The sequence below is a fragment of the Pseudochaenichthys georgianus genome, chromosome 5 (genome assembly GCF_902827115.2).
Source record: "Pseudochaenichthys georgianus chromosome 5, fPseGeo1.2, whole genome shotgun sequence".
Taxonomy (NCBI): domain Eukaryota; kingdom Metazoa; phylum Chordata; class Actinopteri; order Perciformes; family Channichthyidae; genus Pseudochaenichthys; species Pseudochaenichthys georgianus.
Genome location: NC_047507.1, coordinates 45,834,494 through 45,906,582, shown reverse-complemented (window position 1 = coordinate 45,906,582; position 72,089 = coordinate 45,834,494). Strand labels below are relative to the sequence as shown.

The 72,089-nt window shown below is 43.6% G+C and overlaps 3 protein-coding genes across 3 annotated transcripts in view; 1 reads left to right on the top strand and 2 right to left on the bottom strand.

Moving 5' to 3' along the window:
- Positions 1 to 28,585: 28,585 nt before the first annotated feature.
- On the bottom strand, positions 28,586 to 44,400 carry nampt2 (nicotinamide phosphoribosyltransferase 2). Its single transcript, XM_034082219.2, has 11 exons — positions 44,155 to 44,400; positions 39,080 to 39,215; positions 38,316 to 38,419; positions 37,377 to 37,505; positions 36,814 to 36,972; positions 35,859 to 35,989; positions 35,155 to 35,380; positions 33,891 to 34,010; positions 32,997 to 33,137; positions 32,364 to 32,489; positions 28,586 to 31,742 (listed from the first exon to the last, which is right to left on the bottom strand). The coding sequence occupies exons 1-11, from the start codon at positions 44,200 to 44,202 to the stop codon at positions 31,581 to 31,583; spliced, it is 1,482 nt and encodes a 493-aa protein (XP_033938110.1). The 5' UTR covers positions 44,203 to 44,400; the 3' UTR covers positions 28,586 to 31,580.
- Positions 44,401 to 52,885: 8,485 nt separating this feature from the next.
- LOC139433879 (general transcription factor II-I repeat domain-containing protein 2A-like) lies at positions 52,886 to 54,309 on the bottom strand. Its single transcript, XM_071203321.1, has 2 exons — positions 53,490 to 54,309; positions 52,886 to 53,406 (listed from the first exon to the last, which is right to left on the bottom strand). Exons 1-2 carry the CDS (start codon positions 54,307 to 54,309, stop codon positions 52,886 to 52,888), a joined length of 1,341 nt encoding a protein of 446 aa, XP_071059422.1.
- Positions 54,310 to 58,734: 4,425 nt separating this feature from the next.
- Positions 58,735 to 72,089, top strand: part of cadpsa (Ca2+-dependent activator protein for secretion a) — a 252,895-nt gene continuing 239,540 nt past the window's right edge. Inside the window, exon 1 of the mRNA XM_034084138.2 lies at positions 58,735 to 59,282. Within this exon, the coding sequence (XP_033940029.1) occupies positions 58,950 to 59,282 (333 nt within the window). The 5' untranslated portion in view covers positions 58,735 to 58,949. The remainder of the gene's footprint in view (positions 59,283 to 72,089) is intronic.

The window sequence follows — 72,089 nt, the reverse complement described above, 5'->3', positions numbered from 1 at the left end:
AACAACGTGTTTAATAAACGGTCAACCTAAATGTCGTAGTCCATAGTCTTATATATACAACATTGGCGACGAGGATTATGGATTCTCTACTCTCACCTCTCTCCCCGTTCCTCGCACTGCCGGGCGAACCGCCAATTCCGTGGGTTCGCTGGCTTGAGTCCTTCGAAACGTTCATAGTAGCCGCGGGGCTAGCTGAAGCTAACGATGACAGGAAGAAAGCCCTGCTGATACACTCACTGGGCAGCGAGGGACAGCGGATTTTTCGGACTCTCGGACTCGCTCCGAAATATGCGGACTGTGTTACACTGCTCACTGGACACTTTGCTGCCCCACAAAATGTTATGTTCCGGCGGATTGTTTTTCGGCAAAGCCGGCAACAGGCGGGTGAGTCCGTCCACCATTACGTGGCTGATCTGAGGGGACTAGTCAGCCTCTGTAAATTCGGGGCGCTGGAGGATGAACTAATACGGGATCAGCTGGCTGAGCACACTAACAGCTCGACTCTCAGAGAAAAGCTGCTAATGATGACAGACAAGCTCACTTTAACAAGAGCAGTGGAGGTAGCTTTCCAGCTTGAGTCAGCAGCAGCCTTAGCATCCCAGCTAGCTCCCTCCTCCGGTTCTTTTCCCCACAGACCCATGCTACTAACTCAAATGGTGGCGCTACCCATGGAGCCTCACGGGGAGGTTTTCCCTGAGGACAACTTTGATGTGAACTTTGCAGCACGCCAGGGTACGGCAGCATGCCGGCCCTGTGGTAATTGTGGCTCATCATCGCACCAGAGTCGAGCTCCGAACTGCCCTGCCAAGGGACAGAGGTGTCAACGCTGTGGCAGACAGAACCATTTTGCACGGGTCTGTCGCTCTGTTCCTGCAGCCGACAGCCCACTTCCACGTACGCCTGGGCCACACGCACCGACTACCATCCACTCCGTGGGCGCTATCTCCCGACGGCTAAAGTGCTGCACGGTGGAGCTGGATGGGGTCTGCCTCCCGCTGCTGCTGGATACGGGGGCCTCCAAGTCCCTCCTGAATGTTTCCACGGTCCGGTGTCTCTTTCCGCTCCGAACAATCACCGCCGATGCCGAGGATTTGTACGGGTATGGACACTCTAAAATTGGAATGGCGGGCACAATCACCTTGACTGTGCGTTACGGGACTAAGACTCTCCCCGCATTCACCGTTCAAGTGTCTCACCAGGGGGCCAACCTCATGGGCTTTGATTTGTTTTGTGAGTTGGGTTTCACCCTTGTGGGCAATTCTGGGGCCGCTATCTTGTCTGTTGGCTCGCCGTGGCATCAGCGCTGGCCTGCCCTGTTCAGTGGTTTGGGCTGCCTCACCGCCTTTGACCACCAGCCCCTCCTCAAGCCTGAGGTACACCCCGTGATTCAGCCCATACGCCGCCTGCCTCTCGCCCTGCGCGACGACGTCACCGCCGAGCTGCAAAAACTCTTGGACGCGGGCATAATCGAACGCATTGATGCTTCCCCGTGGATTTCAAACCTGGTGGTGGTGAAGAAGAAGTCAGGGGGCCTGCGCCCGTGCATCGACCTCAGGCCGGTGAACAAGGCCGTGATACCTGACAGGTATCCGCTGCCCACAGTGGAGGAGCTAGCCGCACAATTCTACGGCTCTTCCATGTTCACAAAACTAGACCTTCGTCAAGGCTACCTGCAGGTTCCGCTGCACCCTGACAGCCGCAGCCTTACAGCTTTCGTGACTCATGTCGGAGTGTTTCGCTACACCCGCATGCCTTTTGGCCTCAGCTCGGCCCCCAGCTGTTTTCAAAAAATCATGTCCACCATCTTCGCCGGCATCCCGGGCATGGTCGTCTTCCTGGACGACATAGTGGTTCATGGTGCTACACCAACCGTTCATGACGAACGCCTGGCGAGGGTGCTGTACGTCCTCGCCAGTCACAACCTCACACTCAATGGGGAAAAGTGCACCTTCGCTGTTCCAGCCATCGAGTTTGTGGGGTTCCGCCTGACCGCCGACGGCCTCAGCCCGTTACACTCCAACGTAGAGGCGGTGCTGCGCCTGCCTGAGCCGTCCTGTCCGGCTCAGATCTCTTCGTTTCTGGGGATGACGGCCTACTACCTGCGCTTCCTTCCTCAGTACTCCTCGACCACCTCCCCACTACGTGAACTCCTGAAACAGGACGCGGTCTGGGAGTGGACCCCGGCCTGCTCTGCCGCTATTCGCCAGCTCAAGACGCAGCTCACCTCAACGCCGGTGCTCGCATTCTTTGACCGGAAGAGCCCCACGTTCGTGACCTGTGACGCGTCCAATACGGCAATAGGGGCGGTGCTGTCCCAGATCCAGGGGGGCACAGAACGCCCGTTGGCGTGAGCCTCTCGGTCCCTCAACTCGGCCGAACAGAAATACTCAGTGGGGGAGCGGGAGGCGCTGACCTGCGTCTGGGCGTGCGAGCGGTGGCACATGTACGTGTATGGGCGGCATTTTACGTTACGTACTGACCATCAGGCTCTTATAGCCCTGCTTGCTACATCGGGGTCGGGGCACAAACCGCTGAGAATCTACCGCTGGTCAGAGAGACACCTGCCGTATGACTTCACCACAGTGTTTACTCCCGGCAGGGAGAATGTGGTGGCTGACCTGCTCTCCCGCGCCACCCCCCACCCCAGCGCCCGGCGAGGGCCCGGACGCAACAGAGTCAGAGCTCATACTCATGCTCCACGCCCCGGTTTCCCTGGATGACCTTCGGCTCGCGTCGGAGGAGGACCCCACGCTCTCCCGGCTCCGCTCTTACATCCGGGAGGGATGGCCTGCGAAGTTCCCGGAGGAGCTGGCATCTTTTCATCGGGTCAAGGACGAGCTGACCTGCTGGAACGGTGTCTGCGTGGGGAACGTTCGTTCCCATCGACCTCAGGGCCCGCGTATTGTCTATGGCGCACGAGGGCTACCTGGGTATCGTGAAGGTAAAACAGCGCTGCAGGGATTTGGTGTGGTGGCCGGGCATAGATCGAGATATAGAGACAATGGTGAAGAAGTGCACGGCCTGCCTGGTCAGTGACAAAACTGGCCCGCCACTCCCACCGCCCCTGCAGCCCTTGCAGTGGCCACACGCGCCTTGGGAGCACATGCAGCTGGACATCTGTGGTGAGCTGCATGGCATCCCGCACCACCAACGCTTCGTCCTGGTGGCCTACGACCTCCATTCGAAATGGCCAGAGGTGGTCGCCACAGGGTCCGTAACGGCTCGGGTGGTCACAGACTTCCTCTCCTCTCTGTTTGCTCGGTGGGGCAGTCCTAACGCCATCACTACGGATAACGGCCCACAATTTGTCTCCTCTGATTTCGCCACCTTTGTGGAAGAGAGGGGGATTAAACACCGTACAGCTTTCTACCCACCCGCAAGCAAATGGGGGGGGGTGGAAAGGTTCAACCAAACCCTAAAGAACGGGATCAGAGCACACCTGGCAGATGGTCTTCCGTTCTCACCTTTCTTCACTACCGGGCGACGCCGCATTCAACTACCGGCAGCTCCCCAGCCCTCTTGATGATGGGCCGTGAGCTGCAGCTCCCTTTGGATCGGCTACGGGCCCGGCGGCCGTCACGCCAACAGCCACAACCTGCCAGAGTGCCAGGGTTGCAAAGGCTCAGCGTCGCATGAAGCAGAAGTTCGACAAGAGACGGAGGGTGAGAGCGCCTCTCTTCACAGTGGGGGACTGGGTCAGGATTCACCGTCCTAACCGGGACCACAAGCTGCTATCCTTCTGGACGGCGCCGATGAAGGTCACCGCTCAACTGGGGTCAGCCACCTTTCGTTTGGCCGACGGATCACGGTGGCATGCAAGCCGGCTTCGGAAGGTGGCACCGCCCCCCATCGTGGTCCCAGGGCCCAGGGAGGACGGGGACTTTGTTTTTCCTGATGAGCAGTTGCAGGGTCCAGCCGGGTTCCCACCTGAGCCGGTTGAGCCAGTGGTTCGTTTTGAAGCTCATCCGGCCCGTGTCCGGGTCAGACCAAGATACTTGGAAGACTATATTGTGAGCTTGTGACTCTCAGGGGTAATGTTCAGAGCATAGTCTGTTGCGTGGCAGAATAATCCACATGGCTATGCTGGTGACTGGCAGTCTACCCAGTTCATCTAGAGTAGATAGCTAAAAGTTAATTGGGTTCCTTGTGGGGGGGAGGGGTAAATGTTATGTATGTGTCACATCAGGTGTGACTGTGCCTTTAAGATGGCACCGGGAGTTTTGGGATGTGTGAACCGGATACAGTTGTGTTGTTGTCATGGAAGCGTATGCAACAACGTGTTTAATAAACGGTCAACCTAAATGTCGTAGTCCATAGTCTTATATATACAACAACCCCCGCCACACATTTACTGACACAAACATTTGTATCTGTTGTAGACCCCAATAAATAAAAATAAAACTCATTCTCAAAAAAGATAAACGCCATTCTTAAAATGTATAAACGAACATTATTTGGATTAATATTGATTAGAGTGCACAATATAAATAAAATAATTCAGAGAAGAAAAAGAGATGTTATCTATCAAAACCCAGTTAGATTAACATGCATTGGATTGCACTCTTTGTTTGTTTGTGTGGCACATTAACATTTTAATAGCACTTAATGACTGACTGAATGGAAATGACAATAAATGAAAATGTAAAACGAAAAAAGCAATCATGAAAATGTTTCCAATAAATGAATAAAATGATTTTTGACCACGTTGTTGTTCAGACATATCACATATTTGTAACTAAATGAAACATGAATTGAAACAAAACACGGTATAAACTGAGGAGTGAGTCCCGTGAGGTTCATGTATTTTCTTCACTCCGCTGGGAAACTGCTCTCATGTCAAGAAGCATCAGATCAGTGCATGCGCTGCATTGTCCAATCAGTGAGCGATACACAGTAAGGGGGCGGGGCGAGTATCTGAGGATTTCATCGAAGGATGGTCTGGTGGTTCCTCGGTTATCGCTCCTCCATTATCGCTCCTCCATTATCGCTCCTCGATCCTCGGTCCTCCATTTAGCGGATCCTTCCTAACGGAGTAAAATGACCCGGAAGTCCCTCAGCCATGATAAGAGCCGTTCGAATTCTCTAGATCAGTGGTTCCCAAACGGTGTGCCGCGGCACACTGGTGTGCCGTGAGTCAAGTCCGGGTGTGCCGTGGGATTTTGTGACAACCATACGTTATTATTGCGATATACAACTACACAAAAATTATTATTTTTTAATTTACTATAGGGTATCAGTACTTTGTAGGTTTATATGTACGTAATCTGCGCGACTTGCGCGTCCACATCTCCACATGCAGTGCTGCATAAACATGGCTGAGTCAGCGATAACTTTCGAGGGGCGGGGGTATGCCCATTATTTTTGAGTTCGTCCGAAGAATAGACAGGAATGTGACGGTGAGATGCAAACTGTGTCCAGACCAGAAGCTGTTATCCACTGCTGTAAACACCACGTCAAACCTCAACAAACACCTGCAAAGAACACATGTTTTTTTGTTTATATCACGGAGTCTGTTCTTCTTCTCTGTCTTCCGGTTATTGCCTGGTTTGAATGACAAATACACACTACCGCCGCCTGCTGGTAAGGAAAGTTATTGCCACTCACGCATGCGCAGTTCGCACGTGCTCGGTGAGTTACTTTATGTAGATAGTAACGAAGTAGTGTAATATATTACTTTAAAAAAAAAAAAGTAATATGTAATATATTACATTTTTGTAGTAACGACCCCATCTCTGGAGTTGGCGTTCTCTGTCTGGTTTAAATGAGTGTGTTGCTGCTTTGATGAAGCCTAATTTGATAAAGTTTCAAATTAATTTCTGAAATATTTTGTTAATAAATATTTCATGAGTAATATAGTTTTTATTTTTTTATTTGGTAAATAATTATGCACATTTACAGATATTTTACATGATATGAGTGATAACACGTGTTATAAGGGCTATTTTGCACAATAGGTGTGCCTTGAGATATTTACTTGTCCTTTGGTGTGCCTTGGGCACAAAAAGTTTGGGAACCACTGCTCTAGATGATAGGAAAGGAGGTTTCAAACTTCCTTTATAACCTCCTTTAGCTTAGGAACCACCGGACCTCCCTCACCGAAAGGAGAGGAGAAAATGCTGCCCCACAATGCCTTGCAGCCGCAGCATTTGCGTCACACAACAGTCGGCCGTTCACGGAAACAAACGATTATGATGGAGAAATTATATCATGAAAGTTACGGTGCTTATTAAGCGTTTTAAAACGTATGTGGTAAGTTGCCAAAGTGCTTTGTTTTGAACGTTCATCAGTTTTATAATAAAAGAGAAATATGAACATTAGTTTTTACTGAAATGATCAAATAAAGTCAACATTTCACAGTCTTCACTGAGCTGTGTGGGGTTTGTTCAACTTTTAAAAGATGTTTGAATGGTGATGTACACAGTGATAAGCAGAGGTGTGGACTCGAGTCACATGACTTGGACTCGAGTCACCAATTTGATGACTTGAGACTCGACTTGACAAAATCACAAAACACTTGCGACTCAACTTGGACTTCAATCAATCAATCAATGTTTATTTATATAGCCCAATATCACAAATGTTACATTTGTCTCAGTGGTCTTCACAGTGTGTACAGAATATCAGTATGACAATACGACACCCTCTGTCCGTAGACCCTCACATCGTACAAGGAAAAACTTCCGAAGAAAACCCAGTTTAAAGGGAAACATGGGAGAAACCTCAGGGAGAGCAACAGAGGAGGGATCTCTCTCCCAGGACGGACAGACGTGCAATAGATGCCGTGTGTAAATTGAAAAGATAATACATTTGCAACATAGGTAGTCCAAATGTTTGGAAATGCATGTGTGTATAATAGGAAGATGAATCCACGAGGATATCCATCCAGGACCGATGATCCAGGACCACAGCCACGACTCAAGATCCAGCGCTCGCGATCCAGGACACAGGACCGCAGGATCATCCATGACTCCGGATCCCAGCGTATATAGACACCAAAAAGAAATAAATGTGGGGAAGCTGGGTTAATCGGAACATGAGAGTACACAGGTATAGACAGAGAGAAGGAAGAAGTAAGATGTCCGCCGACAAACTAAGCCTATATCAGCAAAACTAGGGTCTGAATCTAATCAGCCCTAACTATAAGCTTTATCAAAAAGAAAGGTCTTAAGCCAACACACTCTCACTCCCTAAGCGTCCAATAGCGACGTTTGGTCAGTGTCCGTGGCGTCCAATTTTGACGCTCCTAGTCTCCTTCAGCGTCATAAAGGGACGCAAATAGCTTTCAACTGATTGCAATGTATTCCCATCTGCGTCGGGATTTGACGCTCATGGAAGCACGGCATTCGTTTATGCCGGCTGCCCTTAAAGGCAATGTGAGCATCCATTCCCATTGGATAACGGAGAATTTTACACCCGGAAGTAAGTACTCCTCTTACTGTCGATTGATTTTACAGTGATATCTGCACTACTCATCGACTAAAAAACACCAGATTATCCTTGTTAATTACACAACATTGATTGGTTTAAATTGTGTGCAATGCTTTTGTATTTTTCCCCTTCGATTCGGAGAAACAAATATGTTTTCTGAGTAAAGGATGGCAGAACCCAGAATCCCCAGCTATCGTTTGGCCTACACCATGTGCTCTGTTTGACAAACCCCATTTTTTTCACCATTCATTCCGATGGCTGGCGTCTATGTCACGTGATCTTCAAATTTCTCCCTGCAGAAAAAGAAAACATGGCCGAAATTCGTTTTATTCTAGGTGGAAAATGGCTATTTTAAAGTTAGTTTGGCCATTAAAATGCGTTTTGATGTCATTTGATGCGAGAAATATGAGTTGTTACTTCAGATTATGTGTGCAGTGGATGTACATGATCTTTAGTTTGCTAGTTATTACGAAGATTACTTCAGGAAATCGCGACGTTTTCATTGTTACCAAGGTGGTTGCTAGGGACGCTGCTATCGATATTATTTCTGTTATGTTGTGTAACTGTTTAATGGTGTTATCTTTATTGCTACCCCCTTCCCCGTCAATGTATAGTGTTGGTCCACAGCCTAAACATATTAGTTTAACAAAATCCGCATCTAAAGATAGCCTACGTTATTTTCCCCCTGTGCAATTCCAGTCTCACATCTCAGAGCACATCGTCATTAACAAATACCGGAAACAGACCAAAATAATAATAATACCTTATTCGGAGTGTGCTTGCTTTTCTCTTTGAAAGTCATCACATAACGGCATTGTAATACACGGTTCGGCTGCATTACATATTACATATCTGCCGTAGTTCTGTATTTATAGAGCCCTGATGAGAAGACAAACATGAGGAACTGAAAACGTGACGTGGATCATAAATATATCAGCCATTAAACAACATCTTACATTTCTTTTCACACAATACGTCTCCTTGCAGTATCAACACTAATTCGGCTCACTTTTATATTTGATCCAATTGGTAGATAGGCTGTATTTACACCATAAAGGTGCACAGCTGATATCAAGGGACACCTGGTGGTTAAAGCATGTTATTGAATTTCAATATTTTTATTATTAGATATTAATACGATCCCTATAAAGTATATTCATTACTCGTTATTCTCTACTAATTGTTAATTAAAGACTGTATGTAATGACTATTTTGCACATCCCGTTCAAGATTTCAAGATTTTCTAATGTTTATTGACATATCATAAACAACTAAACAACTGTGGTGTAGTTCTGCACTGAATGAAAAACTTGGGTTGCAGGTTCCTCAATAGTGCATTACAAGACATCTATCAATATTTGTGCATACCTCCAGCAATGTTAACTATGTTGAAGCACTTATTTTAACTGATATTATACATAATGTATTACTCTTATAAGATGTATGTAGATATTTCATCTCCGGCCTTGTCAGGTATTGAACAATCAATAAATAAAGAACACAGAATTGTTGAATATAAAACACAGAATGTATGTGATTATACTAAATGATTTTCAAATAAACACAACTGCATATTTAACTGTTACACATGCTGATGTAACGCAAATGTTCCAACTTGGGATCAATAAAGTATATCTTATCTTAAGCTGATCGATGGCTACTGCCATATTTGCAAAATGTGCCTCTGAACCTTGACAAGTGCATGTTTCAGGCTTATCAATTAATGTAATGTAATGTTATCACAGGGGTCACACACATAAGACCAGCTGTTAAATAAAGCTCTTCTGACCTTAGCTGGCATGTGGGTATATATATTAATACTGCCCATATTGGGCACAAGCAATTTTCACCCATTTATTAATTATATGTTTTAAATGTGAGTGTTTCCTGTCCCCTAAACCTCCAGGGATGTACACAGTTTAATACTGGCAACTTCTTATTATGGGAAATACGAAAACGTCTTTTAAAACTACAACTCCCAGTAGAGACGTGCCATAGAGAACATGTTGCGAAACAGAATAGCCAGCATGTGTAGTTCTGGGGACGGGGTGGGGGAGGGGGGACGCGGTGGACCCGTTCAAATCCAGTTTTGGACAGTCTGCCGTGGTTCCATCCCATTTCAAGTGCTGTTCGAGAATCGGCTTAACCCTCGGAGCACACTCTCCAATCACAGAGCTTGAGGACTATCACGGGGTTTGTCAAGAGCACATGGTGTAGTCCAAACGATAGCTGGGGATTCTGGGTAGTGTAGTGTCTTCTGCCATCCTTTACTCCTGGGAATGGACGCTCACATTACCTTTAAGGGCAGCCGACATAAACGAATGCCGTGCTTCCATGAGCGTGACGCAGATGGGAATACATTGCAATCAGTTGAAAGCTATTTGCGTCCCTTTATGACGCTGAAGGAGCCTAGGAGCGTCACAATTGGACGCCACGGACACTGACCAAACGTCGCTATTGGACGCTTAGGGAGTGAGAGTGTGTTGGTTAAGCGCACTCTTAAAAATGGATAGGGTGTCCATTTTTAAAACTTGAACACCAATGACTCGGGACTTGACTTGGACTTGAGCCTTCTGACTTGATACTTTAATTCAGAGGTCTCCAACACGCCGATCGCGAGCTGCCGTTAGAAGAGAAGACTCCCGTCGGGGAGAGCAGAATCTTCAGCCGCTCCTACTCTTGCTGAGAGTCCTTGCAGGCAGGGGCGGGACTTTATTTAGCTGGGCCACCATGCGGCCAATCATATGCGAGGACACACTAGGATCATACCATTATGTGAAAGAAGGGTGGGGGGCACAGCATGTAGTGGTACAGGCCAGCTGCACAGAGCGACGGGGAGATGAGGAGACGGATTTAAATGCAAGCGCGTCAGAAAAAGTCAAGAAATGAGCAAAAACCGAAAAAAGAAGCAGCGTCTGCTGCTTTTCAGTGATATGGGAGAAATCAAAGCTGAGTGCAGGATTTGTACAATGAAAATAACCTTCAGAGCAGGGTTTTCTTTTTGATAACCACTCAGGATTTACTGTCACAGGTGGGAGAAGTTCAGATCTTGTACTTGAGTAAAGTACCAGAGTGTAGGAATACTCGGTTACAATAAAAAGTCCTGCATTCAAAATGTTACAAGTAAAAGTACAAAAGTATTAGCATCAAAATATACTACATATACCACATGCAGAGGGATCTAGATGCAGGTGTTCTCTTCCCCATAGAGACGCCTCGCTGCACATCATCCCTGGCATAAAGATAGATTGTGGGTCCCTCACAACAATGTTGTACACAGTGGAAATGAACATTCTGTCACCTCAACATCAGGGATCTTATACACTAAACTCCTTCTGAATCAAACTGTCACGGTAGCCTTACCTCACTGATCCCTCTTCAAATAGAAGAAAACACGTTACTTTACCAGCAGAGAGAAAATGGATTATTAAATTATTAATGTGACTAATAAAGAGCAGTTTGATTATTAAGTATTATTCTGTTGATCGATGTCATTACATTTGGTTAAAAGCACATAATGACTTGTTTAAGACTCGTTTTGTCAAAGTTTAGGACTTGGACTTGACTTGGACTTGCCCATCCTGACTTCCATCACAAAGCTGATTAATCAAATCACCAGCCAGCATTTATGTTCTTCTGGTTGCTGTGGAATCTGAGAGGGGATTTGCTTGATTTTACCTGTTATTTCCTCTTTTTGTTTGCCTTCAACTTGGTCTCCATCACTTCAGTCATGCATTCTTTATACTTCAGTTATTATCCAGTGGAAAGTCCTTACCTAGTTCGATCAAAGTGGTTACTTTCTGTTGGCTGGGCAGTGTAGTTTTACACACCGTCTTATTTGACTTTCTCAGGACTTAAAACTGTTTTTTGGGGGCAGACCCCCTCAAAGAAAAAAATATATTTACACACGTAAGGTCATCATCTTAATGGTTATGTATGCTCATCCGTGAGCAGAGCATCAAGTTGACATGTCTATTACAGCTGAATGCGGCGATTACCATTTTGTTCAGCAAAACGCCTCACAAACGTATTAAGATCAACAGCTTTAGTGCGTTTTGATTCAATGCTGAGTACAGCCACACTGACAGTCTCTTCTCTGTCAGTGTAGACCGCACGGTGCAGTTGGACCTGGAGGTGCTGACCTGGTGTCAGTGGGACATCATCTGGGCAGGTTTAGGGGAAGAAGGAGAATATTGACTCGTCGTCACTCTACACTCGTCGATCAGAGCGAGCGGAGCGCATTTTTCGCGAGCGGAGCACATTTTCTCATCCGCCTCACGGAGCGTGGAAAGTGAGGGGCAGGGCTGCCTCTCTTCCGTCGGCGTGGATAGGAGGTTTACCTGTGCATCTGTGCTGTTGTGGGGAGGTTTTTCCCGGGAAGTCGCGGAGAGACGGAGCGGCTGCACGTTGTTGTTTGGGCCCCCTTTTTCCACCTGCCCAGTTGTGCTGTGGCAGGGACCTGCTTCCAGTTGTCGTGTGCTGCTGTCCTGGCGAGATTTTACCCCGGGGGGCGTAACGGAGAGACCGGAGCGGCTTCGCGTTCGGGCTGCGGCCTGCGGCCTGCTTTACACCTGCTGTAGCGGAGGCCTGTATCCACCTGCTCCACCTGTCGTGCTCTACGGTGCCGAGGACGTTTTACCACGGGGATATCGCTGAGAAACCGGAGCGCCTCTACGCCTCGAGCTGGTCCTGCTTCGCCTATCCTGCTGTACTGAGGAGGTTCTGCACCGGGGATATCGCGAGGAGAACGGAGCGCCTCCACAGTTCGGGCCTGCTTGCACGCCTATCCGGATGCTCTGCTGGTCTGGGAAAATGGCCCATATCGGGATTCTGCTGTGCCTGTTAACTGTTTTGGACTATGAGAAGATTTCTAGTCATCCTGAGAAGACTACTGGATTCAGGTCTGTTCTGCCACCTGCAGTGAGCATCCCCTGCAAAGGTTCGGATGTGTTGCTCAAACAATTACCGGTTGCCTTGTCACAGTCAATCTGCTTGACAAAATATGTTTGTCTTTTTTATTTTCCTGCGATGATGGTTCATCAGGACTGCTTCTTAAGCTCTAATCACACTCTCGCAGACTTTTCCGGTGTTTCTAAATTAGATGACAATGTATGTGTGTCATTTAAGAGGAAAAGATGCCTGTTTTTGTTGTTGTTATTACTGTCAGGAAATGTACAACCTAACCCTGGTCCGCCCAGTAGTAATAGTCAGATCGCTACTCCTGCTGATTTTAAAGCTAGGTCTGGGTTGGGTTTCATCCACTTGAATGTGCGCAGTCTGTTAGGTAAACTAGATTTTGTCCGTATCTGGGCAAAATCTACTGACGCTGACGTCATTGTCTTATCTGAAACATGGCTAAATAAGTCTATTTTGGCCTCTGACATTGCCTTAAATGGTTTTAATGTGTATCGTACTGACCGGCCTAATAAAGGTGGTGGCGTTGCAATTTATGTTAAGAATAAGTTCAGTGTAACCACATTAGTTTCCAAATCGATCAGTAAGCAATTTGAATTTTTAGCCTTAAATATAGAAGTGGCAAAGGGTCAACAGGTCATGGTGGTGAGTTGTTACAGACCCCCCTCAGCTGTCAAAGACTCCTTGTCTTCACTAGCAAATCTTTTATCACAGCTAGACTACAAGGAAATAGTGCTACTTGGTGATTTTAACTGGGACTGGTTAACTGCAGTGTCAGAGGATTTTAAAAACCTTTGTATCTCATTGAATGTTACTCAGATTGTGGACAGTCCTACTCGCCCAAATATTAAGTCCCCTAATAAATCCTCCCTAATTGATCTCATTTTAACTAATGTTCCCCATAAATATTCATCTGTGGGAGTATTTGCAAATGATCTGAGCGATCACTGTGCTGTAGCCACAATTAGGGACACTAAGGTCCAAAAGGTTAAACCTCGCATTATCATCAAGAGAGACATAAAACCTTTTGTGGAGCAGGGTTTTTTACATGATCTGTTTGATTTTGATTGGGGTAAAATCGATCTGTGTGCTGATGTAGAAACCGCATGGTCTTATTTTTATCTTGGTTTTATGGAGATCATTGATAGACATGCACCCCAGGGTTTCCGTTAGCCGGTAATTACCGGTTTTTAGCTGGTAAAATGTATAAAAAACCGGTAAATTCAAAACCTGAAGGTCAAAATGTCTGGTAATAATTAGGGAGGCTCCGATCGATCGGCCGCCGGTCATTATCGGCCGATATTCACTCTTAATAGTTTGATCGGTGCTCTCTATAAAGGCCGATCAGGAGAGCTGGATGTGATCGATATGGACATAAACGCGAGTGAAGTGTAACCGGACGCGAGAGAGAGATCAGATCAGCTGCTGAGTCTGACCGAGACACGCAGCTCTGCAGGATCACCTGAAGCCCCGCCCTCTGTTTAGCGAGCTGCAGGCGCTGCATGAGAAACTTACGTGCTGTCAGGAGAGAGAGGGAGGGAGAGAGGGAGAGAGAGGATCCGTTTCTCCCGTGTTATTATTCAAAGTTGATGTAAACTTCTGAATAATGTACGTTATCTACTACAAGTAGTTTGTTTGAATGTAATAATTATGTTGTTTGTTGTTTGTGGAATCATTTATTGAAAAATGAATCTGAATTTTTCGATCATGTTACGATTATAAACTGAAGCAATATAAAAATGAGCCCCGTGAACTGAGTTTTAAACTGAAGCATATCTGCTCATAGTCCGGTAATTACCTGCTAACGGAAACTCTGCTACACAACTCTTATTATTATCATTGAAATATGACCGGTAAGTTTCAAATTAGTCCGGTAAAATAAATTCTGCCCGGACATTTGACCGGCGAGAAAAAATCCTAGCGGAAACCCTGATGCACCCCTGCGTAAATTTAGAGTAAAGGGACGAGACAATCCTTGGTTTTCTGCTGAGCTGTCTAGTCTCCTTCATGAGAGAAACAAGGCCTGGGCAAAGGCTAGGAAATCAGGCTCAGAGGTAGAGTGGCTGCGTTTTAGGCAGCTACGTAATAGCTTCACTTCAAATGGCCAAATTGCAAAGTCGAAGTACTATTTGTCAGTTACCACGGAAAACCTAAATAATCCTAGGACATTTTGGAAAGCAATAAAATCGATATCAACCGGTGAGATCCGTAATGAGCTACCTCCGTGCCTTACCACAGCATCTGGCTCTATATCGGACAGGGCCACTATGCTAAATTGCTTTAAGGAGCACTTTGTGTCCTTTCTGTCACTAACTCTGCTTCTGTATACACCACAGTCTGTGACTCTGAACAACGTGGTCTGGAAAACCCTTTCAGTTTTACCCCTTTTACTGTTGATGTTGTTCATGAAGCCTTATCTAAGCTAGATCCTAGGAAACCGGCTGGCCCGGACAACTTAGAACCTTTCTTTTTAAAGATAGCTGCAGACTTTATTGCTCCACCTCTTACTTCTCTTTTTAACCTCTCCCTCGGCCCAAATACAATTCCAAAAGTATGGAAGTCTGCTTATGTCTTGCCTTTACTGAAAGGAGGGGCGGCAACTATTTTAAATAACTATAGGCCAATCTCTAAATTGTCAGTTCTGGCGAAGGTGCTCGAACGCTTAGTGAGTGAACAGGTAAAGGAGTTTTTATGTACAAACGACATCCTGTCTAATCATCAGTCAGGCTTCAGAAAGAAACACAGCACCATCACTGCCACAATGAAAGTGGTAAATGACATTACTAGTATTTTAGATAATAAGCAGAGTTGTGCAGCTCTGTTTATTGACCTTTCCAAAGCGCTTGACACCGTTGATCATTGCATCTTAAAGCAGAGGCTACTCAGTATAGGCATATCCAGCCATGCAGTGGGTGGTTTGTGAACTACCTCTCTGAAAGGTCCCAATGTGTTCATTTTGATGGACTGTCTTCTGAGTGGTTAAACATTTCTAATGGTGTACCACAAGGTTCTGTTTTAGGACCACTTTTATTCTCCATATATATTAACAGCGTAGGTGATAATGTGGATGAAGCTACTTTACATTTTATGCGGATGATACTGTAATGTATTGTGCAGGTCCCTCCATTAAAGAGGCTGTTGTTAAATTACAGGCTGTTTTTAACATTATTCAGACTCAGTTCTCTGAACTAAAGCTTCTTTTAAATGTTGATAAAACCAAGGTAATGCTCTTTTCAAAAGCAAAAAAGACACCAGAGCCTGTTTTAGATATTGTAACTACGCAAGGAACAAAACTTGAAGTTGTTGCCTGTTACAAATACCTTGGTATCTGGCTTGATGATTGTCTCTCTTTTAAACTTCATGTCAATAACCTGCTAAAAAAACTGAGGGTTAGGCTAGGTTTCTTTTTCAGAAACAAGTCCTGTTTCTCGCTTGAGGCCAGGAAAAGGCTAGTCACTGTGACCTTTTTACCTGTGCTGGACTATGGTGATTTGCTGTATATGAATGCACCTGCCCATTGCCTGGTCAAGTTAGATGCTGCGTATCACAGTGCACTGAGATTTGTGACAAACTGTAAAGCACTAACCCATCACTGTACCCTGTATGCAAGGGCTGGTTTGCTTTCACTAACTGTACGGAGGCTCAGTCACTGGTACATTTTTATATACAAAGCCATGCTAGGGAAACTTCCATCTTATATCTGCTCCCTGATCTCACGGAGAATTGTAAGTGGCTACTGCCTGAGATCGAATGCTGTGGTTTTATTAAATGTGCCAACTGCTAGGACTGTCTTAGGGAAGACAGCTTTTAGATGCGCAGCTCCTCTGTCTTGGAATAGTCTGCAAAAGGAATGGAAACTGAGCAATCTGGTGCCACTAAATGTTTTTAAAGCTCGGTTGGATGCTAGTCAATCAGAAGCTATTGGTACCTGTTTATGTGGATAATTTTGTAAATGATGCTGTATGATGTCCTTTTGTTGTTCTGTTTATGCTTTTATGTTTCATGTGGAACTATTTGAACAGGTCTCCCTTGGAAAAGAGATCAATGATCTCAATGGGATTTTATCTGTATAAATAAAGGTTTGAAATGTAATGAAATGAAATAAACTGTTATAATCACAGCTATTAAGATTAGAACACTACTATTGTTAAGAATCAATCTATACAACATGCTTTTGTTCATTTAAAAAAACATTGTTTTATTAGTAGTTTTAATATGAGTTGTTATTTCAGATTATGTGTACAGTGGATGTACATGATCTTTAGTTTGTTAGTTATTACGAAGATTACTTCAGGAAATCGCGACGTTTTCATTGTTACCAAGGTGGTTGCTAGGGACGCTGCTATCGATATTATTTCTGTTATGTTGTGTAACTGTTTAATGGTGTTATCTTTATTGCTACCCCCTTCCCCGTCAATGTATAGTGTTGGTCCACAGCGCAAACATATTAGTTTAACAAAATCCGCATCTAAAGATAGCCTACGTTATTTTCCCCAGTGCAATTCCAGTCTCACATCTCAGAGCACATCGTCATTAACAAATGACAGGAAACAGGAAACACTCACATTTAAAACATATAATTAATAAATGGGTGAAAATTGCTTGTGCCCATTATGGGCAGTATTAATATATATACCCTCATGCCAGCTAAGGTCAGAAGAGCTTTATTTAACAGCTGGTCTTATGTGTGTGACCCCTGTGATAACATTACATTAATTGATAAGCCTGAAACATGCACTTGTCAAGGTTCAGAGGCACATTTTACAAATATGGCAGTAGCGATCAGCTTAAGATAAGATATACTTTATTGATCCCAAGTTGGAACATTTGCGTTACATCAGCATGTGTAACAGTTAAATATGCAGTTGTGTTTATTTGAAAATCATTTAGTATAATCACACAAATTCTGTGTTTTATATTCAACAATTCTGTGTTCTTTATTTATTGATTGTTCAATACCTGACAAGGCCGGAGATGAAATATCTACATACATCTTATAAGAGTATAATACATTATGTATAATATCAGTTAAAATAAGTGCTTCAACATAGTTAACATTGCTGGAGGTATGCACAAATATTGATAGATGTCTTGTAATGCACTATTGAGGAACCTGCAACCCAAGTTTTTCATTCAGTGCAGAACTACACCACAGTTGTGTAGGCCTATATGATATGTCAATAAACCTTAGAAAATCATGAAATCTTGAAAGGGATGTGCAAAATAGTCATTATATACAGTCTTTAATTAACAATTAGTAGAGAATAACGAGTAATGAATATACTTTATAGGGATCGTATTAATATCTAATAATAAAAATAATTAAATTCAATAACATGCTTTAACCACCAGGTGTCCCTTTATATCAGCTGTGCACCTTTATGGTGTAAATACAGCCTATCTACCAATTGGATCAAATATAAAAGTGAGCCGAATTAGTGTTGATATTGCAAGGAGACGTATTGTGTGAAAAGAAATGTAAGATGTTGTTTAATGGCTGATATATTTATGATCCACGTCACGTTTTCAGTTCCTCATGTTTGTCTTCTCATCAGGGCTCTATAAATACAGAACTACGGCAGATATGTAATATGTAATGCAGCCGAACCGTGTATTACAATGCCGTTATGTGATGACTTTCAAAGAGAAAAGCAAGCACACTCGGAATAAAATATTATTATTATTTTTTTTAAATGTGTTCGGTCTGTTAATGACGATGTGCTGTGAGATGTGAGACTGGAATTGCACAGGGGGGAAATAACGTAGGCTATCTTTAGATGCGGATTTTGTTAAACTAATATGTTTAGGCTGTGGACCAACACTATACATTGACGGGAAAGGGGGTAGCAATAAAGATAACACCATTAAACAGTTACACAACATAACAGAAATAATATCGATAGCAGCGTCCCTAGCAACCACCTTGGTAACAATGAAAACGTCGCGATTTCCTGAAGTAATCTTCGTAATAACTTACAAACCAAAGATCATGTACATCCACTGCACACATAATCTGAAATAACAACTCATATTTCTCGCATCAAATGACATCAAAACGCATTTTAATGGCCAAACTAACTTTAAAATAGGCATTTTCCACCTAGAATAAAACGAAGTTCGGCCATGTTTTCTTTTTCTGCAGGGAGAAATTTGAAGATCATGTGACATAGACGCTGGGGATTCTGGGTAGTGTAGTGTCTTCTGCCATCCTTTACTCAGAAAAAATATTTGTTTCTCCGAATCGAAGGGGAAAAATACAAAAGCATTGCACACAATTTATACCAATCAATGTTGTGTAATTAACAAGGATAATCTGGTATTTTTTAGTCGATGAGTAGTGCAGATATCACTGTGAAATCAATCGACAGTAAGAGGAATACTTACTTCCGGGTGTACAATTCTCCGTTATCCAATGGGAATGGACGCTCACATTGCCTTTAAGGGCAGCCGGCATAAACGAATGCCGTGCTTCCATGAGCGTCAAATCCCGACGCAGATGGGAATACATTGCAATCAGTTGAAAGCTATTTGCGTCCCTTTATGACGCTGAAGGAGCCTAGGAGCGTCACAATTGGACGCCACGGACACTGACCAAACGTCGCTATTGGACGCTTAGGGAGTGAGAGTGTGTTGATCACGGAGGTGATGAGTCCGCCCACCGTGCACTTTGGGTCGGCCTTGGTCAAGCCCATTTGACCCCCCCAGCCTGGTTCTTGTAAAAGTTTTTCGCTCAAATGACACCATGGAGGAATGTAACGGGAGGTGACAGGGGACTCTGCCCGCCTCACGAGTGCCTATTTTCGGACACTTTTTTTCCCTTTTCCCCGGTTTTATTTTTTGTCTATTTCACCCGGTTTCTACCGGGGACATTGTTTTGGAATTCTTAGCGTGCACTTCCTGTCCTGAGAGTGGAGGTGTCCTGAGAGTGGAGGTCTGCACCGGAACTGTCCTGAGAGTGGAGGTCTTCAGGCAGACCCCTCTCCTGAATTGAGACACGGCCTCTCTCTCTCTCTCTCTCTCTCTCTCTCTCTCTCTCTCTCTCTCTCTCTGTCTCTATCTCTCTCTCTCTCTCTCTCAAAGTCCGACAGGAAAGAGCTCTCCCTCTCCTTATTGTTGAAACAGCTACTAATCTCCGTTAGCTCCGAGCTAGCACCAAATGCTAACAACAACCCCTGTAACTTTCTGTCTCTCTCTCTCTCTCTCTCTCTCTCTCTCTCTCTCTCTCTCTCTCTCTCTCTCTCTCTCTGTCTGTCTCTCTCTCTTTCTATCTCTCTCTCACAATATGCGCTCGTGCCACACACACAGACGCTGACGATGACCGCTTGCTTAAAAAAAATACAAATAAACACATTTAAAAAGTGGGGGGGACACAAATGGGATTTTGAAAAGTGGGGGGGACATGTCACACCCATGTGTGCACATACCTGATTCCCCCAGCTTAAAGAGAAAACTCTCAGAGTATGCAGCTTCATTTAATGATGTGGAGCTTTTCCGTTTCTGATATTTCTGCCTCCGTTCCAATATAATAGAGGAGAATGGAATTATAGTTGACGTAAATTGGGGCCTAACTATAGGCACTTTCACACCGGAGTACTTTTCCCCGTACTTTTCCTGTTTAGTTCCGATAGTGCCTAGAATTTTGCATTCACACCAAAAAGAGAACTTGAGAAGAGCGGTGGAGATGAGGAGGTGTCGGCGTTCTGGCGATTTACTCGGAAGGCTTCACCCCCAGTTTCCACTGGGTCCGTCTGCGCCGCGTCACGGCTGCGCCGCGGTTTTGGTCCGAACTCCTCTAGCGCCATAACCCACCGGACGCGTCCCAGAAGCGTTTCAGAAGCGTAGCGTCGTGCGTGCAGGCTCGCAGTTTTGTTATTGATTCGGGCATCCTGGACATTTGTACTTCTACAAGAAAGCAAGTAGGCTACGTAGTTAAATGTTTTATTTTTGTGTCAGTTTAAATTGTATTTATTGAATGGCTCTGTACTGTACCTACAAGTATTAATTCACTTTAAAACATTAATATGTAGTTGTTACCTTCCACTCCACAAACTGCAGCAACTAAAACCAGGCCTTGTCCTTTCTGATGGTGTCCTTGAAGTAAGCATTGGTTACATCATATAAAATAGTTTGTTTTTCCACTTCCATGATGAAAACCTCGTCGTCCATTGTGCGTATCGTAGTGGAGGTGTTGTGATGAAGGAGGGGGGTCTGCTAAATTAGTATATGTCCGGGTCAGGCATGCGCCTGACCCGGATGCTCACCTTTCCACTTCCTGCGAGGGGGGGCTGCCTGCCCGACCTTACGACTGCGCCGCGGCAAAAATAGGATTCATCCTAATTTTAGAGAAGCGCTTCTGGGACGCTTCTGAGCCGTAACGCGGCGCGTGTGGTGGAATAGCACCCATTGACTAGATTGGCCGCGATTTTTACGACCGCCGCGGCGCAGCCGTAACGCGGCGCAGCCGTAACACGGCACAGCGCAGACGGACCCGGTGGAAACTGGGGGTCAGTAAAAGCTGCTGGGAGTCCCAGCAGCTTCTACTGAAGCCAGTCCCTAACGGCCCGTCTACACAGCGGCGTGTGTTGATGCTTGGCGGTGGGCGTGTCTGAAGCTTGGGGAGTTCATGCGAGCAACGAGATCAACAACCAATCACATGAATCACGCAAATCAAATCAAGTTTTATTTATATAGTGTTAGGGAAATTATTGACCTAGACTCCAAGATATGACGTACAGGACCAACCCTGACATTTGTTTATCTCCTTTAAGGACATAGGCTGCTTGAGCCATAAATGTTATTGTTCCCATTCTGTGACCGGTCAACACTAGGTCACAGATGGTCTGTTGTTGTGGGTGCACTGGGACACTTCCTTCTTTGTTGTTTTTGGACTCCAAGGTATGACATCTTCGAGGCCATAAGTGACGGACGCAAGTGACTCAGTGTGCCCAACTGGTTAAACTATCTTATCAAGATATGTTGATTACTCTCTTTGAAACCAGTTAAATGGGCTAACGAGAGAGAGGTTCTCCAGAATTGACGTGGCAACCACCCGTGCAGTCAGACCGTGACTGCTGTGACTTGTGATGTGAATTCTCCGGCCGTAACTCCAAATAAACCTCCAGTGTTTGACATCAAAGCTCCTGCTCTACCGTGTCTCCTTCCTGAGTCGGTGACTCCCACTGCATTGCTACACAGAAGTTTCCCTTACAATTTGGCGTTGTCGGCAGGATGCCAACAAATCTTCAGAGCTGGTAAGTGTGATTTTGAAATCTACATTTGGACATTGCCTGACCAGAATCTGTGATTGATGGTATCCTAAAATTACCTGTGAAACTGAGCGGCTGCGTTTCGTTAAATGTCAAATGTATTTAATTAATGTGCAAGTGTTTTGATTTATCTAAAATGTTCCAGTCTAGCTTCCTTCGAGTTTAGTGTAAACAACATATTGGTTCTCATAACATTCTCACTGCTGTGCTGCCCCAAATGTTTTAAACCTTGGGCAGACAAGCACACACACACACACACACACACACACACACACACACACACACACACACACACACACACACACACACACACACACACACACACACACACACACACACACACACACACACACACACACACACACACACACACACACACACACACACACACACACACACACACTTTGGATGAGTTTTCACTTTATCCAAATTGTAAATTGTTGCCTTCTTTAAAGTTATTAGTAATTCAAGATTAATTATTAAATGAAATGTGGTACATAACATACAATAAATTAAATAACTTTGACTTGATCATTTTGTTCACAACATTAGACCTTGTCCTCTAATTTCTACTAGAATAAGATAAGTGTGCATGTTTGGGGTTTTTGAAACACTCCTGTAATGTACCTAATCTTGTTATCCTTTCATTACAGAGCTGGGAAAATGGTGTATTGCTTAGATTCTGATCCGTGCAAGTCCAATTTTGACTGACTTTAGTTCTAATGTTAATGTTAATTTGATTTGAATCCATAAATAATTATTTAGATTAACTCAACATTTCACATGATGGATTAGTGCTCCACATTTTTTTTCCCACTCATTTATTGTGCAATTAGGCCAATGGTAAAGAGAGACATTGATGACCTTGTGTCCCTTTTGTTGGTACGTGGTTCCATTTGGTCTATGGCCTTGAACGGCTTCACTAAGAGTCACCCAGTTCTGCCTGCTACCGTCTGGCTGAGTGCAGTCACAGAGATGCTATGGCTGCTCTACATGACATTAATGGTCTGGTCCGAGAATGGACACCATTCCCTGCTCCCAGAGACAATGCTCCTCAAACTGATACTGTCTCACGTGGACCACTCCCCCCACCAAGCCATGAACTGAAAGCGTGACATCTGCTTTGAACACCTGGAAGCCTGCCGGTCACACCAGCACCAAACCCTTGGGTCAGTCAGATGGGACTAACGGCTTAACTTAGGGCATTTGGTTCAGAAATATGACTCTCGTTACCTCAGAGTGGGTTGTATTTTTAAGGCTATTCATACTGCTATGCAGAGGATGCCTGTAAAGTTGGCAAGCTGTTAAAAGCCCCTACTATTCTTAAAATAGGCCTAATGTCAGGGGCCTCTTAGTTCTACATGTATTCACATTATATGGACCATGTTTGCACCTGGTAAAACTAAAGGCTGCACGGTAATCAAGCTACAATACAACCATTCTGTTCTGCTCTAACGATTCAATTGATAGATTCTACATCAAAACAATTAGCTTTTATTGTTTCCAATGATAACGTCACCTTAAGTGGAGGAATGCAAACCTGTTTTCAAATGTAAGGTTTTGAATTTGTTTGACATTTCTCAGTAATAACACCCTCAGACACCCAATTCTATTCATGCTATGCCATCAGTAATAACTCAGATGTTAGGGGGGATGAAGCTTTTCCTCCCAAATCAGAGATGCTTTGTTTTTCAACAAAGGTATACATTTCCTGCATAATATATGTTTCTCACAATTGTTTTTTTGTTGCAAACTGCATACAGGTGATACTGAGTCTTCTCGAGTAATAGATTACACCATGCTTAAATAGACTCCTGAGTTATTATTTCATATGTGACATATGTAAGAAAAGGGAGGGAAGAGTCAATTATATTGAGTAATTGATTTTATATTGGAACATTTATTTCTCAAACCTATTTTATGGAAGAGGAGAAAATATATATTTCTGATAAACTAATATTTTATCAAATGGTGAATTAATATAACATTTAGAATCATTGATAAGGGTTATATCCACAGGGACTAGCTCACCTTTACATTACAATAACATTTCTCTGCTTTGGACTGATGAGTATATGATTCTTGCATGTTAAATGACTAACACAAACCTTACATTTATGCATGTGCATGTGTCGGGAAGGCTCCCAAATAATTCTGAGGGGCCTATCCTATTTTTGTAATTAAATGATAATGTGCTAATCCATTACTTTGAGTTGTCTGCACTCAGGAAAACATCCCTATCAAGTGTTAACTCAATAACTAGGACAGCTCTGAAGGCCAAGGGTCAGAGAGAGAGGGTCACACTCTCCGGCTGCAGAGGGCACCCCCAGCCACGGGCAAGGAGGCACGAGGTCGTTCAAGATGAGAGGATTCTAATCTTCAACTATCGGAGGAGATGGGATGCTTCTTCATCTTTCTGCTCGGTGGGCTCAGGCAGACAACCCTGCCGTACGAGCGAGGACTTTAGAGGCTTCATACAAGATGTCTTCTTAACCTCTCCCATCACGGGGGGAGACCTGGATGCGCCACTTGGAATACGCCGTTTTGTCTGGCACTGCTCTCCAGCAGATAGCAGAAGGAATGCAGGAAGATGAGCCTCCGTTTCACTGGGGGATCAGCTACAGTGCTCACTGATGAGCCACACAAAAGCAGAGCAATTGGGGGGTTTAAATATGGCGCTCTGATGAAGAAGAGTTTGAGCCAATCAGCACCTCAGTGCTAATCTACAGTATCAGGATGCTTTTACACACACCACACACTCTTTGTCATAAGAGATCAGTGGTAGCATTCACAAATGTAATAATTCAAGTTTTAAGAACGTTTAATCCTTCCTTTCCAGGTTTTTACAAAAGTCAAATATTTGCCTAACTTTTCCTTTTCAGATTTTGAACAATGTACTTGACTGAAATGAATGTATTGATTTGACTAAGTGCCTTACTCTTGACTAAAGCGTATTTAAGTAGACGTAAAAGTAATCCTGAAATTGAGGATACTGCAATTTTGCAGATTACAGATTGATCAAATCACCATTGTGAATTTCATACCCTAACTGTGAATTTTTTGCTGGATCTCTTACGATCCTAAGTTTTTAAATGCTTTTGACTAGTGATTGCCTTGGAGTTAATCTTTAAAGCGTCAAGCTGGTTTTGATTTTATAGTTTGATGAATGAAATTAACTAATGATAAATGATAAAATATATTAGTTTAAAACAAGTATTTTTGCTATTTATGCATCTGTGTTATTATGTGTGTTCATTATTGTGCCTTTGAAGAAAGATGATCAAACACTGATGAGAGATGATTTTCCCTATTATGATTGGCTGTCTCAATCATTGTGATTGAATGTTTCAATCTCATTCTACTTTGTGATGTAATTAATGTAAGGTGAGATCACACTCAAATCCGGAGACACCTATTGATTTAAGTATTGACCAAATTATTATTAGACTAATGTTTTTAGGTTATCATAAAGGATAAAAAGAGAGGACTGTTAGGGAAATAATTGACCTAGACTCCTAGATATGACGTACAGGACCAACCCTGATGTTTGTTTATCTCCTTTAAGGACATAGGCTGCTTCAGCCATAATGTTATTGTTCCCATTCTGTGACCGGTCAACACTAGGTCATAGATGGTCTGTTGTTGTGGGTGCACTGGGACACTTCCTTCTTTGTTGTTTGTGGACTCCAAGGTATGACATCTTCGAGGCCATAAGTGACGGACGCAAGTGACTCAGTGTGCCCAACTGGTTAAACTATCTTATATATCTTATATGTTGATTACTCTGTGAAACCAGTTAAATGGGCTAACGAGAGAGAGGTTCTCCAGAATTGACGTGGCAACCACCCGTGCAGTCAGACCGTGACTGTGACTTGAGATGTGAATCCTCCGGCCGTAACTCCAAATGAACCTCCAGTGTTTGACATCAAAGCTCCTGCTCTACCGTGTCTCCTTCATGAGTCGGTGACTCCCACTGCATTGCTACACAGAAGTTTCCCTTACATATAGCACATTTATAAACGATTTTTGGTCGAGCCAAAGTGCTGCACATATAATAAAAATAGCCTACAGTAGAGACACTTTCCAGCTAATAAACAGCACAGTTTGTTCAGAATATCATATATAATATAATATAAACTCCCCAAACAGGTGAAAACCTACCAGTTCCACCCACTGTCTCTGCCACCTCCCTCCATGCCTGGCTCCTCCGGTTTGTATCCCGGTAGGTGAACAGAGACTGATCATATAACACCGGGTGATTCACTACCGCTATAATTAATTTCTCCTCCATTTTTTGGAATATGAGGAAATGATCTGCGTAGTCTCTCCCAGCATACACGCGGATTGGCAAGCGCTTGTACTGGCAGATTTGCTTAAACGGGATTTGATTGGCTGACGCTTCTGCCGAGATGCCAAAAGTTGAACGTTGCTCATCTTTTGCAACGAGCAACGCCAGCAACGCTTCGCGTCGCTTCACACAATGCAGTTCGGTGAAAAGTGACGTCACCCCATTCAAAGTGAATGGTGAAGCGTCAACGCACGCCGCTGTGTGGACGGGCCGTCTGGGACTTCAGGTGGCATTATATATACGCCGTGAAGTGTTTTTTGTTTACATATAATTGTAACTCAATACATGAAAAGCCTTGTCTCTTCATTACAATACAATATAAAAAATAATTGATTAATTCATTTGAATACAAATTCAAGTTAGTAGCTATTAAAGGCATAAAAAGACAGAAATGTATAATTCTTTCTTTAATAGAAATGATTCTTCTGCCCGTAAAGTGTCCAAACCAGGCTTTTCTGGATAAGTGCATTTTTAAAACATAGCCATTGTCCATGCTGGTTTCAGTTGGATTATTTGTCAGTTGCTCCGATCAGATCGGTCTCCTCCATTTTGTAGATTATTTACGACTTTTGAATCCACATAAACACATCGGCAAAATCCGGCTTACTTTGAGCATGTGTTTTAAACAGTTTAATCCCTTTGTGAATTGTTTCCACTTGTGCCGTCCTTTAATTTCTTCATACAGCGGGAATCCAAATGAATTAATCCTGAGTCCAATAACCATCAAAGTCACTCCAATAGTGCTCCTTGATTACGCTTTCATCCTCCTTTAACACAATACTTCACATTCATCCAGTTTGTGATAGTAGTTGTAGCATTTTTTAGACTTAAAAACTTTAATTACCGCTGTTGCGCCTACCTCCCTCCCCCCTAGTGTGTGTGTGTGTGTGTGGGGGGGGCGGCCCTTCCAACAGGAGTCATTTGGTGGGGCTCTTGGGAAAAAAGGTTGGGAACCACTGATCTAATTCACTGATTCGAACGGCACTTATCATGGCTGCCACAGAGGGACTTCCGGGTCATTTCACTCCGTTAGGAAGGTTCCTAAGCTAAATGGACTATTCCACTTCAGCCTTGATGTGAAAGCGGTTCATGCGTCTTCTATGATTCGATCGGACAGCTCGACAGACATACTGTCTGTTCCCAACTCACAGTGACCACCTGCTGTTAGATCTTAAGCTTTAATTATTCTGACATGTGTTTTATATAGAGAAAAACGTATGTCAGGAACTGAGTTTCAATGCCGCATGGTTTGCAGTGATAAAGGGGAGCAGGGTATATACATAAATACAAATTAGAAGCTGATGGGATCCCCTCTCTCTGTGAGAAACACAAACAAAAATGGCATGTTTACACCAGGCCAGACAGGACCAGAAAGTAAGGTCACGTTTAAACTTACAGTTAACCTGAGAGGAAGCTGCAGAGAACACCATGGGCGCGGGAAGGGGGGTGCTGAGGGCGCTGCAGCACCCCCTAGCGGCAGGCAGGCGGTGCGGAGCTCCCCTGTCTGAATTATTATTTGACGGTTATTGCTGCTCCCGCTGTGCATATATGTAGCCAACAAATTCCACATTGTTGGTCAAATAATATGTTACATCTTTGTAGTGTGTGTGCTCACCAGTGGCGTCGCCTGGCCTGCCCCGAATGATTTTTCTGTAGCCCCGGACAATTCTACCTCAATAATATAATACATTAACCGTGCTTTACGTGAACCTCATGATGACACTAGAGAGGACGGCAGGACTGTAATTTCCCGTGTTCAGTGAATGCAACAGAGGCAAGACACCAGACCAATCAGAGAGTTGCATGGAAATAAACATGTGCTTGTGTCATTCAAGCTCGGCTCTGTGTGTGTGTGTGTGTAAATAGCGCATTTAGTGTGTGTGTTTTAACTTCAATATTTAAAAAAAATCTTCCCGGGGGAATGCATTCCCCCGGACCCCCCTAGAGGAGGTGAGGTCCGCCCCCCACTCTTTACCCCTGCCTATATGCAGTGAGCTGATTATTGAGCCTTCATTGTAACAGTCGCGGGTGTACTGTGTGTTTGCGTGTGGGGAGTGTTGCAGTAGAACATTCCACTGTAGCCCCTGGTGTTCGCGCTTGTGTGCGTGCTCTATAGTGCCCGTAATAGTGTTCACTGGAGTCCAGCACCCCCACTCAAAATACCTTCCCGCGCCTCTGGAGGACATGCACAGTCCAAACAGAAGGTGACACTCTTCTCTTTTTGAGTTTAGCTGTTCTTTGCATCCACAGCTGGACAAAAAGCTCACTACACCCAAATGTTGTTTAGGTGTGAAAACCTGTGAGGCTGCTGTGGAAATCAAAACGTTTTATGAGCTAAAGACAACAGAAGAAACCCTCTCAAATCCCACTGCATCTGCCTTGAAGATTCTTCTCAACCTTCTCCCACTGGCTGCTCCTGTATCACTGATCTTAAATACAACATGGTTTATTCTCATCTCCATGCACACACCCCAGCGAAGACTCTGCTCCCTCTAGTGGCGCAATAGAACAGTGCAGGAATGTGCACGTTTAATAAAGAAAGGGTAATGATAAAAAGGACATTTCAGCTTAAGAGATACATTGAGTCAGGCACTGAATACTTGCAGCAGAGGAGTAAACGCTGTCAGTGTTGCAATATAACTCACCCAGGGTGAAAATGTTATTTATTTTAATCTCATAAAAGGTCTGTTTTGAAAACAAACAAAATCAAAGATACAGAACATTTAAAAGATACAGATAAATTAAAAGCAAACCATTTTCAAAAGTATATTTACAGATATGATTAGTGCTGATACAACAGGTTAACTGTGTGTTGTCCAGTGTTGGTGGACCTCTTCACCACGACTTCATCAACAATCTCCATGGACTGGTCATCAGCACGAACATACATTATTGTGGAATTTGTCACGTAGTATTTAAAGGTCCAAACATGTAAAGCAAAATGAAAAGGGCATGAAAAGAAGAATGAACAAAATGAAGAATCTGCAGCAGCCTGACTTGATGCTGTTGTGACCCACAGAACTGTCGAGTGAAATGATTGGTTTCTTAATATCCTTAGCTAAGAAATCAAAATCACATGATCAGACTGATAGTATGCATTTACAAAAGATGAGAGCATCGATGTCACAAACATGGATGTAGAGGCAATTGATACGGCGTTGTAAATTCATATCAAAGTTACTCAGTAGCTCATGAAGTCCAAACATGTCTGGGTGTATTTGAGTATTTGTAATGGGAAGATAATTTACCCAAAAGGTTGCCCCTCAAAGTCTCTGGAGAAATGCTATAAGGGGACCAAAGGCCAAACAACAGACACGAAAGTTGTAATCGGACTGTTTGGCCACTGCCACGACCGGTTCAGACGCCCACTGCTTCTTTCTCCGATGCACTTGCTACAACCATGGTTGCGGCCTTCGTTCATTCTTCAGCAGTCACATGCCACCAGGCGCGAGCACTGGCTCCTAACTGATGTCCTTTTCGCTCACACTCAGTAATAATCTAAACTCACAAATGGGTCTGGTGTCACTAACACTAAGAACAACAGCTACATGGTTATGTTAGTGTACTGGAGTTAGCCAACTCAGAATAACATTAGCATGGTGTTGCTCTAGCTAAAAGGAGCTAGCTCGACTTATATTGTAGCAGTCGTTGACCTTGGCAGTGCGGTTTGTAGAGAGAGTAACGACAGACATCTGTTTGAAATGGCATAGCCTCAAGTAAACCTGTCGCAGAGCAGCCAATAATAACCTATGAACACAATTCATTGTGTGTTTTACAAGCAGGTGAGAAAAAAGATGTCTCTTCGGACACTTTTAGCTAATATATATTTTAGGGGTTTACCTTTACCGACTACTGTCATTGTTGCATGTTTCATACTTTGCATATCTTAGCCTATTCATTACATATTCTTTTACTGTACATATCTAGTGACGCCTATTCATATCAGTGCCTTAGCTGATTCATATCTTTCGCTTCGGTTTATTCTACATTTAGATGTATTCTATACTATTGCAGTGCCCGTTAGGGTCTGCTCCTGCTTTTCAGCCCTCACATAGACCAGAGCTCTTCAACTGTATCCATATTGTTCTGGGTCAGAAGGCTAAGGGGCCTCGGACGGACATTTCCCCGAGACATTATTCAGAGGAAGACAAATTAACCTACTCAACCTTTCTTTGGCCGTATGACCACCTTCTCGGTTTCTAATGTGTATCCATTAGCTAGCCGTTTGGAAACACACTTCAGATATAGCACATGAGAAAGCTCTATGCCTTTTTTTCTTAAAAAGGAGAGAAATTAGCAAAACACAAAATGGCAGGGATTGTCCCTGTGCTGCCTGAGAATACTGTGACAGCATGCATGGTAATACATGATAGGCTTCTCTCTTTCCCATGATGATGATGATGATGATGATGATGATGATGATGCTGATGCTGCTGCTGCATGGGGATCAGCCCGCTGGCCACCAGTAGAATAGACGTCCTATAGTGGCTGCTCCATTTTGTATTTCAATGAGCTCTAACCAAAGTCCAAATGTGCAGATCAGGTATCGCACTTTTCTAAAGAACCACTGATCCAAATAACTTCTTACAGTAAGTCAATACGTTGTTTGCACTTCTGGTTCATCTTTAGAACCTAAACTGCTTTTTCAGCACATGTACCAGTGCACTGACAACGAGCGCAGTGGTGGAAGGTAAAGCAGCATTTGTTGTGCTTGTTTCTGTGATTCTCCACATACAATTAGGATGAGAGACATTATTTGATATAATGGCAGCCGTTTGTCCTACTTGAATATATGCAATTAAACTGGCCCTTGGACCTAAGGAGCAATACCTGTACCAGGTGGCAGTGAGATGTGTCCCAACTCTCTCTTAAAAAGGCACTGGAGCGTACACACTTCAGAGTGGACATGATTGGCTGGAAGGTTAGAGGGCGCAGAAAACACCACTGTCATAGCAAATACTAGTCATGCGAATATGAACTAAAAACAATGACTTTAAGAAGGAAAAAAAGGCATTTTGAAATAAAAATGACTAATACATACAAAATAACATTAATAAACACCATTTAAAATAATGAGATGAGTTTCAACTATCTCATCAAATATTTCCCAAATGATCAGTTCATTCGTATATTTTACACAATATATTCATATTGTTTTTTTATCTATTCAATATTGGGCTTCAGAGTGTACTGTGTGGGACCGGCACGCGAGACATGATGAACAGGAACAGGTATGGCTTCTGTCTGAACTGTGGCAGTGCAGATTATTGAGCCCCACATGTCAGTGATGTCTGCATTTATAGACCGTACATGACTTGTGCTAAACTAAAGGGCAATAGGGAGATAGTATATGTAAAATATATTCTGAGGCTGCAAAAATATAATGTTGTGCTGATATATGAGGCCTTAACTCAGATATTGTCTATCAAGCACTAGCCAGTGTTCACCATACCTGATGATTACCTTAATCAGAAATACTGTATTCTTTTATTAAGTTATTGTTTTGTGAGAAACAGCTCTTTGCTCCCTTTCTATATGTTCAGCTTAACTTGATGGGTGCCTTTCAGAAACACAGCAGTCTTCACTCCAGTGCACCCTGTTCAAAGTATGCTAAGGTCTATGGTCTAATGAACCCCGTTGAGGATGTGATTGCGCAGCAGTTCCTGATCCTGGTTGTGCAGGGTGGGGTTCACGTCCTCGTCCCTCAGCCGGGCGTTCTTCCTGATCTCCTCCAGGGAGTAGTCCTGCACCAGGCTGCCGTTCTCATAGACGGTCACCAGCAGGTCCTGAAAACAGAGAAATCAGTTTAGTTCATGCATGCAAATTAGTCGACGCTGATGTTAAACAAGCGACTGCCTGTTTTTCCTGGCCAAGGACAGGTTCCTTGAACACAACGTGTCATCACGTGGTGTATTGTTGACAGAGAGCTCTTCAAATATTGCAGTATCCATAAGGAGCCGTACACATGCCGCAGTGTTTGTGTGGCTGTGTCTTTAGTTGTAAGCACAGTGGCGATCTGTTGTTGTTAGCATCTGGTTAGCTAGCTATGCTAACGAATTTAAAGAGCTTTTCTACAACCAGGTGGAAGAGAGCTCTCTCCTGAGAGGCTCACATAACCTCAGCTCAGTGAGGTTAAGGCACACCTTGATATGATCATTGGTTATACAAAAAATAAGAGAATAAAGTAAACGGGTATAAAATACTATAGGACAGTAAAAAAAGTTCTTATTAATAAACAAGAATACAGTTTAAAAGGAGAGTGATTTGTAAAATATCCATAAAGAAAAAGAAATCTGCTATCATTAAAAAACACACACACACACACACACACACACACACACACACACACACACACACACACACACACACACACACACACACACACACACACACGCACACACGCTCACCTCCTCCGGCTTGCCTGCTCCTCTCTCTAGTGTCTCGAGCAGGCCGTCAGAGTTCCTCCTCAGCAGCAGTCGGCCCCTCTTGGAGCCTTTGGATGGGTCGGTCACCGGCTGCTTGTAAACGTCCATCTGGTAAACACATGCAGACTAGTTACATAAACTCCACATGCTTGTAAGAATATAGAAAATCAGTCGGTGTGAGGATTTCTGTGTCTGTGGTCTTTGTGTGGATGTTCTTTGAAACTCCTCTTTAAATCAGCATATCTAATATAGATAATGTAATATTAAAGGTCATGGTTTTCAGCAACAAAGTGCTTTATTACAGAGCCCCACAGGCAAGTAGGAAGGACAGCAGCTTTACGGTAGACAGTTACTTTGATTTTGTAGTTTTGCCATTAAAAGCGCTTCTTTGATGAAATGGATGACCATAACAGAAATGATCAAAAACACTAAGTTCTTTAGTGATTGCATTAACTTGCCATTTTTGAGAAACGTGTCCGATGAGACTGTTGTTTTCATTGTGTGCCTCACATGCCTTCATTTAGTCTATCATTTTACCAGGCATATTAATGTGTTGGAGGTCATCTGTTAAACTCAGTTAATGCAGGTTGAAAATCTCCCCCCCCCCACACATACCCCCTTCCCCTCAGTCTCCACATAGCTGCACTTGAAGGCACAGCTGAGTGTGTCTCTGTTGAGTTTCTGGAGCAGGGAACTGCCACAACCGAAGAAGACGTTCTCAGCACTCCAGCCTTCAGCACTCAGCTTCGTGAGAATCTACAGGAAACAAAATAAAATCGTTTTGTTCACTTCACTTTTTATATAAATATTTGGAGAAGGACAGTGGAACTTTAAGTGCTTTGCAGTCAAGATAACTGCAACAATGTGTCTTTTAAAAGGATATGGTTGGCCAAAAAAACGTATATATATATATATATATATATATATATATATATATATATATATATAAAGTGGGTTTCAACAGAGATATGCTCCGTTGTAATGAAAATCATACAATTTGAATACAAACAAAAAGAAAGGAGAAAAATAACCTCGTTCAGAGTTTGTGTTATTATCTGTCAGCGTTTGTGCCGAGGTCTTGGATACAGTGATGACCTGAGTCACAGCTTCATAGTAAGAGAGCAGCTGGGTCAGAACAACCAGAAAACTAAATCATCGTCCATCCTCTGGGCTGGGATAGCAGTGTTTGGAACTGCCCAATCCCAACAACGAACCATGCGAGTACCTTGTGCAATGTCATCATGACAACACGATGATAGTCAGCACGGCCATTTCCCCCAAAACTCATTTGAAGAGTGTCAGTTTCACTGTACATTATTCCAATGTTTCACTTTTATTCCTCTACAAATCAGTGGAAAGGAGAGCAAGCCTGCCGTCTGTCATGGTCAGTGATCAAAAAGGTACGACTCAATCTACAAACGGAGGGAATATAAGGGGAATATACACTAGATAAGATTTGAAAGAAAAGTCAAGATGAACCCAGACCATGACACCCAAACGTTTCCTCACCTCTTCCACCGAGACGAGGTCGATACCGTCTCCCTGAATGATCCGCAGGTAGGAAGGCAGAACCTTGAACCCCACAGAGTTCAGAGAGCAGCCAAAACGCTCCCCAAGAATCTTGATGACCTGAAAGTGGCATTTCAATGGCTTTATTTTGGAGTTAGTTTCACACACGTTGGTATCCAAGTGGACGCAGTAAACATCTTACAACAACGATTAATAAACACTTCATTGAGTACAAGGCATCAGGGGTTACATTGTGCCCGGGCTGTCTGCGGCGGCGCGCGCTACAACACCTGTATCTCGGTTTATTCAAGGCATTCATTTTGTTATTCAACAGTATTGTTGTTTTAAAGTTATTTGTTATTGTAAATAACCCAATTTATGTTATTTGAAATTGAGTGTGCCAGTGTCATTTGGCTTGGGTTCCTATTTTGTATGGACATGCTTTTATTTTGAAGGCGAGTTAGCGCTGTTGACAGGAAGTTGTTGTTGCTATGGAAACAACGTGAAAAGGAGCGGAGATTAACGGAGCAAAGTCAAATCTACATATAAAGACGGAGAAAGTAAAGGATAAAGTTTATGGTTAAGTGTTAGCACCCCCGAAGAGGCACACGCTCTTACGTTGATATTGGAGATTTCAATAAATTCAATTTGAATTTCAAAAAAAAAGAATATCCGAATAACGAAATGAAAACCGAATAGTCGGCCAACGAGCGAATATTCGGGTACAGCCCTAATATGCGTTGACTTTATTTTTGAACAGCAGATCTCTGCAACCGGCTATAGTTTGCCGGCTTAGTGAGCGTGTGTCTCTGCTCCGACCGTGAGCTGTACACCGCAGCCCCCCCCCCCCCTCTGGACCTTGCTGCGGCTCCTCAAGAGTCGGCAGCAGCGCCCCCAAAACACCCGAGCCGTTGCAGCAGTTGCTTTAGGATTTGGCCTCATATATAGCCCTTAAGGTGAACATAATTATACTCAAGTGTGTAAGACTGAGGGGCTGTAAAACCAAACTAGTCCTACATTATTCTGGTGTCCCTTTTTCTTTTGCAGGTGCAATATTCACCCATCATTTAGTGCGTATAAAGTCTCAGAATGTAGACGACAAAAGGTGGATCTTTTGGAAAGTAAAGTTGGGAGTATTATGCTCCGAGTATGAAGAAGACAGAAGTCTTTTGAGATTCCTCTCAGACCTCTCATAATAAACTTCAGTCTTTCTACTTTAGGTTTCGAGCTCAAATTAGAATGACAACTTCAGTGTGTGTTTCACCTCGATGAGGGTCTCTGCGGGGTCTCCAGAGTCCGGCCTGATGACCAGGCAGGAGTCCTGGCTGCGCTCCATCACGCGCTCCTTCAGCTCGTCCCCCCAGATGTGTTTACAGGCGTGAAAGATGTCGTAGCTGTCACTGACTACAGACACCGGCCCGGAGGAGAACTGGTCCAGGACTCGCTCAAACGCCTCCTTCTCTCTGCTCCTCCCCCAGGAGATGATGGTACTGCATTACAGGAAGTAATGAGCACGGTCAGTGGGGCTGGAAATACTCATGCAGCTAGTTCTTCAATTTGATGTCATGTCATTCACGGTGTTTCCTCATACACAGTCAACGACTAAGACAGTATTAAACAGTTCATGAAGGATATTGTTTTGATTAATTATGATGTACACTTTGGAGTGCAAGATGTACTTGTATGGTGGCAAGAACAAGGAAGTCAATCCTTTGGAGTAACCTTCACTTATGTATAGATTATTATTTTAAAGGTCTGATCTTCACCCAAGTAAGAAGCTTCACTTACCTGTTCTACCAGCGCTGCTGACGGTTAATGGGTGTGTTCAACAAAGACATGAAAGATTATTAATGTGTGTGTGTTATTAACTTAAACACATTGTGCTGTAATTGCAACTTGAATGAAGATCAGATCACATGTTATGACAAATGCATGAATAAAATCAGCCCGTTCCAAAGGGTGTTATACCTGTGCTCCGCTGCGGGAATGGAGAAGCCGGCCATCGGGCAGCTGTAGTAGCGCTGAGCCATCAGCAGCCCAGCCACGGTGTCTGTACTGCAGAAATTAACCAGGTGGGCCGCTCCCCCCAACGCCGCAGACTGGAGGAGGAGGAGGTGAGGAATCACTTCGCTGCTCAATGGCTTTCTTCCATTTCATTCAAAACAGGTCTCCTTTAAAAAGGTTCATGATTCAGCAACCATCAATCAGAAACAGGAAAGTGATACCCAGTTTGTTTCTGTGGATGTGTTGTTGTTGTTGTTGTTAGAGAGTACACTCCGTTCAGCTTGAGGAATGATTGCCAAAGAGTTACTTTCGACACTGTATTATAAACACTGCTTTGACACTCCTCTGCCTCCATGTTGTTCAACAACTGCTGCCTGCTTTTTAAAATATGTCACGTCAAACTTTCAGTTGAAAGCAGGTCCGATAAGAATTGTATTTTAAAATCCTCTTAAGCGCTGTTCAAGAGATTAATAACAACTTTACATTCCAGCTTCATGCATATTATGCAACGCTTCCCTTCTGACTTTCATTTGAGTTCTCTCAGTGTAACCTTTGTGCCTTGACTCCGTAACGGGTCCACTAAGCCCAACAACAACCACTCTATAGCGCCAGCTTGCAGATATCACAAGGTGATCATTTGGTACATTCTCTGTGGAAGCACACACCAGGGACATGGAACTCCAGGGGCTCTCGTATCCTCTAACGGTGACAGTGACTATAAGGAAATGATCTTGGTGTAAACCCAGTACCTGTAAACCCAGTACCTGTAAACCCAGTACCTGTAAACCCAGTACCTGTAAACCCAGTACCTGTAAACCCAGTACCTGTAAACCCAGTACAACACGGTGCAAGAGACGGGACTACAATGAGAAACTGTTAGCGTATCACTAAGGGAAAACAGGGGGAGAGTGTTGCTGACCTCCTGTGAGGAGACTCCTCTGTAGCCAAAGTCATGCAGTTTCAGGTCCAGACCCTCCAGGCTCCCGGAGGTGGCCTTCAGGTGCTTGGCCAGGATCTTCTTAAACTCCCTGGAGATGGTGGCTACGGTGATGGGATACCACATCTGGACCAGCATGGTCTATAGTCGACAGAGGGGGTTAGGGGGTTATGGGTTTTGGAGAGAACAGATGCCAGTTGTTGCAAAGAAAGAAATGGAGGATACAGTGAGGGTGCTGCTAAACTGGTCAGCTGTCAGGTCCAAACGTGTCACCTAACACATTAGCTACCTAAGCCCCTATTTGGAGACCTTTTAAACAAAGCGCTGGTGAAAGGTTCCAAGGAGGCTACTGGCCCACAGAAGAGTCCACAATGTTTTACCTTAAAAGTAATTAAAGAAAATGCTAAGAATTGCAGTACTTTGCTTAACTTATATAGGTCAACATAAAAGTAACATCAAGAGGTCTTTCCTCCTAACATTAACAGTAAGTCGTGGTGAAAGTAGGTCCTTGCTTTGCAAAGGATCTGTGGCACACTGTGGTCTACCTCAATGTAGTTGGTGAGCCAGTAGAAGTCTGGGTCAGTGTTCTCCACGGTGAAGAGCACGTTGCCTCTGGGAACGATCCTTCCCTCGGGGACAGCTTTGATCCGGATAGGAAGACGCCCATTGTGTTTCTGACGTAGCAACAAGCACATTTACTTCAGGATGGATGTATAGAGATCGGTCTTCAGCTGAACATATGTTTGTATTAAACTGTCCATTTTCAGACTCATTGATTATTCGTGTAATCATCACATTCATTTTCCCACTGGGAAATACAGAGCTCATTCGTATGACTTGATATACTGGTGGGTGTTTTATCTGCAGTATCTCCAGAGCAGAGATCCTCTGAGGAGGGTGCACTGCAGGGTAGCAGTTACATACCCTTGAATTGTTTTGCACTTTGAGTAAAGTGAACCTCTGGCATGATGATTTCAGTGCTTCAGTAAACATAGAAATGTACTTACTTTGTTACATTTCACACTAAAGGGTAAGGGTAGGGTTTCTGCTGGGTAAGGGTGGGATTAGTAACTATGGACAACTGAGGGCAGGCAATTAGTACTGAGGTTCCAGTAACCACTGTATGTGTTGACAATATGCTGTGTGGGCAACTGTAGCTCAGGGGGGTTAGTCCGCTGATCTGAACATCATGGGGTCAGCAGTTAGATCCCACCTTCTGACAACATGTGTCCTCGGCCACATTGCTGCCATAGGGGCAGTCTGCAGTATCAAGGGTATTTAGGCTGCTTTGGATAAAAGCGTGAGTAGATAATAATGTAATGTGTATATGATGTGTGAACCATGGCGACCCGTGCAATAGGCCACTTCCAGTGATCTACAGTGATGTTCCAAAGCTCTGCGGCAGGCCTAGCAGCGCCTCTCAGCTGTTGGAAAGCCACTGTACATCAGAGCTTCCAGTGGCTTCTTGCTTACTTTAAGTATACCTCAAGGACTTTCCTCCAGCTCTCCTCGTCAAACACAGACTGCTTGAAGTGCATCTGGTAGAACAGCTTGGCTTCTTGAATCTTGTCCTCTGTGATGACTTGGCCTGAATAAAACACACCAGGTTACTCCAACCGCGCTCGCATGCAGGACATAGAAAGGATGTACTCAACATCCAGAACCCTGGCAAGCCCGCGCTACCATCACCTTACATGAAAGTGTACCATTTCATCTCCTGCTTGTTTCCACGTAAGGTTGGACTTATTAAACATGGGGTACCACTTCACAATAAGACCACCCTGACAAAGGGTTTACCAATAGGCTGCAATTCATTTATTAATTAGGTTGTGAACACGGTTGCTTGCCAAATAGTGAGCCCACATGTATCTGTAAGTCTTATATTGGCTACTGAGCTCACTTACTTAGTATCTGTTGCTCACTGAGTTGATTCTCGCTGAGTAATCTTGCCAAATAGTGAGCCTGTGTTGATGTACGTTAGAAGTGGTTTATAAATGGTTCTTAATGATTAATGAAGTGTTTACAACCTAATTCATAACCAAATTAGAAACCCTTTATAAGGGTAGTGGTATTGTAAAGTGGTACCACACGTTGTAACTGACATGATGGGGTGTGGACAGCATGTGTGCAGCAGTTTAAACACAAGGCACTGCATTGTCTCATGTTCTTGTAACACTCATTATCATTTCTCTCTTCTTTCCTGTATCGTTCCGTCAAAAGGAGATCAAAGGGGAGGATGTGAACGTACCGAGGAGGTATTTCTTCAGCAGATACTGAAGGCCAAAGAACACGCACTCACTGAACTGTGAGCCTTTCTTGCGTCTGCATTCGAAGTAAGAGTAGATCTTGCTGACATTTGGAGGATACTGCTTGTAGTGTGTGATCTGAAGGACACAAAACAGACATGCCAAGCATATTTAAATGATTTGAAACACGTGCAATGTAAGTCTCATGTAATGAACCCTTATTATAGGAAATACTAATAGATCACTTCATCACACCAGAGTTGTATTGTAAAATGGAATCCAAGAGAACTCCAGTATGCACACCACCAAGCTGCAAAGCATAGGAGCGTGATGTCTGCGTGTGTCTGCGTGTTGTCTGCGTGTTGTCTGCGTGTGTCTGCGTGATGTCTGCGTGTTGTCTGCGTGTGTCTGCGTGTGTCTGCGTGATGTCTGCGTGATGTGTGCGTGATGTCTGCGTGATGTCTGCGTGATGTCTGCGGATGTCTGCGTGATGTCTGCGTGTGTCTGCGTGTTGTCTGCGTGTTGTCTGCGTGATGTCTGCGTGAGTCTGCGTGAGTCTGCGTGATGTCTGCGTGATGTCTGCGTGTGTCTGCGTGTGTCTGCGTGATGTCTGTGTGATGTCTGCGTGTTGTCTGCGTGATGTCTGCGTGATGTCTGCGTGTGTCTGCGTGTGTCTGCGTGATGTCTGTGTGATGTCTGCGTGTTGTCTGCGTGATGTCTGCGTGATGTCTGCGTGTGCAGTGAACATGTTTCCTGGATCCACGTGGGAACATAAGACGGCAGTTTCAAGTACAAGTCTCTCTTTGTGCTCCTACAGCTCTAATTGAATAATCAACAGCAACAACCACTGGCTCAATTAGCTTCAATAATACATTCTTCTGCTTCATCCTGTCCCCCATTTCACTTTCTGCACCTTTTCTCCTTTTCTATCTTCAAGAGAACAAACCCAGAACGTTACAAAACAGGGAAACTCAGGCCTCTTTACTGGAAGCAATATTAAGATTAGTCATGTATAAGATTACAATACCATTATGTAAGTGAAAGCAAAGTCGAGGAGAAAAGACATTCAAAGTAGTATTTGAATGTATTTTATTGAAATGAGCATTGCAAAGTCCACACATGATGTTCTTGAAAAGTCATTCTTTGGCATGTCAGCGTTTCTATGGGGAATCCTGGCCAACCAGAGGAGTCACATGAGCTACAGAGTCCAAGCTCCTTTTGGTGTTAGTCTGGAGTATGACATGGTGGAGGGGTACTTTCACCTATTCTCACAACGTGCACATGAATGACTAAGACAGACTCTGGAACCCCCTGCCACCACACATCTGATTCCATAACAACATTCAAAAACCCCTTGTTCAAACTGGCATTCTCTTTAGAAACTGTACCCTGTGTCTTTCTGTACTCCATTTCCTGCTGTTTGTCTCGTCTTACCCCGGCTGACGTTTCATTACATCACTGTTAATGTTCCCTATATTACCCTATGCCCTGTAAGGTGTATGAAAGGCGCCCCCCAAATAAAATACATTATTATTGTTATTATTGTTAATCTGACCAACTAAGAGGATTTAAGAATATCTGTATGGTCGGTAAGATCCTGATGAACCATTTCATTTAAACCGATGCCAAGAACTGCTGGATTTTAAAAGCTGCTAAAGAAATGAATATACTGTTAGCCAAACTAAAGATGGAGACCACATTGTGTAATTGTATTTAATATTCCTATTTCCAATGCACTCGTTTACTGCGGTTATCCATAAACAGACACACAAAAGATCTCGTTCAACATAGCCATTGTTTGGTGTGAGCAGAAAACTAGTTTTAGAGTTAAATGACCACAACAATTGATTTGTAGTTAACTTAGGAAACTTTGCACATTTAAGTGTTGAAGTGCTTTTTCACTTATTTGACAAATCACATGGATGGCACAACGCTGTATTGTACTTCTTTATATTTTCCCTACATTTCCTATTGAAAATGTTTTGCGCTGGTCTGGGTGTATTTAGCTGAAAGAAAGATATCAAATGCAATACATTATTACATCTTTTTTTTTTTTTTTAGAAACACTAGGATAGTGGATCTGATCAATCTTGCTTATGTGCATATGAGATTTGATCTCCTTTCAGGACTGGTGGCACACTGAGGGGCGTGGCCACCCCATGGACCCTGTTTTCGAGGTGCAGAAAGGATGATGTAACCGACGGGACATCCTCGTCAATATTCACCGTGTTCTTTGAAGAGGTCGCACCCACAGGTGTGGTTAAATAGTTTTACATTTGCTGCCGACCTGAGGGTGAGCTTGGTGTTACAGGTTAACTTTCCCTTATTACTGTGTAACTGCGTTTACATATGTTTTTATATCCCTGGGGATGCATTCACAACATGTTTGAGAATAAGCTGATTGAGCTCGAATAGTGGCACTTAGCCTAAAAGTGAGTCGAGGCTTAGAAGTGAAACCCTGAAGATAGAAACCTGATCGAGTCAATCCCAAAATGGTTCCGATTCTACTGTCTGTTGCCAAGTTTCTTAAATATCTGATGTATCGTCTTAAATATCTCATATTATTAGATATTGATGAAAGAATCATGTGGCTGTGCTGCTGCTATGGACATAGTTCCAGGAGTCGTTGTTGCTAATAAACAGACTGTTCGGTCATCATCCAGACCTTTGCCATTTGGCTGCAGTGCAAACCTTTGAATGACATCTGACATTTAACTCTCCTGAGCCGCGCAGAAGCTGCTGTATAGACTAACACAGCATGCTTAAGCAGTGAACTGACTCACTTCTCCATATAGATTCAAAGTTGACTAAAATGAAAATGAAAGCAAAATGGCCAATACAATGTTGGACTCTCTGAAACACAAAACTACACCTTACTGCATTGTAGTAAAAAAGGGTTTACATATGGATGTAATTGCGACTGTAAACACACTAACTCTTTTAATGCTGCATATTAAGAATGAAAGACACACAGTCGTACTGGGTTGGTAAAAACTTTTTGGGGATTTTCACTACTGACTGATAAGCCAGCACATGTTTGGTATTTTATTCACAAAAGGCTATTAATGTACTCACATCATTTAGTACTACCATACTGATGCCCCTAGCTTGAACCTTGCAGATGTGACATTTAGCCTAACTTTACTGAGCTGAGCACAAGTTACACTACATCATATCAGACTGTATATTGTTATAGTCTATGATATCAACACATTCTGCCCAAGCACTGCACAGTAAAATATGCTGACGACCGGCAAATCTAAATCTCTCCGGTCAAAATGTCGCTTGTCGTTTAGGTGTCCTTTGACACGCAGGCAGTCATATCGTTAGCTAGAACTAGCTAGATTTGATCGATATAGAGAGAGATCAGAGATCCGCTGTGATGCGGAGCAAAACACACACTTCAAGTTAGATCATCACACTATTTTAATTACCTCTCAAACTACCTAAACTAGTTATAAATATGTTTATTTTGACTGTCGGGTCACTCATTACTGGATCAGCCAGCTGCATCAGACCACGGATACTGACTGGCTGTCAGGAGAGGGGGAGGAAAAGATAGGCTCCAAGTATTATTCTTATATAGAGTCGTTATTCATTTGTTTTAAAGCTCAATAAATAACAAAGAATACCTCTGACCGGCACTTTTCTAATTTTGTCCGAAAGAGTTCAACTTTAACGGACATGTTGAAAGACGAGAACAAATTCTAACGGAAACTCTGCCGCACGGTTCCCTGTATGTACTACATCGTCTCCAGCGGTCTCGTGTGGACCGACACGTTTATTGAGCCGATTACGTGTGGACGGAACACTTTTTTGATATCGACCTCTGTTCGTTTTCGTTTCCTTGTAAACGGAGCCTTAAATGAAACGGAGCTAAACGGAAAATTAAAGGCGGTGCTTTCTTGCGGAAACTACACTACGATGTAGAAAGAAATTTGGGGATTACTGGTTATGCAAATTCAAGAATCACCAAATGAGTATTCTTACTTCTTAGCCGTGTAATGGAATATTTAAGCAGCCTTGAAAAATAGGGTTAAACAAATGTATTTCTTTGCCAAGTTCCTCTCAGGTAGTTTCATTTGGTTTAAATGCAGTGGTGTCAACCCCTACAATAGAGAGGTAAATATTGTACTTTTAGTCCACTACATTACAGATATGGATTAATGATTAAAATAAATATGATCAACATGATATATATACACATTACATACATTCGGAAATGGGCCAATCTGCAAGAGTACTTTTGGTACTTTAAGACGCCAATACTTTTGTACTTTTACTTGAGTAACATTTTGATTACAGGACTTGTACTAGTAACAGAGTATATTCCTACACTCAGGTACTTCTACTTTTACTTAAGTACAAGCTCTGAGTTCTTATTTCACCTCTGGATTTAGGTATCCAATTGAGTTAAATGAAACTGAAAGCTAAACAGAAATTGAAAGGTGGAGCGCTTTCATGCACGAAACTAAACTGCGATGTTTCTACGATAAAGTCTGATTATGCCAATTCAATAATCACCAAATAAGTATTCATATAAATATGTAGGGAGATATACTCAAAGCTAGTATGTATTACTAAACTAAGCAGTAACAGGCTTTTAAGCTTAAACTAAAACATATTTAAAGTAAAGTTACAGTAAATTGTGAAGAATAGTTTCAGGGGGAAACGAAGCCTGGGAACAGTGGCAACAGAATATGTACAGATAGGTGGGTTCATGTTGTTTAATGACTGCGTGCTGGACTTTACCCGCTGTAACCTCTGCTCCTGTCTGCCTGAAGAGCACAACACGAGCATAACGATAGCGTTATAAAACTGCTGCTGTCGCCTTACTTTCAATATTTACCCTACTGTATAAAAAGGTGTTTAGCCACTAACTACAAGTACAACTCTAACATTCACAACACTCGGCTTAGCCAAACGGACTGGCGGACGTTAGGTCACTCGTGATGTGAAGCGGGTTGTAGTGGAATGGAAGGTGACACCTAAACAAACGGTTTCATTTCAATTCAATAAGGAGAACAACCCGAAATAGATCAAAAGCGGAACAGCAAAGGAGAACAGGTCCACTCACCTTATAAGAATCCGTCGCGAGCAAGAAATTAAAATCCTGTGCTGCCATTGTTGTTGTGGATGAATGAATGTCACGTCAGTGTCCTCGTAGCAATTAGAGATAACCTGAACCCGGAACAGCAGCAGAGGAATGAAAAACCTCACGTCGAGTTACTGTGGAGGTGAGCCCTGAGTGTTTCCACTCAACGCAGTTTCAAATGTTACAACTGCACAGCATTAGTCATTTTGTAGGTTGGGGGTTATTGTGAAGGGGCGGGTTTCAGGTTTACTACGCATGGCCCCACGCACGTCCCCCTCTCCCCGCCTACGTCATGCTGCATTTAAGGACAGCACGGTTTTTTTGGACGACATAAACGAAACACTTGAACGTTTTGGGCAGTTTTCGGAATATGCTGTAGCCTATCTGGATTCTTTTTTAATTATCTTTTTACATTATCCAGAAGTTTCATGTTTGACATGGAGCAGGCCATTTTGTTGTGACCTTATTTCCCACAATATCTAAAAATAAAATATGGAATATTTGTATAATTTGAAGGGAAAACATATATTTCATTTGATACAAATGATGTACAAAACCATAGACAGTCCTGAATCCCCTAATGTGTGTCACGAAAATATTAATGAGGTTTGATTAGTTTTAGCCAAAGAAATCTTTTCAATACTATTGTGAAATATTATTCCTGTTTTCCCAACAGACCTTGAACTATAATGTCACTCGTTTGAGCCTACAAACATGGCGGCTATCATAGTGTTAGCCGTTTAGGCCTATAGGTGGCAGACTGACACAAATTCAGGCCGGAGTTTGACTCACCCAAACACCCGTTCATTTTGTAGGCTAACATTATGTGTTGAATAAGTATCCTTTTAAATGTGGCCATTATGTTCATCTTGGAGGATTACAAAACACTATTTGTAGACTGACTAACAAGTAGGCCTAGTCAGTCCGAGTTTCCAAGGAAGGTCTGAACTTTCAGAAACTCTTTTGTAATATACATTATATTATAGCACATTCAAATGCACAAGGCTAGATACACAAACAAGAGTGAGACACAGTTGAAATGTTGAAGTTATGATCTTCTATTCAAGCATTAGGCATATCAGGAAATCCCCACACACATTCACTGAAATGTAACATCAGCTTCAACAATGTGGTTAGTAACATATTTTAGATTACATTGTTCATACACTGCACACTAAATAAGGATTACATAAACAATTAATATTAAGCAATAGATATTGATCCTAGGTAACATGACTGTAATTATAATATGAGACTGCAAAATGCATGGCTTTATTGAAATGCGTTATTGCACAGCTACTTCAGAGTAACCAGCAAGTTATTATTACCACGGTGAACCAGTAGGCGGAGCATCAACTCACTTCTCTCTGCCATCTTGTGAATGATGTCATCTTTGCCAAGTCCCATTCTCTGTTGCCATTAAAAGAAGCACTTGAAGTTTCTCTTGACTGAGGGGTGGTTCCTAGGCAGTTCTCAGGCTAGAGAAGGACTTATCACAGGTTTACCTGAGTAATGGACATGGTGTGGGGAAATGAAAGCCCAAACCACTGATGGAATAGCATACGTGAGCAGATACCTCTCTTTACTAAGAGAAGAGAAGAAACTGCCTGATAACAACCTGCTTTTAACAACCGCTCAAAGGCTCCAGCTCCACACTTTCATATGGATCCTCAAAGCCTTCCACTTATTAAGGGGTGTCTCAACATTTTTCACTGAGGTCAACATGCAGAACAACATACAAAGGACTGGGCCCCTCACTAGAGGGATATTGCCTCGTAATTGAAGTCATAAGTCAAATCAATCAAATGTCTGTAAATTATTCTTGATACTTGAATATACTTTATGACAAACAAACAGGCTCTTCATAGGATTTCATTCATTTAGTTACAAACAGTGCTGCAGCTCATTCCTTCAAACAGAAGGCTCAGACTGGTTATCATAAGGTGAACGAGAAAGGATATAGCTCACATCCTCGTGGATTCATCTTCTTATTACAGACACATGCATTTCCTAACATTCGGTCTATATGCTGTAACATGTATTATCTCTGGGATTTACACACGGCATCTATTGCACGTCTGTCCGTCCTGGGAGAGGGATCCCTCCTCTGCTGCTCTCCCTGAGGTTTCTCCCATGTTCCCCTTTAAACTGTGGGTTTTCTCTGGAAGTTTTTCCTTGTACGATGTGAGGGTCTAAGGACAGAGGGTCTAAGGACAGAGGGTCTGAGGACAGAGGGTCTAAGGACAGAGGGTCTGAGGACAGAGGGTCTAAGGACAGAGGGTCTAAGGACAGAGGGTCTGAGGACAGAGGGTGTCGTTTTTCTCATACTGATATTCTGAACAATCTGTGCTGTTGTATTTGCTGTAAAGTGTCTCTACTGTAGGCTATTTTTATTATGTACAGCACTTTGGCTCCACCAAACATCGTTTATAAATGTGCTATATAAATAAAACTTGATTTGATTTGATTTATATTTCAAGCTTTTTCAGGCTTTTTATCAACTAAGATTTGGTTGAAAATGTTCTCAACTTTAATTGACTGCATTTATTTGAAAATGAGGCTTATTAACACATGAATACCAATGTGTAATATGTTCACATATATATTTAAGAAGTACAATATAAGACAAGCACAAGTTTCATGTGTGGGCCATATTCCACTTTACTTTTGGAATTTGCTGCGGGCCAATACATTTTTTACTACGGGCCACAGTTGGCCCCTGGGACGTAGTTTGGACACCCCTGCACTAATTCATCACTTGCGGCAGCCCTGAAGTGCAGATGTCTCACTGTTGTGCAGGGCTGATCTGTTGGATCTGATCTCCTTTATGTCTGTCTTTGAAGGCTCTTTTGTTTGATCATCTCTGGAGAATGTTTCGGATCCCTGGAAGGAGAGTTTTACCCACAACACTCAATTGCTGCATAGCGGCGGTAAATACTTTCAACTACAGTGTCCAGTTTTTTTTTTAAATTAGTAATGGGCTTGTCTTCTGCCAACTCAACTTGATTTCTCCTATTCCTCCTGCTTTTTCTCTGGGAACGCTGTTTGAGCTTGGCCATCACAGTCTTGCACAGTCTCCAGAGGGCCATTTTCACACTCAACAAACTCTTCAACTGCCCTTATCACACCCTCAAAGTCTCAGGCACACTTTCTGAGGTTGTCCTCTGCTTCTTTAAACAAGCGTTGTGCCGTGTCCATGACATTTTTTGTGCAAATACTTCAAGATGGGGAGTCTGCTGAAAAATCCTGAGATATGTGGCTGTTGGTGTGTTCAATACCTCTGGAGAGAATCCTTTGATTTCTGGGTCTTGCAGTCGAGCTTGGCAAAGCTTACAAAAACGTTCTTTAAAGCTGCGTGTTTCACAAATTACCCCAAGCCATGTGTCTCCTGTCCTCTGTTAGCGTACTTGTAGGACTGTCAAATAAACACCATGTCATTCGTGGTTTCAAAAAAGTATGTTTGTAATGTATATTAAGCCTCTGATAGGGCTATATGTTCTAATGAGGTTGACTCAATAATACAATTGGTTTGATTTTGACAAAGTCAAATGTTGTTATTTAGCATTTCTGAGGCTTTTCTATGTCAATTTATTTATGTCAAATCAATTTATTCTATTTAATGAAAATCCTCAATTTCACACTTACAAATTGTGCATTGTTCTTCTTTTACTCTTGTGTTTTGCAGCTTTCATCCATTTTTTAGAAATGATGCCATCTTCTGAAAGTAGTCCTTTACTGTGCCATCTTCATTGTAGACTTGATGCTGGACCAGTTTCTCTCAAGAATTCAAAACAAAAAAGTAATTCCTTTTTACTTTTGTGCATGTGACCCCATTTTTCTCATTTGAGTTAACATCACCTAGTTCTGCCCCATATCTCTACATGCTGTGCTGTCTCTGGCTGCTGACACTGTTCACATCACCTGGTGTGGTGCTTCCCCAATACAAACGGGTGCTGTTCATGTTGGGGTGTCCCACTGTCCTTTAGGTCAACTTCACTTGCTCCCTCCTTTTTCCCTTTCTGCACCGCCCATTCTGCTTTGTGAGGAATACGTGTCTCACGTTTTGCTTTCTCCCCAAACTGTTGCCAATCCTGGTTCATTTTTTTTAATGGAACTTTTTCTTCTAAATGTAAAGTTTTAAGACAGGCATGCAGCCTGTTGCAGTTGCTCCTGCTATTCAACTTTTTAATTCTTATTTGATCTTACGTGTTCTTTTTTTGTCAATAACTTCTATTAGTAACCTATTAAGCGGCACCCTCTCTTACAGGTCCCCTATTATACTGTTTTTCATCAATATATTATAGGTCTCACATATATACAAAACATGTCTCTGAAGTGTTTGTCTGAACACCAAACAGATCATTGCAGCATTACCCATAATCCCCTCTGTTTCAGCCCTGTTTCCAAAGTGCTGATTCTCTGTCTGTTACTTTAGATGAAAATAAGGAGCCCCTCCCCACGCCCCTCTGAGAGACATTTGGTTACAAAGAACACAATGGTGCTCTAGAGGAGATTCAGGTGATAAGGGGGGGGGGGGGGGGGGGGGGGGGTGGTTACCTTGGTTGCTGATTGGCCAGTGGCTGCACCAGGGGCGCGCTAGGGGGTGCACCCCTCAGGATAGCCATAGCACCCCCTAAGCACCCCCAATAAATGTATGTCTTTTTTTTTTTGATGTGTGAAATCCATAATTTGAAAAAGGATTGATTAGAAAGTAATATACTACAGTACAAGTAGCCTACTTCTGGGTCTCTGTGTTTCATTCAAGCTCTGCTGTGTGTGTGTGTGTGTGTGTGTGTGTGTGTGTGTGTGTGTGGTGTGTGTGTGTGTGTGTGTGTGTGTGTGTGTGTGTGTGTGTGTGTGTGTGTGTGTGTGTGTGTGTGTGTGTGTGTGTGTGTGTGTGTGTGTGTGTGTGTGTGTGTGTGTGTGTGTGTGTGTGGGGCACGAGCCATTTTGTGTGCGTACGCGAGCGAGAGAGAGAGAGCGTGCACCGGTACCGGAGATCTTTGTGGTTAGCATCTGGTGCTAGCTAGCCAAGCTAACGGGTATAAGGAGCTTTTTCAACAACAAGGTGGAGGGAGAACTCTCTCCTGTCAGACTGAGAGTCTCAGATAACCTCAGCTCAGGTGAAGTAAAGGACTCTCAGTGTTTAGATAGTTAACTTTAGTCTAAGTTATCTCAGTGGGTCTCAAACGGTTTGGTCACGATTTATGTAAATAAGTATTTCTGAGACACACGTTTATATGATCATTATAGGCATAACAAAACAAGAGCTTAAATTAAAAACAGGTATGAAATACTATATGACAGTAAAACAAGAATACCGTTTTAAAAGGGGAGTGATTTGTAAAATATCCATAAAGAAAAAGTAATTCTGTTTCCAGTTGTGTTTCATCTGGGTGTTGAGAGAGGTATCCATAGAGCTCCTAATGTTGCTCTCAAAGTGCACCAGATTGATGCTTTCAACTTCAATATTTAAAAATAAATCTTCTAGAGGAGGTTAGGTTCACCCCCCATTTATAAAAAAAATAGCACTTTACCCCTGCCTATATACCGTGAGCTGATTATCGAGCCTTCATTGTAACAGTCGCGGACACTGTGCGTGTGGGGAGTGTTGCAGAAGAACATTCCACTGTAGCGCCCGGGACATTAATGGGAAACCCTCCATGTTTGAGCACCCTCTATGAAACGTCAAGCTACCCCACAGCACCCCCAAAAGAAAATCTCTGGCGCCGCCACTGTGTTTGGCTAATGGTTACACAATGCCAAAAAGTCGTTATGACATCATAAAGTGCACCGGATCAGCTCATTTTCAGACAGGTTTTTATAAATCATACTAGATAGTGATATATATTTGTATATCATTTTATATCATGTTATATTATATCACATTTGATCAAACTAGATTCAATTATATTATATTTCATTATATTTTATTACATTATATTATATTGTATTATCATGACAAAAAGTGAGCGAATCTTTTTTCCTGAAACTTTCAAAACACATGTTTATGTATAAAGGACAAGAAAAAGAGGATATTTCATATTTTGACCTTTAACTTTCTCGTGCAGAGATTTTGTTTGTGTTTTTGTTTTGCCGTTAAGTCGTAGCTGTTGTGCATACGCTAAGCTTGCACAGTAACCCCATGTAGAATGTCTAGAAAATGATCGCGCTAAATCAGCCCACTGGAATCTGGAGGACACAGAGGATGCAGGGAAAACCGAAGAGCTGGGTGCAGATTTATGGAGGAAATTAGATATATCTTACGTACTGATTGGGTCGACAAGATTTGCAACTAGAGCTTCACCATGAATTTGAGTCTTCAGAGGGTCTCTGTGCTGTGGAAGACGTCTTGCCTCATTTCGGTGCCTCAGGTGTTGTGAGCCTGTGGCTTCATTTCTTGCAAGTTTTTACATCAACTTATATTTACATAAACGTGTATTTATTCCATTCTTAAATGGTGCAACTGTAACGAAACCTATACCTGGTTTGTTGGTTTTGCTTTGTTAGTTTTGATAAATCCACATTTGTTAGCTCATTATGTCATTATAAACTGGCTCCAGAACCAAATCAGACAAGACATTTTGCTCTCTCAAGAAAAAAAGTAGATAAAGAATGAACATGAATAAATTATTAAAAACATACCGACTCATCTTTCATCAAGGCCAAAGCAACACAAAAATGACCAAGAAATTGCAACTCTATTCAGAAATCACCTCCAAAACATCGCCTCCTGTCCATCAGGTCCACACTTTGACCACAAACTGAAGAAACCCCACCCCCCGACACGCCTCAGAATCAGGCAGAGAACAAGAGACTGCTGGGTATTTATCCAGCTGGCTTACGCAAGAACAGATCGAGTACAAGGACACCATCCTCAGGCTGGCAGAGGCAATCACTGCATTTCCACATAAAAAAAGCATTTATAATATCTATTGACATTGACATTGGCTTTTGATAAAATGTGGAACATCTCTAAAGACTTCAAAACAATAAACTCAAACTTAAATGAATTCCATGGACCAAGCTTCCTGCACAAACCAAAAAATAAAGGCCAACGTTTCCGCCTCACTCTACACCTTGTTAATGTCCTAATCCGGTGTCCCCCCCCCAGGTGCATTCCTCAGCAGACTCTTCCTTTTTCTCCTCATATCTCCACTCACTTTAGCATATTTCTTACAGCTTGTTGTGACTTTACTCTACTCCCATTAAATACATTCCACTGGCCGCCCAAAAACTCCAAACATGGATCAACACAATAGAAACCTGTTGCAACAAATATATTATGATAATCAACCTCACAACAGTTAGGCTCATCCTAGTCTCCAAAACATAACACTCAAAGAAACCTTTTCCTCTCCCTGAACATCACCCCCCTCTCAACGAAACATGACCTGGGCCATGCACATCAACAACCTGAAGGTAACCAAAGCCTCAAAAACCTCAATGACCTCAGTGGAGACAAACACGGAGCTTCAGCGGAAATCATCATAAGATTTATCAGACATAACTCAACAACTCATCGCCACCATCCTTAACTCCTCCCTCAGATCTGGATCAGTTCCCCCCTCTCTCAAACTGGCTGCTGTCACACCCATTCTCAGAAGACCTGGACTCACACCTGACATCATGTCCAACTTCCGGCCCATCTCACATCTCCCCTTTTTGTCATAAAGACTTGAACGTGTCGTTGCCTCACAACTTAAAGCCCACCTCAGCTCCAATGACCTCTTTGAGCCATTTCAATCCGGTTTCCGATCAAAACACAGCACCGAAACAGCTCTTCTGAAAATCACAAACGACCTCCTCCTCTCCTCTGACTCCGGCAACCTGAACATCCTCATCCTCCTCGACCTCACCGCAGCACTCAACACCATCAACCACGCCATCCTGCTGTCCCTCCTCCAATCATCACTCATCATCACTGACACTGCACTCTCCTGCTGAAATCCTACCTCACCGACAGACATCAGTTTATCAACATCAACAACTGCACCTCCTCCCCTGCTCCTCTGTCCCAAGGCGTCCCCCAGGGTTCGGTGCTTGGCCCCCTCCTCTTCATCCTCTACATGCTCCCTCTTGGCAAAATCATTCGTCGCCACAACCTTCAATTTCACTGCTATGCCGATGACATCCAACTTTATATCTCAACAAAAACCATCACCCCCACAACACACTCCACTCTCACCAACTGTCTCTCAGAGATAAAAGCATGGATACAAACAAACTATCTCCAACTGAACAGAACACATCAGACATCATCATCATCGGCCCCCCATCCCGTATCAAAGCCATCCAGAACTTCAACTCCACCATTGACAGCCACACTCTATCCCCCCCCCTCACATCCGCAACCTCGGAGTCATCTTCGACAGTCAGCTCAAATTCAACCACCACATCAATCACATCACCAGGACGCCTTTTTCCACCTCAAAAACATTGCCCGTCTCCGCCCATCACTCTCCTCCTCTGCTGCTGAAACCCTGATTCATGCATTCATCACTTCACGACTCGACTACTGCAATAGCATCCTCTACGGCAGGGGTCTCAGACTCCATTTACCTGGGGGCCGCTGGACGTAGAGTCTGGGCACGTCTGGGCCGCTTCAAGTATTCCACAAAAAATGTATTAAAAAATACAACATTAACAGTTCTTCAACATCTTCTTAACATGAACGGTTCTTCACAACATAACTATTTACAGTTGCTCTTGCCTACTCCTTGCTGGTAGAGACCTGGCAGCGCTTCCTCTCACACAGCTGAGCCACATGTGGTTTGAGGGAGGAAGCAGTTGAAACCCTTAGTATGGCTTGAAGATGTTCATCAGTAAGTCTGGACCTGTACTTTGACTTATTGAAGTTCATGGTGGAGAAGAGCTGTTCACACATATATGTGCTCCCAAAAAGGCACATGGTCCGCTTGAACATCCTGGAAAGCTCAGGGAAGGAGGGGGGCAATTCTCTTATGAACTGTCCAAGCTCGTCTGCTTTCCCATTCACTTCCCTGAACTTGGCTTTGAGCTCAGAATTGCACTGCCGGTCAATGAGCTGCATTTGAAGCACACCAGGGACATTTTCCACATCAAAGGAGAAGGGGTCCGCAAACATTTGGAAAGTGGCTCTGTGTGTCTTGAAGTCTGCAAACCGCTGATCAAATTCCTCCTGTAGCTTCACAATGGCATCAACATACTTCTCACCACTGAATGCTGTGCCCCTGTCCATGAGAGCCTTGCATGCTGGGAAATGGCAGAGGTTTTTCCGAGGGAGCTGGGCTTTCCATAACACCAGTTTTGTAGAGAATGCTTGTCATATGCTGCACTGACAAGCTGGCCCTGGCCCTGCAACTTCTTATTCAGTGCATTCAGCTCCTGCGTGATGTCAACAAGAAAAGCTAAGTCCATGAGCCATTTGGGATCACTCGGCTCGGGAACAGCCATCCCACCCTTCTCCAGCATGAATACGTTCAGTTCTGTTCTCAACTCAAAAAACCTCTTCAGGACGTGTCCCCTGCTGAGCCAACGCACCTCTGTGAAGTAGAGCCCATCCTCATATTCTGACTCAATTTCCTCCAAAAGAGCACGGACCTGGCGGTGCTTTGAGCCCCTGGATCTGATATGGTTGATGCATTTCACAACAACAGACATCACATTGTCAAACTTCAAGCATGTGCTGCAAAGGGCCTGCTGATGGATAATGCAGTGCAGAGCAATGGCCTCCTCCTCCAGTTTTCTTTGAACAAGTGCCACCAGCCCATGTTTCCTCCCTGTCATTGATGGCGCTCCGTCGGTCGTAATTCCAACAAACCTCTTCCATGGCAGACCAATATCCGCAATGGCATCACACAGTTGCTGCTGGAATATCTCCTGAGCGGTGGTCTGGCCACGCATTGGTTTCACTGTAAGCAACTCCTCTGTCACTTCAAACTTGTCATCAACACCACGGACATACATTGCGAGCTGAGCGGTGTCAGTGAGGTCCGTGCTCTCATCAAGAGCCACAGAGTATGCACAGAAAAGTTTGGCTTTGTCGCACAGCTGATCATATATGTCACTTGATAAGTCAGAAATGCACTCTGCCACTGTGTTAGCTGACAGGCTGATGTTGTTAAACTGACAGACTATACTTGCAGCCTGCAACATGCACTTTTTTATAAACTCTCCTTCCGTAAACGGATTTCCCGCCTTAGCAATCATCTCACTCACCACATAGCTAGCTTCGACTGCTGAATCAGCCTCATTGCGTCCTTTCTTGAAGAGATTTTGTTGCTTCCATAGATTTTTTTTTAGCTCTATGACTCTTTTCTCTCTCGTCTCCCAGGTATTTTGCATACTCTGCATGTTTAGTTGAGTAGTGACGTTTGACGTTATACTCCTTGTATACAGCGATTTTCTCTGTGCATATAAGGCACGTTGCATTTCCCCTGTACTCGACAAAAAAATATTCAGTCTGCCACTTCTCCTGAAATCTTCTGTGGTCATCATCGACTTTTCTTTTCCCTGAAAGTTTTGATGTAGACATGACTGGGCGATATATTTTCCTTCCACTCTGCCACTTTTGGATCACTCACTGCACGCATTTGATTGACGTGGCGGAGTTCCCTCGGAGGGGGGAGAGGCGAGGGAACTGCGCGCAGCAGATCCCTGCCAGCAGCGGGATCAATCCAAAAATGTAATTAAAATTTGAAAGCACAAACGTAAACGCGCGGGCCAGATTAACACTATTACATGATATCAACAACGGGGCCATGAGAAACTGTCTCGCGGGCCGCGTCTGGCCCGCGGGCCTGGAGTCTGAGACACCTGCTCTACGGCATACCATCTAACCTCCTCAATAAACTATATATTATATATGCTTCCGTTAAGCAATATTATAAGGAATCATTCTGTAAACTTTCATTGTTATGCGGATGATACTCAACTATATTTATCAATCAAGCCTGATGAAATTAATCATCTAAATAAAATTCAAGACTGCCTTAAGGACTTAAAAACGTGGATGACCTTAAACTTTTTGATGTTAAACACGACCAAAACTGAAGTTATTGTACTTGGCCCGAAGAATCTACGAAACAAATTATCTAAAGACATACTAACTATGGATGGCATTAATTTGGCCTCCAGTGAGACTGTAAGGAATCTTGGTGTTATATTTGATCAGGATTTATCCTTTAACGCCCACATAAAATCAATTTCAAGGACCGCCTACTTCCATCTACGTAACATTGCAAAAATCAGGCATATCTTGCCTCAAAACGATGCAGAGAAACTAGTCCATGCATTTGTTACTTCTAGGCTGGATTATTGTAACTCTCTATTATCAGGGAGTACTAAGAAGTCAATCAAGTCGCTTCAGCTGATTCAAAATGCTGCGGCTCGTGTACTAACCAGAGTTAGGAAAAGGGACCACATTACTCCTGTTCTGGCTGCCTTACACTGGCTCCCTATCGAACACAGGATAGAATTTAAAATTCTTCTTCTCGCCTACAAAGCCCTTAATGGGCAGGCGCCATCTTACCTTAAAGAACTCATTATACCCTACTGTCCTACTAGGGCATTGCGTTCCAAGAATGCAGGGTTGTTGGTTGTTCCTAGAATCTTTAAAAGTACAATGGGAGCCAGAGCCTTTTCTTATCAAGCTCCACATTTGTGGAATCAGCTTCCAGTTTGTGTTCGGGCGGCAGACAGCCTATCCGTTTTTAAGAGTGCGCTTAAGACCTTCCTTTTTGATAAAGCTTATAGTTAGGGCTGATTAGATTCAGCCCCTAGTTTTGCTGATATAGGCTTAGTTTGTCGGGGGACATCTTACTTCTTCCTTCTCTCTGTCTGTACCTGTGTACTCTCATGTTCCGATTAACCCAGCTTCCCCAAATGTCTTTCTTTTTGGTGTCTATATACGCTGGGATCCGGAGTCATGGATGATCCTGCGGTCCTGTGTCCTGGATCGCGAGCGCTGGATCTTGAGTCGTGGCTGTGGTCCTGGATCATCGGTCCTGGATGGATATCCTCGTGGATTCATCTTCCTATTATACACACATGCATTTCCAAACATTTGGACTACCTATGTTGCAAATGTATTATCTTTTCAATTTACACACGGCATCTATTGCACGTCTGTCCGTCCTGGGAGAGGGATCCCTCCTCTGTTGCTCTCCCTGAGGTTTCTCCCATTTTTCCCTTTAAACTGGGTTTTCCTTGTACGATGTGAGGGTCTAAGGACAGAGGGTGTCGTATTGTCATACTGATATTCTGTACACACTGTGAAGACCACTGAGACAAATGTAACATTTGTGATATTGGGCTATATAAATAAACATTGATTGATTGATTGATAAACTCCAACATATCCAGAACTCTGCTGCCCGCCTCCTCACCCACACCCGCCCCCGAGACCACATTACTCCCGTCCTCCAGAACCTCCACTGGCTCCCCGTCCGTCAAAGAATCGACTTCAAAGTCCTCCTGATTACTCACAAAGCCCTCAACAATCAGGCCCCCCCTACCTCACAGACCTTTTGCACCACCACACCCCTTCCCCTACCTCACAGACCTGCTGCACCACCACACCCCTTCCCCCTACCTCACAGACCTGCTGCACCACCACACCCCTTCCCCCTACCTCACAGACCTGCTGCACCACCACGCCCCTTCCCCCTACCTCACAGACCTGCTGCACCACCACACCCCTTCCCCCTACCTCACAGACCTGCTGCACCACCACACCCCTTCCCCTACCTCACAGACCTGCTGCACCACCACGGCCCTTCCCGCTGCCTCACCGACCTGCTGCACCACCACACCCCTTCCCCCTACCTCACAGACCTGCTGCACCACCACACCCCTTCCCCCTACCTCACAGACCTGCTGCACCACCACACCCCTTCCCCTACCTCACAGACCTGCTGCACCACCACACCCCTTCCCCCTACCTCACCGACCTGCTGCACCACCACGCCCCTTCCCCCTACCTCACAGACCTGCTGCACCACCACACCCCTTCCCCCTACCTCACAGACCTGCTGCACCACCACACCCCTTCCCCCTACCTCACAGACCTGCTGCACCACCACACCCCTTCCCCCTACCTCACCGACCTGCTGCACCACCACACCCCCCCCCCCCTACCTCACAGACCTGCTGCACCACCACACCCCTTCCCGCTGCCTCCGCTCATCAGAAGCCAACCTCCTACCCATCCCCACCCGCACCAATCACCGGACCTGGGGGGACAGAGCCTTCTCCGTCGCTGCCCCCTCCCTCTGAAACTCACTCCCCGAACCCATCAGACTGCACTGACCTCACCACCTTCAAAAAACTCACCTCTTCAATCTGGCTTTTAATGTGTGATTGTTTTTGTATTATTTGACTTTAACTTTAACTATATATATTTATTTGTTGTTCCTTTATTTTATTTTATCAACACTATATCTGTAAAGCGTCTTTGAGCACCTGTAAAGCGCTAACAAATGAATCTATTATTATTATTATAAAGATTGATCTTTATATATTCAGCACCACCCTGAACCACAGCCTCACAATTCATCAGACTGCATCAAAGGCAATTCAAATGGCACACCAACTCTCACAGTAAATCAGTGCTCACATGTCCAGACTCAGAACCGTCTAAGAGAGAATGTATTCCTCAAAAATATATGCAAACAGAGTGAAACATAAGTAACCCAGCATTGCTGCACCTAACACGAAGGAGAATGGCCCATCAGCTATAACATTAGCCTGCTAAACAAACCACTACAATCCCGCCACCAACAGTAACCTGGAACGTAATGTTATTGCATTCAACACGCAGACACGCAGACACGCAGACGCACAGACACGCAGACACATATACACGCAGACACACAGACACATATACACGCAGACACACAGACACGCAGACACACAGACACATATACACGCAGACACATATACACGCAGACACATATACACGCAGACACATATACACGCAGACACACATACACGCAGACACATATACACGCAGACACACAGACACACAGACACGCAGACACACAGACACATATACACGCAGACACATATACACGCAGACACATATACACGCAGACACATATACACGCAGACACACATACACGCAGACACATATACACGCAGACACACAGACACACAGATACGCAGACACGCAGACACATATACACGCAGACACATATACACGCAGACACACAGACACACATATTGTAATTTGTTAAATGAAACATTTAATCATCATATTTTATTTGAATCAGTGGTAAAGCTTTTATTTTGAAAGCCACTCTCTTTGATTCCGGTCTGGTTTTGTAACCTGTTGTCTCTTCACTCGGAAGGATCATCAGGTGGCCGTTCATTGTGCTCACACAAACTGATCCCAGAGCTGCCGGGGTCGGGTTTCAGCACCGCGGTCAGCTCCGAGCCCAGCCCCTCCCCCCCCCCCAGGCAGCAGAGCACCAACATATCAGCGTTTCCTCCTTTTCTCCCTCCCTGCGACCCCTCCCCCTTTATGTCGGCTCTCATGATAAATCCCTCCTATATATGTTCAACTAGCTGCTAGACTTGAAAGGCTTGGAAATCACGCCAACAACCAGACTCTCCGCTCTGATCTGTCCTGCTGAGATTGAGTCGTCTGACGGCAGTTTTCCCCCCTTGGAAAGCAGAGAAGATCCGCTCAGTCAGTGCGCGTCTCCCTCTGAGGCGGATCGGCAGCTGTTTTTCCTACTTTTGCAGTTTCACCTTCGTAGCAGGTAGTCTTTATTCTCCATCCAAGCCTCGGCAGCATGTTGGACCCGTCTTCCAGCGAGGAGGAAGGGGATGAAATACAGGAGGTGGAGCGCAAAGAGGTGGCGGCCCCGAAGAGCGCCGGAGGAGCCAGGCTGTCCCCGGGCCGAGCCTCTGACGGCGGCGCAGGGCTGCAGCCCCGCGGCGCCGTGAGACCCTCCAGCCCCAGCCCCTCGGTGGGCAGCGACAAAGAGAAAGAAGATCTGGAGAAGATGCAGAGAGAGGAAGAGGAGAGGAAAAAGAGACTCCAGCTGTATGTATTTGTGATGCGCTGCATCGCCTATCCGTTCAACGCAAAGCAACCTACTGATATGGCCAGGAGGCAGCAGAAGGTAAGATCAGTGTGGTACACGGGAAATAACCCTGACCTAACTTCAAAGCTTTTTGTAAATATCCTTCATCTATCATGTGTGGCAGGCTTCTCTAATATCCATGACAACTGTTGCTTCTGCAGGCGCAACATGTGCCTCTCTGTGGAATATTCAAGAACGCTAAATATAACTCGGTTTACTGAACCTTACAGTCAGAGAGGATTTCACATGTTACATTTAATGCACACCACTGGAGGATCTGATGCTACATTATTAGAGGAGGTGGTGGACTGTGATGCATGAAGTGCAGTCTGAGAAGAGAGTCACACTGCCTCGCAGAGAGAGAGGGGGGAGAGAGAGAGAGAGAGAGGGGGTGAGAGAGAGAGAGAGGGGGGGGGAGAGAGAGAGAGAGGGGGGGGGGAGAGAGGAGAGAGAAGAGAGAGAGAGAGAGGAGAGAGGGGGGGGAGAGCATGTAAATTGCCTCTGGGCTCAGAAGCTCCCTGCTCGTCTCTCAGAAAGACCTGTTGCTCCTCCTCGAGCAGCGTGTCCTCCAGCAGCATGTCCTCCTCCAGCAGCGTGTCCTCCAGCAGCGTGTCCTCCAGCAGCGTGTCCTCCAGCAGTGTGTCCTCCAGCAGCATGTCCTCCTCCAGCAGCGTGTCCTCCAGCAGCGTGTCCTCCAGCAGCGTGTCCTCCAGCAGCGTGTCCTCCAGCAGCATGTCCTCCTCCAGCAGCGTGTGTAGCAGCATGTCCTCCTCCAGCAGGGTGCCTGCAGAATGTGTCTTTATACAGCTATCAGCTAAACTCCCCTGAGGTACTTAATGTATTGGTTGATTCTGAACATGACCTTTTTAAACACATGACAGTGTTGTAGCAATATGTCTGAACTGGGGTTCTGAAGAGTTCTGTGAGTTTCCCTACGGCATGGCTCTGAAGGCTTCACTACGTTTGAAATGAACTTTGTTGGAAGGTAACCGTGTTTAGTGTCCTTAAGAGTCAAAGCTTACAGAAGGGGGATGTGATACTCATTAGCAACACGTCCTTGTTGTTACACAACTCATTCAGCCACTATAGTGCTCAAACTGTACTCAAAGGTGTGTTCACCCTCAGTCTAACGCAGCTGCGTATGCATGTAAGCTGTACGCAGGATACCCTGAGTGGCAGTTGTGTGATTCATGACATGTTTGTTTGGCCCAATGTGCACGAGATGGAACACTGAAACCCGTTCACTTCATCGAGGATGAATCCACCCTGGATTCTTCAAGGAAACCTTTATTCTCAGATGTCCCGACTGAAGTGATCAGAACACGTCTAAACGTACTCCCACAGACGGAGCTGGAATAGGGTTTTAGTGAAAAGGCACGTGTTAATGAAACACATCAATGAAACTTGAATACACTGCAAACGTTGTGTGAGCGTTTGTATTTGCTATCGTGTTGCTGTTGCTGAACGTGGCCACAATCTTCTTCACATTATCAATACCTTTCTCTGTTTGTTTACAATGGAGTTAAGCAAGTAAAACTAAGTTATCTTCAACAACTCAGGGTCACACACACTGAGCATTTATATACAAGTGATCATTTGGGGAGTAAAGTATTCCTTTTCATTTAACAATGAACAATTTTGAGCAAACAAGTTTTATTTGGTCACTCAACTATCTTCCCACGGAGACGCAGTAGCTTCATTTGAGGGCTAGTTTATTATTAAATATGAAATGTTCCTTACATTAATACATCAATAGTAATAATTCAATCATATAAAATATGTGCAGTTGCTTGCAACATGAGTTGAAAGCCAGCCAGTGTTGGTGTGCATGCACCTGTATGGACTACACTGGAAAGCATAGTCTCCACACTCCACAAATCACTCTTTACATGTCTCATGATCGTTGCCCCCCCCAACACACTCTCAGTCCCTAAGCGTCCAGGAGCGACGCTTGGTCAGTGTCCGTGGCGTGCAGTTGTGACGCTCCTAGGCTCCTTCAGCTTCATAAAGGGAATAGCTTTCAACTGATTGCAATGTATTCCCATCTGCGTCGGGATTTGACGCTCATGGAAGCACGGCATTCGTTTGTGTCGGCTGCCCTTAAAGGCAATGTGAGCGTCCATTCCCATTGGATAACGGAGAATTGTACACCCGGAAGTAAGTATTCCTCTTACTGTCGATTGATTTTACAGTGATATCTGCACTACTCATCGACTAAAAAACACCAGATTATCCAACATTGATTGGTTTAAATTGTGTACAATGCTTTTGTATTTTTCCCCTTCGATTCGGAGAAACAAATATTTTTTCGGAGTAAAGGATGGCAGAAGACACTACACTACCCAGAATCCCCAGCTATCGTTTGGACTAAGCCATGTGCTCTGTTTGACAAACCGCGTGATAGTCCTCAAGCTCTGTGATTGGAGAGTGTGCTCCGAGGGTTAAGCCGATTCTCGAACAGCACTTGAAATGGGATGGAACCACGGCAGACTGTCCAAAACTGGATTTGAACGGGTCCACCGCGTCCCCCCCTCCCCCACCCCGTCCCCAGAACTACTCATGCTGGCTATTCTGTTTCGCAACATGTTCTCTATGGCACGTCTCTACTGGGAGTTGTAGTTTTAAAAGACGTTTTCGTATTTCCAATAATAAGAAGTTGCCAGTATTAAACTGTGTACATCCCTGGAGGTTTAGGGGACAGGAAACACTCACATTTAAAACATATAATTTATAAATGGGTGAAAATTGCTTGTGCCCATTATAGGCAGTATTAATATATATACCCACATGCCAGCTAAGGTCAGAAGAGCTTTATTTAACAGCTGGTCTTATGTGTGTGACCCCTGTGATAACATTACATTACATTAATTGATAAGCCTGAAACATGCACTTGTCAAGGTTCAGAGGCACATTGTGCAAATATGGCAGTAGCCATCGATCAGCTTAAGATAAGATATACTTTATTGATCCCAAGTTGGAACATTTGCGTTACATCAGCATGTGTAAATCATTTAGTATAATCACACAAATTCTGTGTTTTATATTCAACAATTCTGTGTTCTTTATTTATTGATTGTTCAATACCTGACAAGGCCGGAGATGAAATATCTACATACATCTTATAAGAGTATAATACATTATGTATAATATCAGTTAAAATAAGTGCTTCAACATAGTTAACATTGCTGGAGGTATGCACAAATATTGATAGATGTCTTGTAGTGCACTATTGAGGAACCTGCGACCCAAGTTTTTCATTCAATGCAGAACTACACCACAGTTGTGTAGGCCTATATGATATGTCAATAAACCTTAGAACATCTTGAAATATTGAAAGGGATGTGCAAAATAGTGATTATATACAGTCTTTAATTAACTATTAGTAGAGAATAACGAGTAATGAATATACTTTATAGGGATCCTATTAATATCTAATAATAAAAATAATTAAATTCAATAACATGATTTAACCACCAGGTGTCCCTTTATATCAGCTGTGCACCTTTATGGTGTAAATACAGCCTATCTACCAATTGGATCAAATATAAAAGTCAGCCGAATTAGTGTTGATACTGCAAGGAGACGTATTGTGTGAAAAGAAATGTAAGATGTTGTTTAATGGCTGATATATTTATGATCCACTTCACGTTTTCATGAGGTCTTCTCATCAGGGCTCTATAAATACAGAACTACGGCAGATATGTAATATTTAATGCAGCCGAACCGTGTATTACAATGCCGGTATGTGATGACTTTCAAAGAGAAAAGCAAGCACACTCGGAATAAAGTATTATTTTATTTTTAAAAAATGTTTTCGGTCTGTTTCTGGTATTTGTTAATGACGATGTGCTGTGAGATGTGAGACTGGAATTGCACTGGGGAAAATAACGTAGGCTATCTTTTAGGGGTGTAACGGTATCCGTATTCGTCCCGTACCGTCACGGTTCGGACGTCACGGTTCGGCACATGCAGTCACACGGCGAATACGCCTTTTTTTACGAGTGGGAAAAAAGTAATTCAAGGCAGCATCCACTACACTATATATACTCCAGGGGGCGGTATTGCGCCTAAAAGCTGTTTGCCAGCCGCCCTTAAACAACAAATGAAGAACAAGAAGAAACACAACAACAAAACGAACAAAATACAAGAAGAAGAAAAGTTAGTATGGTGAGTTCAGATAACACACAGGAGCTAGAACCCACCTGCTTCTTTTAAATCAGCTGTGTGGGAACATTTCGGGTTCCCTGTGGACTACAATAACGATGAGGTGTGCGAGTGGTGGATCGGAAGAGGACGGTGTGTCGGCGTTGTTCTACAGCGGTGCGGTATGCTAATGGTAACACACGCCAAACATGCTAAATCATATCAGAAGGCATCACCCAGATTTGCCAATCACCAGAGCCCGGAAAAAGACAACAGCTGTTCAATAGCTGATCCCCGCTGTTTTTAAGAAGCCAATAGACATGAGAGCCGAGAGACCAAAAATAAATAACGGAAGCTTTTGGCATATGTTTTTCAACGACTTTGCACTCTTGAAACACTTTCTTATTATTTATGATGTAATATTTTCAAGACATCCTTTTTAGTTTTACAGCTTGATGAAACCTTTTTGTTTGACATCAGCCATTATAGATAATATGGCCATCTGAGTATACTGTGTATGGATTGTTTTGAACTGTTTAATACAGTTAATTATTCAAAATGTCAGAGTTCTTTATTTTTAAACTGAAACTTGCGCTACTGTTCAAACATAAATAACAACAAACCTGGAATTATGCATTTGGGACTTTTTTTTGCTTTTTTGTTGTACCGAACCGTGATCTCCAGACCGAGGTACGAACCGAACCGTGACTTCTGTGAACCGTTACACCCCTACTATCTTTAGATGCGGATTTTGTTAAACTAATATGTTTAGGCTGTGGACCAACACTATACATTGACGGGGAAGGGGGTAGCAATAAAGATAACACCATTAAACAGTTACACAACATAACAGAAATAATATCGATAGCAGCGTCCCTAGCAACCACCTTGGTAACAATGAAAACGTTCTATGGACGCAATTTCCTGAAGTAATCTTCGTAATAACTAGAAAACTAAAGATCATGTATATCCACTGCACACATAATCTGAAATAACAACTCATATTCTTCGCATCAAATGACATCAAAACGCATTTTAATGGCCAAACTAGCTTTAAAATAGGCATTTTCCACCGAGAATAAAACGAAGTTCGGCCATGTTTTCTTTTTCTGCAGGGAGAAATTTGAAGATCACGTGACATAGACGCCAGCCATCGGAATGAATGGTGAAAAAAACGGGGTTTGTCAAACAGAGCACATGGTGTAGTCCAAACGATAGCTGGGGATTCTGGGTAGTGTAGTGTCTTCTGCTATCCTTTACTCTGAAAAAATATTTGTTTCTCCGAATCGAAGGCGAAAATACAAAAGCATTGCACACAATTTAAACCAATCAATGTTGTGTAATCAACAAGGATAATCTGGTGTTTTTTAGTCGATGAGTAGTGCAGATATCACTGTAAAATCAATCGACAGTAAGAGGAATACTTACTTCCGGGTGTACAATTCTCCGTTATCCAATGGGAATGGACGCTCACATTGCCTTTAAGGGCAGCCGACACAAACGAATGCCATGCTTCCATGAGCGTCAAATCCCGATGCAGATGGGAATACATTGCAATCAGTTGAAAGCTATTTGCGTCCCTTTATGAAGCTGAAGGAGCCTAGGAGCGTCACAACTGGACGCCACGGACCGTGACCAAACGTCGCTCCTGGACGCTTAGGGAGTGAGAGTGTGTTGCCCAGCCACTCTGTGATCTCAACACGGCCCATTCCCCTTTTATTTGTTTCCATCTTAACAAACAGAGAACCATTTGTTAAGCTTACTGATAGGTGCATATGCTGTTAGTTGTTGAGGTTGAAACAATGATGATGATGATGATGATGATGATGATGATGATGATGATGATGATGATGATGATGATGATGATGATGATGATGATGACACATTAGTGGCTTTCATTCATTCTCTGTTATTCATCACTCACAAAAGAGGAAAGTGAATGATATTGGAAAGAAGGACACAGACATGTTTCTCAGAGTTCAGAGAACATTATAAGCTCTGGGATGCAAGCCATTCAGAGACGTTCAGTCTCAGTGTGAGAATCAGTCTGCACTACAGTGGAAATGTAGGTAGTCAGAGAATCAAAGTCTAATTTGACATTCTGTGTTTGGATCACACTTTGGAGCTCATACTCCTTCTCAGACACATTTGCCAGTCAGCTGGGAGGTGGGTGGTTCGGCACCGGGCTGAAGATGCTGTGGCTGAACAGAGAGGGAGCCATGGCTGTTCCCTTCATGTTCAAACATTTGTTTACAACAGTTTTTAGGACCTCAAACGTGTTGCCCAAACATGGTAAAGCTGCCTCATGATTTCTGCATCATACCTGATATATATAGTTATGATGTTTCCAAAATATAAGTAAAAAGAAAAAGTAGAATCAGAACCTGAAATAACATTGAGTTTAACCACAAAAGATGATTCTATATTAGGCAGGATGATTGAAACCATCACATATTTTGTTTAATACATTTGTGTTTTTGACTATTTTCTAATTTAAATATCACTTGACACCGCTTTCACTTAACTCAGAACATTGTGTGGGTATGAGGTGATTGTTTATCTACACTTGTTTGTAAAAGGGTCTTCATACGATGCTCTGAGGCTTAATGTGAATGACGAACGTGGGAGATTTCTCCTAAGCAGTAAAGTTGGCTGTAAAAGTGACACAAACTGAAACAATGAGCTTTCACACTACACACACATTCCAGCCATAGTTCATACTATATTAGACATAACGTGCAGCTAACCAATCATTATTGCCAAAGGAACCCCCACAGTGTCGGAATCACCCTGAAGGGATGCACATTATCCTGCTTATTGCACAGACACTTATTAGATAAATATATTATTTGACACAACATGTTGATTTAAACATGATTTTAGTGAAATGAAATAGAGAGAAGAGAAGGGGAACTGAGGAGAGAGGAGGGGAAGCAGCAGGCGGTTAGAGAAATGAGAACTCCTCTCTGAGCGGTCATTTTAAAGAGACGTCCATTAATGATGACAGGAGGCACAGCAGCCTCTGTCTGATGGACACATGTGTTCATGACCACTTCTATATCTACTTTGATTCATTCACAGGGCGGTATAATGAGACAATAACATGCTACAGATGCGGACACACACATATATATATATATATGTGTATATATATATATGTATATATTTATATAAATATATACAATTTCAGAATCAAACAGAGCACTCTCATAATAACGTAACACTATCAGAGACTGGATATATCCCCCCTCTCTCTGGTCGCTACAATGAGGAAAATAAATTACGGGCCAAAAGTTTTATCTACAATTATTAAAAGTAAGCAGAGGACACCAAACCAACTGAGACCTGTCTGTCCCGCCGCATCTACGCACACACTGTACCACACACACCTACAGTGTCACGATCTGTCTGTGTTGTGTTTTGTCTTTTTCTGTCTTTGGTTTCATGTTTTATTTTGAAAAGTCTTCACCCCCTGTCCTGTTGCTTTCTGTCTGTGTTCCCTCCTACCTGATTACCTGATTGTGTTCACCTGGTGCCCCTGTGTGTTCTCCTCCCTCCTCACCTGTGTCTTGTTTGTGTGATTAGTCTTGTGTGTATTTAAGTTCTGGTGTTTCTGTCTCTCATTGTTGGTTCATTGTTTGTCGTTGACTGTGTTCACGAAGTAGTGTTCTGTTTTGTTCCTTAAATCCTTGAAATAAAGGTATTTTTTCTAGTGATGGCGAGATGAAGCCTTATGAAGCTTTGAAGCTTTCCAGCCAATTGGTTTGCAAAAGGGTTCATCTCATGAGGCTTCATCATGGGCTTCATTTGAACACAAACCCCCCTGTTGGTCAAAGTGTGTAAAACAGGCAGATTGGACATCTCAACAGTGTGCTCTATCTCATACCGAGTTCCCAATGAGTAAAGCCTTAGAATAACTCTAAACAACGAACAGAAAATCATATTTTCATGTTAACAATATTGTATTTATTCCAGTTTAATGATTGTGATTGAAAAGCCCAAGGAGGCTGGTAAACATTGCAAAGAGGGATTTGTATCCTTAATAATATTCATAAACTTAACCATGTTGTAGCCTGAGAAAGGCTAAACCATATCAAAGAATACATTTATTAACTACATTATCTCATTTAGCTGTAGCTTTTATAAACAACAAAAAAGACGTATTGACGAGTCGTTGAACCAGGGACCCTGCGGTCATGAGTCAACTGCTTTCCAGCTGAGCCGCAGCACACACGCTAAAGCTCCCTGAAAACACTGCAAGATATGTATTTCTGTATTTATTGATGTTTTTATTCCTACATGTATTTATGCTTGTATCTATTTATTATGACATGTTCCGACCTCTATATGAGTGAGGGTCTGAGCTCTTTTAATTACATCGTGTCACCAGCGGGCCCGGGTACAGGAGGGGTAATATGGTTCTTATTATACATCCATGGGTATTATGAGCATTGTGGTTCAACGGTTCAACCGATCTGAAGCACTTTCTGAAGCAGTCACGTGGTATCGACAGGCAGCGAGGCTTCGTTTGTCATCGATGACGTCACTGGCCCAAAACGATACAAGCCTCGATACATGCTTCACAAAAAGCTTCGGGGATTACTCGACACACGCTCCGAAGCCTCGGCGCAATACGTAACATCACTAATTTGTTCTGTTTATTCTGCATTTGGGTCCTGCCTGCTTCACTCACCCTAACAGAATGAACCAACGACAAATGGACCCAGCAGATGATCCATTTGAGGTAGAATTACAACATTTTATTTGGCTTGCTGCTTTGATTGGTGGAAGGGAGCGTCCAGTGTTCGACAGATGAGGGCCCTCGGGCCCGGCTCCCTGACTCTTCCAGCCGCTGCCTTCGCCCTCATGCCCGGCCCCCTGAGTTCGCCCGCTGTGGCCTTCGCCCCTTTGTGAACTCTACCTGGCCCCCGGGACGTCCGCCGGAGATCCCTTCCGGGCCGTCCGCTGTGCTCCTGGGTTGTCAGTCCAAACCCGTCCTCCAGACCCCCTCCACCCACCCTGGTGGCCCACATTTTGTAGACCTCACAGCTGTTCTCACTGTAAAGATCGCGTTGCAATGAAAGCAGTTAAAAAAAAAAAAATCCAGGGGATGCATGCAGAGCTGTGATTGGCTGAGATAAGTCCGGCCGTGCGTCACGACTCTTTAAAACATCTCTGTTCCCGGAAATGCATCCACGAAGGAGCCGTGGAGGATCCATCAGTGTATCCTCGGTTAGAGCTCCTCCAGAGAGCCTCCTCGATGCTCGATCCTCGGTCCTCGAAGTGCATTTAGAGAAATTAGATGTCCTCCAACATGGCGCGCTGAAATTCATTTCCGGGTCACTACCGGAGGACCGAGGAGTCGAGGAGGGGGAATTAGTGAAATGAGAAAGGGCCAGGGTGTTTCTCAATGTCAAGGAAAGATGCTCCAGAGCCACTATTTCAAGGATGCTACGTCATCGAGTCCCGCCGAAGGACTGTTCCAATGTCCGGCATGCTCCTTGTAATTCTACCGAGCCCGGCGTGCTTCGTAGAGAGAAATTTCGAGGCTGCACATGTGTATCCTCCGTGGTATTACAATCCCCACAATGCTTTGCGCACGGACCAATTTCCAAATCTTTGGCGGAAATCGTGCTCCATTTAAGGCAGGGCCTCGCATATGACCAGTGATGTACCTGAACGCGTTCAATGAACGATCGTTCATGAACGCGTTCATATTTTGGGCGAACGTGAACTGAACGTACTGTATTTCCGCTAGATGAACGTAATTGAGAACGCGTTCATTCTCAGCGCTGTATAACGGCGTTCAAACGTGCGTTCATTCTCAGCACTGTATTATAACGGCGTTCAAAAGTGTGCCAGATTTCATATGCCTTTCAGCCGAAAACCCAGTTAAAACACACCGTAAACAGGCTTCAAAATAATGCGGAAAACCACCCAATCTGGCAACAGCAAGCTGCCTGTGACGCGTACGCGCCTGTCACCCCTGGCTGTCGCACTAAAATATAAATATACTAAATATATCAGACTCCTCACAACAAACAATGTGGAACCACGGAACCGGCGAGCATTGAATGAATGAATGAATGAATGAATGAATTAGTATGGACGAAGCCGAGAGCAGCTGCAGCAGCACTCGCTCAGAGTGAGACTCTACGGCAGGGGTGGGGAACCTCCGGCCGTATACGGCCCGCGAGACAATTTGGTACGGCCCTCGAGGTAATTTATAAACACACGCAAAAAATAAAAAAATGAAAGAAATCTAGACCGCAAAAAAATTAAACAAGCGAGTACCTGTTTTTCCTGGCCAAGGTCAGGGTCCTTGAACACAACACGAGCCTAACGTGTCATCACGTGGTATATGTCTCGACTGACAGGGGTGCAGTTCTGACGGAGAGCACCAGAACGCCACTCCAGCACTTCAGAAATTGCAGTACCGATAAGTCCGTACACATGCCACAGTTTCTGCGTGTCTGTGTCTTTAGTTGTAAGCCCAGTGGCGATCTGCTCATCTGTCATACAGTCAATAACTGTGTTGTTGTCATTAGCATCTGGTTAGCTAGCTATGCTAACGAATATAAGAAGCTTTGTCTACAACCAGTGAGGTAAAGGCACATCTTTATATGATCATTATAGTTATAAAAAAATAAGAGAATAAAGTAAACAGGTATAAAATACTATAAGACAGTTATTAATAAAGAAGAATACAGTTTGAAAGGGGAGTGATTTGTCAAATATCCATAAATTAAAAGAAAATCTGCTTACAGTTGTGTTTGGGTGTTGAGAGATGTGTCCATAGATCTCCTAATGTTGCTCTCAAAGTGCAACACATCTTGCCAGGGGAGCATGCCCCCCGGACCCCTCTAGAGGAGGTTAGGTCCCCCCCACTTAAACCATGTTCACATGGATAGGAAACTAAATACATTTGCACACATCTTGTGTCCATAAATTATCTTTCTGTTTAGGTGGTCACGCCACACCCTGCACGTGCATGCATACGCGAGTCATGGTGAGATATCTGGATTAGGAGGTTGCTTTTTCTTTGCACAGAATGAAATGAATGAGCTGTGATTTTAGTTTTTTTAAGCAGAGGTCAATAACTTGTACGGCCCTCTGAGGATATTGTAAAAATTGAAATGGCCCATTAACATCGTACAGGAGACAAATAATAGCTCGCAGCAACTTATTGAAAAAAGAACTATGAACTATAAATTAGTTCATTTTTGAAACCATGAACTTTAGTTCAAAATTTTGAATTATGAACTATGAACTGAACTAGTTCATTTTAAAATATGTGAACTGTGAACTGAACTAGTTCATGTAGAAAGTGAACTTTCCCAACACTGCATATGACGCACACCTGCACACCTGTTAGCCTGTTCCACAATTCTTCGTTTCCCGAGGCTAGGAAGGATTCTTGCCTCACTTCTGAAGGAAGTGACTCGGAACACATGTCCTACCAAGGAAGCGTCCTCGACATTGAGAAACACCCTCAGTTTAGCTTCGGAACCTTCCTAACGGAGTGAAATGGGACCAATCTGGTTCAATAAAGGTTTGAAATGAAATGACCCGGAAGTCCCTCAGTGGCAGCCATGATAAGTGCCGTTCGAATTCTCTAGATCAGTGGTTCCCAAACGGTGTGCCGCGGCACACTGGTGTGCCATGAGGCAAGTCCGGGTGTGCTGTGGGATTTTGTGACAACCATACGTTATTATTGCAATATACAACTACACAAAAATAATTATTTTTTAATTTACTATATCAGTACTTTGTAGGTTTATATGTACGTAATCTGCGCGACTTGCACGTCCACATCTCCACGTGCAGTGCTGCATAAACATGGCTGAGTCAGCGATAATTCTCGAGGGGTGGAGGTATGCCCATTATTTTGAGTTCATCTGAAGAATAGACAGGAATGTGACGGTGAGGTGCAAACTGTGTCCAGGCCAGAAGCTGTTATCCACTGCTGTGAACACCACGTCAAACCTCAACAAGCACCTGCAAAGAAAACATGCTAAGGTGGAGCTACCGCACACGCTATTTGTTGTTTGTTTATATCACAGTCTGTTCTTCTTCTCTGTTTTCCGGTTGTTGCCTGTTTTTAATGACGAATACACACTACCGCCACCTGCTGGTAAGGAGAGTTATTGCCACTCACGCATGCGCAGTTCGTACGTGCTCGGCTGAAGTCTTTGTGGTGTCTGGTTCCAGTGCAACACATGGCCAACACGCAGGAGAACACGCCGACGCAACAGCGTGAGCAGAGATAGACTGCGCAAAATATACAGATAGCAGGAAACAGAGGACAGCCACGGTCAGATAGCAGGAGACAGAGGACAGCCACGGTCAGATAGCAGGAGACAGAGGACAGCCACGGTCAGATAGCAGGAGACAGAGGACAGCCACGGTCAGATAGCAGGAGACAGAGGACAGCCACGGTCAGATAGCAGGAGACAGATAGGAAAACATTCAGGATCTGGATCAGTCTTATGCGACAATGGAAACTGAACTAAAGAGAACATTTGAAACTTTAGCAGTCTGCGTGAGCGGGCCGGCCCGGCGATTAAAGTAACGAGTAAAGTAACGAGTAAAGTAACGAGTTACTTTATGTAGAGAGTAACGAAGTAGTGTAATATATTACTTTTTTTTAAAAGTAATATGTAATATATTACTTTTTTTTAGTAACGACCCCATCTCTGCTGA

Bases quoted from the DNA above. Each gene is read 5' to 3' on its own strand.
- nampt2 (XM_034082219.2), bottom strand. From the start codon at position 44,202: ATGGCAGCACAGGATTTTAATTTCTTGCTCGCGACGGATTCTTATAAG. The intron at 36,973-37,376 runs GTAGACCACAGT...TGTCGACTATAG, and splicing joins GGCTCACCAACTACATTGAG to ACCATGCTGGTCCAGATGTG. The intron at 33,138-33,890 runs GTGAGGAAACGT...TGTTTCCTGTAG, and splicing joins ACCTCGTCTCGGTGGAAGAG to ATTCTCACGAAGCTGAGTGC.
- LOC139433879 (XM_071203321.1), bottom strand. From the start codon at position 54,309: ATGTTGCAGGCTGCAAGTATAGTCTGTCAGTTTAACAACATCAGCCTG. The intron at 53,407-53,489 runs GTGCAGCATATG...GCCATTTCCCAG, and splicing joins GGGCCAGGGCCAGCTTGTCA to CATGCAAGGCTCTCATGGAC.